The sequence below is a fragment of the Columba livia genome, chromosome 2 (assembly GCF_036013475.1).
Source record: "Columba livia isolate bColLiv1 breed racing homer chromosome 2, bColLiv1.pat.W.v2, whole genome shotgun sequence".
Classification (NCBI taxonomy): Eukaryota; Metazoa; Chordata; class Aves; order Columbiformes; family Columbidae; genus Columba; species Columba livia.
The window spans coordinates 16,646,645-16,718,733 of NC_088603.1; the positions used below are offsets into that span (position 1 = coordinate 16,646,645).

The window sequence follows — 72,089 nt, forward strand, 5'->3', positions numbered from 1 at the left end:
AAAAGACATCAGAATTAAATGCTCAGCCTAACCCCACTGTCCCCGTTTCCTTTGACCCTACTTTCCAGGAGCTGTGCCAATGCTACCTCAGATTCTTTATTCCAGCAGTGGCTGGGGGTTCCCCATTGTCCCCTTTTTCCAGCAAAGGGCTACAGCACAACAGAACAGCTGTGCTGGGTGCGGGTTCACAGGAGATGGGGCTGTCCTGGCAGAGTACATGCAACAGACGAGGCTGTGAAGATAAGAAAGTCCTGTGATACAGGACAAGGATCAGCTGTGTTGAAGAACAGATGGTTAAAAGAAGGAAAAACAAAAAAAAAAGTTCATTTTTTTTCCCCGAAATGTTATGTTCCCTCCTCTTTTCTCACCTATGCATGCTATGCTTCCCCTCTTTCTTCTGCACCTTCTCATCTCCCTCCTCCCCAACTTGCTCCTCCCTTCAGGCTTCCCTTAAACACCGTATTATCCTATTTCTGTCACATTTTCATTCTTCTTCTTCCATAGAATCATTTAGGTTGGAAAAGACCCTTGAAATCATCAAGTCCAACCATGAACCCAACACTGCCAAGTCTACCACTAAACCATGTCCCTAAGCACCACGTCTACACATCTTTTAAATACCTCCAAAGACAGTGACTCAACCACCTCCCTGGGCAGCCTGTTCCAATGCCTGACAACCCTTTTGGTGGAGAAATTTTTCCTAATATCCAATTTAAACCTCGGCTGGTGCAACTTGAGGCCATTTCCTCTTGTCCTATCACTTCTTACTTGGGAAATGAGACCAACACCCATATGGACACACTGGTGGCTCATATTCACCTGGCTGTTGACCAACATCTCCAGGTCCTTTTCCACCAGGCAGTTTTCCAGCCACTCTTCCCCAAGCCTGTAGCGCTGCCTGGGGTTGTTGTGACCCACATGCAGGACCCAGCACTTGGCCTTATTGAACCTCATACAACTGGCCTCAGCCCAACAACCCAGCCAGTCCAGATCCCTCTGTAGAGCCTTCCTACCCTCCAGGAGATCAACAGCAGATCAACACCCACACCCAGCTTGGTATTGCCTGCAAACTTACTGAGGGTGCACTCAATCCTCTCATCCAGGTCATTGATAAAGAGATTAAGCAGGACTGGCCCCAATACTGGGCTCTGGGGAACACCACTTGTGACCTGCCGCCAACTGGATTTAACTCCACAACCCTTTGAGCCCAGCCTTCCAGCCAGTTCTTTACCCAGCAAAGAGTACACCTGTCCAAGCCATGAGCTTCTAGTTTCTCCAGTAGAATGCTGTGAGAAACAGTGTAAAAGGCTTTACTGAAGTCTACACAACATCCACAGCCTTTCCCTCATCCACTAAGCAGGTCACCTGACATAGGAGATCAGGCTGGTCAGGCAGGACCTGCCTTTCATAAACCCATGCTGACTGGGCCTGACCACTTGGGTGTCCTGTGATGGCATTCAAGATGATCTGTTCCATAGTATCAAATGTAAACCTGCCCTGGTGCAACTTGAGGCCGCTTCCTTTTGTCCTGTCACTTGGGAGAAGAGACCGACACTCTCCATTTTACAACCTCCCTTCAGGTAGTTGTAGACATTGATAAGGTCTCCCCTCAGCCTCCTTTTCTCCAGGCTGAACAGCCCCAGGCCCCTCAGCCGCTCCTCATCACTCTTGTGCTCCAGGCCCCTCAGCAGCTTCATCACCCTCCTCTGGACTCCATCCAGCACCTCAGTGTCTCTCCCATAGTGAGGAACCCAAAACTGAACACAGGATTCAAGGTGTGGCCTCACCAGTGCTGAGCACAGGGGGGCAATCGCAGCCCTAGTCCTGCTGGCCACAGTTTCTGACACAAGCCCGGATGCTGTTGGCCTTTTTGTCCACCTGTGCATACTGCTGGCTCATGTTCAGCCCTGTGCTCCCCTCTGACCTGGCGCTTCCAGTTCCCTCACTTCCACTTCCCAGACCAGTTCCTGTACTTCCCATGGACTCCTCTATCCAGCCTCCCCGAAATCCCCAGTCTCACCATCCCCAGCCCACAGCACGATGACCGTCTGTTCCGGGGCCGGCTGGGGGCCCAGCTCCCGCACACCAGCGGCTACCTGGGAAGGGAACGCAGCCCTTGGAGCACAGGGGAGCCCCCACGGAACCCCGCACCCTGGAACCCCGCACGCCGGGCTGAGCCCCGGACGCGGCCAAAAGCGCCAGCGCCGCCGCTTTCCCGCCAACACGGTGTCCCGGCGGCACTGCGCCTGAGCGGGGCGGGCGGGGCCTTCCCGAGGGGCGTGGCGCCACATCGCGCCGTTGCCGTGACGTCACGGCGGCATGACGCAGGCACGCAGAGGGGCGCGCTCGTAAGTTCCCTTCCCCCTGGGCGGTGGGGCCGTGGCCCGGGCGGGCGGTGCCGGGGAGGGCGCGGCTGCGCTCGCTTCCGCCGCCCCGGGCCCAGGAGCCGGGCGAGGGGGCTGGGGGCGCTCCGCTGAGCGGCCGGGAAGGAGGAGGTGGCGGGGCAGCGGCTCCTGACCCCAGCCCCGGCGAGCCCGAGGGGTCTGTGTGCGGGCCGTTCCGCCGGGGCTCCGCGCTGCTGGGCTCGCCCAGTCAAGGGCAGGCGTGTCCCGAGTCCGCCGTTTAGCCGGCGCAGGGGGGTTCGCCGGCTGCGTGCGGGGCCCGCTCGCCTCCCGCCGCCGAGTCCGGGCGCAGCCTGCGAGGCCTCCGCAGCGCTCGGGGCCCTGCCCGGCGCTGGGCGAGCGCACCGGGAACGGCACCCGAGCCTCCTGCGGGAGGTGGCGTCTGCCCCGCGAGCACAGGAGCAGCGGGTGGTTATAACTGACCGCAGTTGTCAGACGTGATGTCGTAATAAAGATCCGCAGAAGGGATTCTGCAAGTCACGAAAGTTACTCACACAGTTCACTTCCACTTCGTACACGTGGCTGTAGAATGCTGGATACGTGAGGAAGGGCGGTGGATTCCCTCGGGTTTGGCTGAGATGTGGCAGCGTCCAGGTCACGGAATCCTCTGCCAGCCCAAGTCAGAGCTGTGCACCTGGTGCTTGACACGGAGACCCGAGTGCTGGTGCACAGGCCTTGCCGCTGCTTCCATAAAAGCACAAATAGCAGGTACAGCCCGCTGGGCTCTTTGGGGCTTGGAAGGAGCCTGAGAGCCAAAGGGTTTTTGTTCTGCAGCTGCAGAAATGAATGCAATAAGTGGGTATGGTGTTTATACATAACTGGTGCTGAGGCCTACTGGTTTATCAATTCTGTAGAACTTTTTATATTGGTAATAATGAAATAAATAACATATATCCCAAGTTCCAAGTGATCTGATGTGGTTGGCATTGGTAAAATGAGGAGGGAAGTGTTTGAAAGCAGTGTAAAAGGGTTGTGTAGGGACTACAGTGGTGTCTGCAGTGTGGTGAATTTAAAGCAGTGTGAGAGACCGGCTTGTTCCAGTTTGTTATGTCCAGAAGTCCCGCTTTGTTAAAACACTTACCAGGTTCCATGCCTGCATTAAAATCATCATTATACTTCTTACCATTTATTGGGAGGCTTTTGCTCTTCTATTTGTACTGTCTAGTGTTCGGTTCCTTTATTTTTCTCCATGTTAAAGATACCTTGTTGAGGTCCTTAAATGCTGTGTAGTTCAGCAGGCTTAGTTTAGAAATTATAGTCTTGAATTTTCTTGTACCGATTTATTTGAACCTGGAATAGGCCATTAAAATGGTCTTTCATATTATTCCATTATAAAAAGGAAAGAGAAGGGTAACGTAAGGTAAATACACAGCTCAATTGAATCACGGTAGTTTCCGTGTGCAGGTTTTGTTGTTGGTTTGTTTTGGTTGTGGGTATTTTTTTTGTTTTATTTTTTTTTTTCCTTCTTCACAGGACCATTCAGCAACCAAAGCACTGAGCTGCTGCTTTCATTTTTTCTTAAATCTAACCTTGTTGTAGGTAGTTATTTTTAGTACTAGTTTAAGTTATTTTTTTAAAAAGTTATTTTTATGCAAAGCAAAATACATATTTCAGAGATGAGTGCATATTTTTTCTGCTTCAGTAGCTGGAACAGGATTTTTTCAAACTGTCAAAAATCAGAAAGGAAAAGGAAGGAAAAAAAGCTTATGACTGTTATGGTGTGTGTTTAAAATATTTTTTGTGATGATCTGGTATAATGCTCTTAGTGTTTAATTAAAAATATTCTTGCGAAATGTTAACTGGAGGATCAGAAGAAAACTAGCACTACATTATGGTTCAAATGATTTTAACTTTTGGGCAGGCAGTGAGAGTAAGATTTTGGGGTAGCTGAAATTTTGTACCTAAATTTTTTCGAATCATTCATGAAGGAAAAACTAATCTCCTATGTATCCTCTACATCTCATTTGTGAGAATATCAGAACTAGCCATGACAGGGCCAGCATATGATGAGGTATTTCTGACTTATGTGAAACTCTAGATAAATGTCGTGATTTTCATACATATTAATATATGTTTCTGGTGTACAGGTTCAATGATTATGCTGCATTAGACAGAAGTAGTGTTCTTCATCTGTGACTTGGGTTGTTCTGAAGATATTAATGTGCAGAGGTAATATTTATGGAAGTGGTTTAATGTTTTAAATGTTCATATGAAACTGGTGGTGGTTTCATGTATTCATTTGCGTATAATGGGGTAAACGTCAGGTCAGAATGAAATGGTCAAGGTACAACTTTGATCTGAAGTTGGCTGAAAATTTTACTCCAGTTACAATTATAGAAACTTACAGAGTTTTAGAAGTATGTGGTCAAATCAGGAATGTGTGAACTTTGCCAGTTATTTTAGCAATATTTATTAAAATATTTACTATTGCAATTTCTAATCTTGAAGTACTGTTAATATATAGTAAACCTCAGAGGAGATGCTGTTGCATTGAGGTAAACATGTTTTAATAGAATTCTTGTTTATTGACCACTTTTTAAAATGTATGTCTTTGTTTTATATTTAATATGATTTTCTATCCTTTGCTAAATACGTCTCCTGGGATATTGAGACTTTCTGTTTTTTATTTTCCTTGAAACAGGAATTAACTTGGATGAAATATTTTATTTGCCATAGCAGCACCAGGATGTATTAGGTAGGTATGTTAAAAGAATATGGTTAATATTCTTGTACAATATTTTAGTTTTTGATTCTATGTTGGTGTGAACAAGAAGACATGACATATGGTGAGCTAGATAATCTTTCCAGTGGCAGATGTAGGTAGCCTCCCTGCTTTTGATTGTGGTAAACTGCTACGTGTTCCGCACAGGTTCCATGAGGAGAGGCAGACAGCCTTAGGTAGCTGATGCATTTTAATTTTGCATCCTTGAATGGGAGTTTTTTAGTGTGTCCTTTCCCTAAGGTTTGTATGCTTTTTCTTTTGTAAAACTAGACTGAGAAAATACCACAAAGTGGTTTGGAATCGTGTTTTCAGTGTCCTGGTTAAATGTGGTCGCGGAAGAAAAAAATTCAGTTGCCATCTCTGTACTTCCTACGTAGACAGATTTGGTTCCGAGTTGCTGTTTGTTTGTTTGTTATTTTAAAATTCTTTCATGTCTTTGAGGGTGTACTCCAATGGGAGTGTACTCCAACGAAACAAATTGTTTTCAGAATTTCCATAAAAGATATTAGTGATTCAACATCAGTAAAAGATGTTTTGATGCTCATCCTAATCTCAAGTTAAGATTTTGTCCTTATTTGCTTAGACTTAATGCTTCATGTTTATCATCATAATTCACTTATGGATCCAGAACATGTTTTTACTGAAAAATATATATTTTTTAAATCAAAATAATGAACATATATTTTTACGAGAATAACATTGGTAAATAAGAGAACAGCAATGCTTGAATAATTGTTGAGCACTTTCTCATGAAGTGGATTTGCATCTTATTGTTACCACAGTTGAATGAAACGCAAACTTCCTCACAATGTGATTGATTAAGAAGAATATGTATGATGATTCTTAATGATTTTTTTTCTAAATTTTGTTATGAAAAAGTGATAAGTTTTTGATTCCGTGCTTTTTCTTACTGGTGTAACAAAGAGATTCTTACTGTCAGCTTAAAATGACATTTGGAGAAGGCTGTCTTCTTGGTGTTACATTTGCTCCGTGTTACTATTGGTCTTGTCACCCATCATGAAGACACACAGGAGAGCTGTAGAAACTATCCTGTTCTTCATGTGATACCTGCTGATTAAGTGTGTCTTTGGCTTATTATAGTACTATGTTTTTAGGTATTGGTTTGCCCTTAATAAGCTGATTAAACCTAGTGTAAGTAGTATTCAAGCAGTATTTTTTAAAGGACTGATTTCATGGGTATTTATAGTGTAATTAAATGTTGTAGGAAATGTTATCACGGTTTGTGGAGCAATACATCTTAATTTGATAATTCATCCTAATTAATATCAAAAATGTAATCAAAGCACCATAAATCTGTGGTAGAACTGTACTGTGTATTAAACAAGGATATGAAGGTGCATAAATTAACTGAAGGTTGAAATGTCTGTCTGTCAGAAGTACTTAATGGTTTTACTGACCCAAAAGCAGAAACCAAACCAAGCCTTTAAAGGCGTGTCATCTTTTTGGTGCATTATTTATACATCGCAAGGGACAATTGTAATGGACTCTTCTCGTCTGAGGACCTTTCCCTAGAGACAACGTTCCGAAAATGATGCGTAACAGCGAACTACAGCTTAGGCCAGTGTGATTTCTGTTGCACCCACGCTTCTTTGCCACTTCATTTTTTTATGTGCGTGTTTGTGGTTCTTTTGAATGAACCATAGACAACAGGGATGTACCTGTTACTGATTTGTATAGTTCTGAGCACACTGCCATCTTCTGTGTGTAACTGATTTGAAATAGTAACAATACAAAACTTAAGGTTGGTTTTTTTTTGTAGCCATCCTTGACTGGTTAGCCTACCTGAGTGAGGTTCCAGTCTGTGAGTGCCTGTAATCTCACATTTACGTCAGGCTGCTGTTTCAATGAAGTAGGGCTGCAGACACCAAGACATGAGCTTGTGGCAGTTCTTGCTCTTGTTCAGCTCCATCAAAACAGATATTGAATAAACAGGGTAGATCAATATTTTTTGGGAAGCAAGACGGTGAAGTTTAAATATTGGCATGCAGTCCAACATCAGTCACTTCTAATGATATGCACTGTCCTAAGGTCAAAATGTATGGACCCCCCAAATACTGTTAGAGAATCAGAAAGGATCGGTCTATAAAAACCTGCATAGTTCTGCTTTGTACATAAGCCTGCTCTGTGTATGATGAATCAAGCACTTTTAAGTTTTCAGTCTTACTAGTAAAATGTCCTAGATTAATAATATGGATGCTCAGGGTTTTTTTATAGCTGTTGTCATCAACAAATTTCGAGGCTTTACTGAAGAAGGAAAATGAATTGGTATTGGATTAGAAAGAAGGGACTGTTCTGTATTACAGAACTGAAACTGAGACCACCCAAATGCCTTCAGCTGGTTTTTGTTATTTTCACAAATAGTTTGTTCTTCTAGGAAAGTGTTTAAGAACAGAGAGCTGAGTCAATTGTTCTATTATGTTTTTGTCTAAATGGCGATATTAAGCAAACTTTACAATACTGTTCATGATTGAGAAAAAGAACAAAACCTTAGACTTTTGATTCTCTTGTTTTTTTAGCTTCCAGAGAAAAAAATAATGATAGGTAGTTGTGGTTTCAGAGCTTCAAGTGCACCTTTTACTTGGAAATTTTTGTCTAGTTTTGGCTGGATATGTACCCCTTAAGTGTCAATATAGTATCTGTCATATTTTAGGGTATTTCAGTAAGTTAATTCAGGGATGTCGTATGTTTTCCATAGTTCCTGTAGGATAAGTGTCTTCCATATATACATATGTATTAAGTTTTCTATTAAAGTTTCAATTTTTGAAAGAGCAGGTGTGCTGTGTTGCATTACACACTTGTTCTTACACCGAAGCATACTTGATGCCTCATTGAAGACCTGAAGGTAAAGAGTCCACATATCTGCAGTTTAGGGCAGTTACCTTTGCTTAGTCTGTGTTCATGTTGTAAACCAGTGATTTTCTTGCTGGGAAGATACTCTGATGAGCATATGATGATGATTTGTGGACTGTAATGGGTGAGATACAAGGAAGAAATTATGCTGAAGGACAAAAAAGCAAAGACTACCTGGCCCTAAATGATAAGTCTTCACATGTTCATTGTGTCATATATCCCAGGTTAGGGGCTGTGTGTTAAGAATCTTGCTTCTGAGAGTTATTTTGGCTTCTGATATCAGTGTTTGCACTTGCAATCAGAGTAAACAAAGTGTGATGGAGAACAGCATGGGGAATAAATTGCTGTGGTTAAAATTAGTATCTTACTGTCATATAGCATGCCATCACAGTGTATGCAGTGCTGGATGCCTCCTCTAAAAAGGAAGATGTAGAGAAGAAGAGATTTGGAGAAAAGGGTGAAAGAATGATCTAAAAGGATGGAGATTTGCTTGTATAGGGAGAAATTGGAAAAAAATAAAGTTAGATTGTTTAGCCTTTGAAAGGCAATGAATATGATGAAGTGTAACACAAGTACACAGAATGATGAATGGGTTGAGAAAAGCAATTCAAAAGCTTTTGTTCTGTTGGTTCATACTATAAGAGTAAGGGGACATTCTGTGAAATTAGGGTGGCAAATTGAGAAAGGACACTTGAGAAAGGATATATTTGTTAATAAATGGTTAAGACAGTGATCTCTTCGGTCTAGGGGTAGTTTTAATTTAGGAGAATTCTAGTAGAAATTGGATAATTTAGAGTGCAAGAATGTTTACAAAGGCTCAGGTTACCTTTTTACCCTGAAAGAATATAACTCCTCAGCTTTTGTCATTTATAAGATTATTTTTTTCCATCATGATTTTTTCTAAAGCTAAAAAGTATGTATTGATGGTGGGAATAAGAGAGTTAAATCTGTCCCTAGTTTGTTTACAGGAGAAGTGGTTATAGTGTCTCACTAATTTGTCTGCTCTCTGTCTCGGTATTAGGTCATATCTAGGTGAAATACCTGCTGGGTAGTATGTCTAGTTCTCTTGGTAGTATCCACTGATTAACTTTGTTTTTTTGTAAGTGGGGGCATTGAGAAAGAAGTTTTGGGGAGTAACATTGGGTTCCTCGTCATCTTAGAAAGAAATTATGTAGAGCAGTTGTTTTTGTGACTTGCCCCTCATGAGACCCTGTTCTGTTCAACTTCGTTTTTTCGGTTTCCTGGGCTCATGCATTGAGTAGGTGTTCCTGCAGCAGTTAATCTAAGTCAGTGCATGAGCTTGTTCTGTACCTAGAGCGATGGAATATTTAGGGAGGGAGAGATGAGCTAACGCTGGCCTTCTGTGTCACCCAGCCAACTTCCAGCAAGTATGTAAAAAGTCATAAAAAATAGCAGCGGGTGTATGTTAATTAAATGAGCATGCTTGTCCCTCTGCCAGCCTTTCCTCTTGGCATGGTTCAAGTCCTAGAAACTGTGTTTGCTTTCAGCCTCTATCAAACTCAAATACAAAACTCTGTGATAAAAGCATCAAAAGCAGCGTTCAGCAGGAAAAGGCTACAGAATGAGCTTTTGCTCGTTCCCACTGAAATGTCCTTTTCACTCCATTTAATGGAGGCTGCAGTTTTTACTTCTGGTGTGTTTAGCAACAGATTGACTAAAATTTGTTGTATTTGGCTCTAGAGCGGCAAAGAGCAGATGTCAGGGAGGTGCCGTGACAGGAATAAAAAGATTCAGGCTGCTTGTGGGAATTTGGAGGATGACGGGGAAATCTTCCTCCTATTTTTTTCCTTGCTAGAATCCATATTATAACATTTAGAATTGGCATTCAGTTCAAAACTTGCTGTGCTGCAAGCGTTGCTGCATTGCTGCAGGCATTCTTTCCCACAGCTCAAATTGTGGAAACAGATTTTATTTCTAAAATAAAATATGCCCATGAAATTATAATTGATACCTTAATTATGAAGAAGTTGCCTGAAAGATGGTAGCTTAGTGACCTGCAGGACATTTTCCTGGCTTAGAATAGCCATGATTTATACCAAAACATTTTCCTCTGTATGATTCTTAAAAATGGAATTCCCCTGTCAAGGCAGAAAAACTTCACTAGTTAAGAAGTATTGTGTCTGGGATGATAAGCCTAAAATAATGGTCAACTTTTAAACATTATTAGGGTTGGAACATCTAAGTAAGCTTTGCTATTTGTGGATTGTTGCTATTTCAAAAATGTGCATTTAAAAGCCACCACTACATGCCAATCTCTGCATAAGCAGGTGGATGCCAGATGTATGTGGGACCCTGGAGAAGTTTGTTGCTTTGGTTTATTTCTTTTCACTTCCGTAATGAGCAGAATGCTTTGAAAGTTAGTGGTTGCTTTTTTGAAAGGCTGGAAGGATTTTATCTTTGTCTTGATTAAGGATCAATTTCTGAAAACACCTTAAACACCTTGTGTAATTTGCTAGTAGAATGATTACTTGTTTATCTTTCTCAGATATTTTTTTTCACTCAACATCTACCTGTAATTCAAGGCTATATATTGCCACAGTATAGTTTACAGATTAGAAAAACATAAATGTGATGTAATTTGCAGTAATTTTGATTGCAGGTTGCTATACTTGAAAATTGTGGCAAATCTCTCTTGTATTATGGTGTATTTAAAGTTTTGTGGAGCCTGAGGAGCTTTTTTATTTCCTGCGATGACAAAGAGTTACTTAATAAGAATCTGGAGGGGTGGATAGTAATAGATATTCTGATTTTTCTTGAGACGATGCTCTTTAGTCTTGTGTTAGTGTTTTAGAAAACCACGTTACCTCCTGCTTTGGGTCTTCATATTCTAATGGTGATTGTAGTATCTCTATAATTTTCTGGAGAGATGGGATTTGAAATAAAAGAAATGTGTCGTATTGTTCACTTATACAGAATATAATTAGTCTGACTTTTGTAAAAAAAAACAGCATAGTGGGGTGAGTTGTCAGAAGCATCGTATGTGTAAGGTATATAATGTATGTTCTCTGGTCTCTTCAGGGTTTACAAAGTCATGATTGAAATACGCTGTTCAGATTTGAGAACAAATCTCTTTTTTTCTGCAGTTGAGCAATGTAGTTGCACAGCTGAAAGAAAACAGGACAAACCAGCTTGTCTGTTCTCGGTGGCATGTGGAGTTGCCTGGTTAGGTGGCTCATTTCAGCGCTTGCAAGTGGCAAGTCTGGAAATAATTGCGGTCAGAGCTGCTGCATGAGGACTGAGTGAAGCCTTTTTGATTTCCGAAATGCAAAGGAAGGCAGGTTTGATCAGCAGCTGCTGTGAGGGTTGTTCAGACAGTTAGGAAGTCCAATCCAGCGCAGGATTTTGCCCTTCTGACCTGTTTAGGGCATGTTCTTTTGCTTAAGGTGAGATGCTGAAATAGAAGAGTTTGGTATGTTTGATTAGCATCATTTATGTCTCTCCTGTACTTGATTCCTTCCAGGTATTTTCCACCTGCCTGTCGACTTCTTTTGTTTACTGCAGTGTCTGAAAGAACTTGCGACCATATTAATAATGTTAGGAAAATGGATAAATTATGGATTCTGCATTTAGGGACTTTATTCTAGATAATTTAATCATAAGCATTTCTAAGGTTTCTTTTACATGGTAAGATTTCATTTTAAAAGCAGCATGAAACTGTAGATTCCATTTAGACTAGATCAAAATCTGCAGGGATCATGCCCATTTTATTTACTTTTTCATGATTTCATGCAAATATTAAAGCTACATTTATGAACTAGCATTGTGAGGAGAGCTGTGTATTGCAAGGAGAGCTGGTTTAAGAATTTATTAAGGTGTAATTCATCTAATTAACTGTAAAAGTTTTGAAACTTTTTGAAGAAGCAGAAGAATTCCTAATAATGCTAACCAAGTTCATGGAAACTCCTGACTATAGAGGTGGTTTATTCTGCATATATCTCTTCCTGTTTCAGGAAGCTGCTTATTTCAGGAAAAAAATAAAAATAAAAAAAAAAAAGAACTAGAGAATGTTGATTATAGCAGTTGTGGAGTAATGAGCTTTAATTGGACCATCAAAAATGCAAGCCAAGGAAACAGTATAATAGCTTGATAGTGATATCTAATAATTTGAAAAGCCTGTTGCCCCTAGAAAACAAAAAGAATCATCATTTGGATAGTGAACTGTATGTATGTACTATTCCCTGTCTTATCAGGGAAGTAGCACAGGCCAAGTATCCCAGGTCTTGTTTAGCCCTCAGAGATTTCAGTGGTGGGAGAAAAAGTAATCTTGGACAGTATAAGGCTTTTTTTGTCTAACTGCAATTATGTTTTGAAGTGTATGCTGTTCAGTAATGAAAACAGTTTGCTTGAATTGTCATTTTATAGCATTTCATAAATGAAACACTAGAAAGACCATTTCCAAAATGTTTATTAATAATTAAAAGTTAATGAACTTCAACAGTTTCTATAGGTGATTACAGGTCGGCACAGAAAATCCATGTGTGTGTTCTTGGGGGATATTTACAAAGAATAGTTTTGGGTTTTCTTTAGCAGCCTCTTTCTCCAGTACTCATCTGTGAATACTGTAATTATCTGATAGTTCAGCCTTTGGCAGTTGTGTTTAGAAAGCTGCTTTATATTGGGAAGGAGAAAATGTCGAGCATATATACTTGCAGTTAGGAAGAGACTGGGCAGGAATATTAACACGTGTTAAATTGATGGAGTGTAGACCCCAAAATAGGAAATTTTAATTTTTTGTTGAAATGCAGTTGCATTGCAAGTACTGGTATTTAGAGGCTTAATAAATTTCAAAACTAGTATGTTTGGAATTCACTTTTCATTATAAAGTGGGTTCACAGGCCCAGAATATGATATTCTTTACTTTCAGGTTTTTAAAATTAATTGTATTTCTTTCTGGAAATAAAATTAATGTTGATAACCTCTCCATTAAAAAACTTTCCTGGTACTGGTACATGACTAGTTTTTAGATTAGAATTTCTAACGAGGTTCTGTAAAGAGTACATGTGGTCAGGTGGAAAATCTTGTTGATTTGCAAGGGCATCTTATCTTAGTGGTGCATGCTGTTGTGAGCCGCAGTGCTGCTTCAGGGCCCAGCAGATGGATGGGTTACAAATGTATGTACTGAAAGGAATGCTCATGTTCCGAGGTGTTGCCTGCGCTGGGGAGGTGCAGGAAACGCTTCCCAGCGTCGTTGCCATCAATTGACTTGCGTGGTAACTTGAGTTAGCTCCTGACTTCTGACAGAGCTTCAGACTGGTCGGTTTATCTTGCTGGAAGAAAGGCTGGGGTTTTATGCACATTGGAACTGCCATAGTTCACTGAAACAACAATAACAGTATCACTAGAAGTATTTTTACATATATTGGTCCTTTGAAGACAGAAAGTCTTGCAACAATACAGAAATATTTTTCTGACCAACGTGCAAACAATGTTGTGTGCTGTGAATAGATTTGTATCAAGTTTATAGGCTTCAAAATTGTAATGGCTCATCTACTGATGCAGGTTTTTGGATGCCAACTTGTGTGGATGTTGTACTGCTGGATATTTAGTCTGCTGTAGAGACAGACGAATTTAGGAAAAGTGACTTTAATTTCAGAAGAACGTGTATTGACTGGAAGAGTTAGTTCAGTTTGTTTTTGCAGATCACCAACCTTTAGAAGTGGGATTAAGTTAAGTACAGGAGAAAATGAAACTTTCCCTTGTCTCCAGAATGAGGTCATGGTGCTTTCAGCTTCCATCTCAGTATAATAACAGAAAATATAATTGTTTTGTAATTCTGTTTTATCTCCTGAAGAACAGGAGTTACAGTTACTTGTGCAGGCCATAATGTCACAATGACTTTTTTGCCTTCTTGAGTGTTACTTCTTTACTGCACCGTATCACCTTATTTGCATGTCCGTGCTCGAAATTCTCGTGTGTTGCTTTAGTATTTCATTTTCTTTTTTCCCCCTCAGTTTTATTTATTTAACAATTGCACTCTGCTCAGTGAGTAGCTGAGTAGAATTCAGTCATGCAGGAGCTGGTTGTGCAGGCGGCGTTAGTGACGGCAAAGGGCCGCCGGAGGTGTGAAGGCAAAGGAAAGGAAACAAAATAGAATCCAATGGAACAGCTGAGCAAAGGACGAGTTTGGTAGTATAGGCAGGTGAAGAGGAGCGCTCCAGTGGCAAGGTGGAAGAAGAGAAGCTAAAATGCAGTAATGCAATGTGTGATGATGCTTTTCTGATGTGTAGTTTTCAGAACAACTTAAGAAGCATGTTGTTTAAATAAGATGATTTATTCAATTTTTTAATTGGAAAAGTATCTTTATATCTCATTTTTGGGTAGCTCAGATTTACACTAGTACTCATTTCAGGTGAGCTTATTATTTTTGTTTAATGAGAATATATTCATAGTTTAAATCAACAAAGTAATAAAAACATTGGTATTTTGTTACTTTATTGCTCATATCTTGTCTGTTCAGGTGTATGTGCTAATACTTTGCAGCATTATCTGTTGGTAGATATAAAGGAATACATATTTCCTTAGTTGGGAGCTTAAAATAGAGTCTCTTGCTTCATTAAAATGGTTCTGAGGTCTGTGTGAAGAGCGTGCATGTGTGGTCACTGCTCACTTTGCAAAATGCACTTGAATGCTTTGTAACTAGATTGAGCTACAGTCAGATTACCTAAGTTTCCCCTTACTCCTAGAGGACAGAAATGGTTTCACCAACAAATACACAGGGTAGCTTGAGTGCATTCTGTTGAGCTATGGGGTTTATTTCAGAATTTGGAAGATTCTTTTTTACGGAATAGATAACTGAGAGAGTTAGCATTCTTGCTTGGGTAATGTACTATTTGTTTTGGAAGGAAGTTTCCCATGACTAAATAAGAACAAGATGTTTGACCACCTTCTAGGGAGGAGGCTGTTTGGTCAGCATAAAATTAAAAGAAAAAATTCAGAAGAGACAACTGACCTTTCTTACATGGTGTTTGAAATGTTTTCATGTGTCTTCTGGACTTTAATTATACTGCATATAAATGGCAAGAAGAAAGACCAGAGGTTTTGTTCTTTTCTTGGAAATATAGCTTTATCACATTGTTGGGAATTTATAGCTTAGTAATATAGTGTTTTTTCCATTCCCGCATGTTGCAGTTGGTTTGTACAGCCTCATAGTTTGGCAGCCAAGTGCTCACTTTTTCATGATTTTTTTTTTGGCATGAAAGGGTTACTGTTCACATTTCCTGTGTAATTCCTTCTGATCTTGCTGGGCTGTAATTACTTTCTTGATGTTAAACATTCCCAGGCTCCTATAACCTCCTAGCCTGCCTGCACTGGCCAAGTCTGTCCCAGGTGATCATGTGGGCGAACCTCCTGTTTTGAAGGATAAAAATCTCTCCTTCCTGTGTAAGATAGGCTACATACTCATTCCTTTGCTCTACAATCCCAAGAGAAATCTTTTTAAAAATAATAATAAGGTAACACATCACTCTTTCAGAGTCAGCTCTAGCAGCTAAATAGATGACAAATCAAGTGTGTGGGTTTAGAATTTGCTGAATCTTGGTTGAATGACTGTGAGTTCACATTAAAGATTATTATTTCTTAATACATTTGGAAAATAGGTTATGACATAAAAAAGACCGATTTTGACTGTAGCTTTTTCCTTTTGACCATATATTTGGCAAATCATTTTAAGCTTGCTTGAATGTAGAACTACTTAGTTGAGCCTTCAGGATTTTTTTTCTTTGGAGTTCTCTGTAATAGCTGCATATCTTACAAAAAAACAAGAGGATATTTCTCACCTCTGTCTTTCCCACACAGTTCAACTATCCCGTGTTTCTTCTGATTTTCAGTTTGTCATATAAAAGCAGTAAACACAAGGTATTATTTTGCTTTTAAATAGAAGTGACTGCATACTTGTGAAGAATGTTGGCTTCAGAGGTGTGGGAACTGCAGTGTTCTGTTCTGCAAAGGCACTGGAAGGTCCTATGTGCCACCGCTTGCGAGTACGCGGCTGAGGAAAACATGCAGGCCGACTCAATGTGAGTGATAAAGTATGATTCAACTTTATTGCCCGAGATAGCGTGCATTTATACCAAATACCATAATTATGCATACTTGTCTCTATCTAATAGGCTAAGCACTAAAAGGTTACATTTACTTACTCCACCTACTTGGGTTTAGCTAGCTATGCGCATCCCGCATTCTTCTGACTCTTATCTCTTCAAGGATATCCTGACCCTGCCTTAGTTAGTACTTTTCCGTTCCCCCCTTTCCCACGGCCTAATAGACAAGCTAACTAAGGCCTACTTATGTCAATTAAAATGGGCTCTGCTCGTACAGTTGCTCGGTGGACTCATGTCCAAGCTCCTTGAGCCAATCCCTGACAACCGCTCAGCTGCTCTTCAGCTTTAATCTGGAGGAGCCACCTGTAAGAATGCCAGTGAAATTTGCTTTCTATGACCTTACTGCCTTTTCTCTCAGTGCCAAGAAAGGTGAAAGATGGCGATGACAGGGTTTTTTTTAGGTTGTGAGGAGTTGTAATGCGCTGATATATTGACATTGGTGGGCGGTATTTTCTGACAATGTCAGAGAAAGTAGCTGGAGGTTCTGTGCACCGTTGCATCAAGAAGTAGCCCCAATTTTGATATTTCATTCAAGAGTCATCTCATTAGCTTATTATCCTATAACAGATAATTTTTTTGGTCATAATCCTAGTCTTATTGCCTTATGCATTTAATTGACTGCTTTGTGAAATTCTCAGGCTGCAAGTGACTCTATTTTGTTTAGCTGTGGCATCATGCTTGTAACTCAGATATCTTCCCAGTAACTGACTGACTGAAGTCTCATGAATGCATAACTGTGTGTGAGCTCAGTGTGATTATACTTGGAAGAAAAAGTAGTGTAGGTAATAAATTGTAGCTGTTTGAGCCCCTTTCTTAATTCAGTTCTCATGCATACCACTACCTGTTCTTTTCTGTATAAACAGAAGTCAGAGCAGTTGATGTGCATGTTGTTAACTGAGCTGCTATGCTAGCAAAGGATAGGAGGAATACATTTTAGTGAAAATGTCTTTTTAATTTTTATCAGGAAGTCTTCTTGAATTTGATGGCTTAGTTATAATTGGAATACAGTCATTATGCTGCCCAGTTCTTAATTGCATGCTGTATCATATAATTGGGAACATGCCTGTCAGATATGCCTGTTATTGAACCCAGAGGTGCTTACTGGCGTATGACTCAACACAGAGCAAACCAGTCCTGGCATAAAGTATTTATACAGTAGTCATATGGAGGAATAAAAAAAACCCAAACGATTCATAACAAACAAAACCAAACAAACACCTCCCCCCAGCCCCAGCAAAACCAACAAAAAAAAACCCAACCAACCAACCAACAAACCCACAAAACCACAACCATGAAGGACCAAGTAAGTATAACTGAACAACCAGAAGAAGACAGTGCTGATGTCTTGATTAGACTGTTCCGTTGTCATTTCATCGTGGCCTGTATGTGATCTCCAAGTACCTGAGATTTTGTAGGAAACTTCATTTGAAGAGGGCTTAACCTAAACACATCCCCTTGGGTATGCAATCAATACAGTGCAAGCATTCTAGGCTTCCTGTGCAACTAAGTGCAGCCGGGTGGTAGTGTGTTGGTTAAAGCTTTTGTTCAAAGCAGCTTATTTTTGACTTTATATTATGAAAACACTGATGAATTTAGCGTTAGTTGAAAGAGAGTACAGCTGTAGTGAAGCCTGCTTTCCATCTAATAGGTTGTATAGATTGTCTTCCCTTTCTCTTTTCCTGTTTAATTTTTTCTCCTGCTCAGATGAAGACAGTGAGGAATTACTCGTTATATTTTAATTAAAGGTAACCTGTTTTGAATTTACTTTGTGAAGTGCTTAGAATGTAACTGACCTGGCTCCGTTATAAATTTCACCTTTGCAGTGGAAGATACCCTGAGTGGTAATGAATCTTCTTCTATGAAAAATGTGTGGTTTCAGAGTCCTACATAAATTACCTCCTGGTTTTTGTGTAGAGGGGATGTTACAGAATGTAACCTGGTGCTGTTGATCTTGTGTGTGTGCGCATGTTGATCTTCTAGTGGTTTAACTTAAAACTCTTTTCAATTTAGATGTCTCTAATGTACTGGAAGCAAGGTAGCTGTGATGCAGGGAAGAACTGGACCTAATCTTAAGTGTGTTTAGTGCAGAGAAAGAAGCACTTTGATTTTAACAAGCTACTGTAGATTTAAGGAATAATTTGAATTAGGTGAGTTTTTAAGCTTTCAGACAATGTAACCAACTGTATTTTTATATTCAGAGTTCTAGAAGTTCTCTCCTTGAGAAGACATGTAAATTACTGTTATGACAAAATGCATAAATATGTCTAGGATTTGATAGTAATTAATTCATTTCACTTATCTAAGGCAAGATTAAGTGCCTCAGTTTGAAACTGGCTATAAAAAGTAACATGTAAACAAATTTAACCCACATCAGGTGTAACAGCACATTTCGTACAACTGCAGGCACTTTGTTTTTAAATGCAATGGTTTCTCACTTTTACCGTTCACAAACTGAAGTTTAGTCACAGGGCACCTCTTGACTAGATTTTCTAGGGCATTTTTATGTCTCTGGCTTTCTTGAGTGACTTGAACTGTATGTAACAAAGTATCACGTACTGCTAAAATGTTGATTACCATTCTGATAAAGTTATCTTGTTTACCACTGATGCACAGAAAGAATGATGACTCTTGAGTTTTCTTGGATTTGTCCTGTTTCAGCACATGCCATGTATCCACTGATGGGAGAATCTCTGAACACGTGGTCTTTGTGAAACTGTCTTCCAGGGTCTTTTTTGTAGATAACTCGATTTCCTGAGCTTCTTACCCGAGAGTTCCACAAAATTGACTTTAAAATTGCTTTGTGTTGCATATCAGCTTTTTTGTGGTCTACATTTCATCTTTGGTTCTTTGTATGTATGCACACATTTCATACATATATATTCATTTGTAAATGTATCAACACTGATGTTTTTATAGGAATTGGCTATAGTCTTTATTCTTAGATAAGTTAAGCATGCATAAGGTCTTTAAATTACGGCAGTCCTTTGTACACTGTGTATGTACTGCATTTTAATTCCATCTGTCTGCTTCCTGTATATTTAGTAATGCTTACTGACTTGATGCACACATTTTTGTTGTTATTTATTATTTAATTTATTTACACATTTTCATTCCTGGAGTTCTATATTGATGCATCAGGGAGAAAGAGAGGTGAAACAGGAGCAGAGATCCAGTGATGAAGGGGGAGAGGATACTGTGGTAGCACAGTACGAGGTTTTAGAAATCAGTAGTATCGAAGTTAATTTGAATCATCATTTATTTTGAAAGGTTCATTATTTAACAGACACATATGTTGGAAAGCAAAATTAGTAAGTTGGAAAAGGATGTGCTAAAAGTAATGTGTTCTTGTGGGTACACGTTATGGAATCACAGAAAAAATTAGTTTGGAAAGGACTGCTGGAGCTCATCTGCTCAAACACCCAGCTCCAAACAGGGCTGCCTTCAAAGGTGGGTGAAGTTGTCCAAGGTCTTGTTTAGTGAGTCTTGATTACCTCCATGGATATTCCACAGCCTCTGGATGCCCTTTTCCAGTGTTTGACAGCTTTCACTGTGATTTTTTTTTTTTATAATATCTTGATTTCCCACATGGAAGCCTGTCTGTATCCTCTTGTCCTTGTCTTGTGCAGCCTGAAGGACAGTCAGTCTGCCCTCATCTTCCACACACCCTCGTTTTAAGTGGGTGAAGATAGCAGTAGGATCCCCGCCTTAGCTTTCTGTTCCTGCCACTGCACTCGGGTTCTTGGGTTTGTCTGTGGGGAACCCGAACGTGAGCGCAGCGCTGTAAGTGCAGAATAGGTGGGAGTATCCAGTTCCCTCAGCTTCCTCTTTTATATTTATGGAAACCTTTCTTGGCCTTTCACATCCCTTGCTAGTTGCAATTCCTAATATTTTTTTGTTTACTAGTTCTGTGTGCGTGCCCCGAGCAATGTTTCTGTATTTTTTCTGTTAGTTGCTTCCTCTTCTGCCGTGAGTGTGCTTCTTTTGTCCTGCAGCTCAGTTAGGAGGACTCTGTTCATCTGTCGTGGTTTCTCCCACACCTGCTGCATGTCAAAATGCTGGACCGTTCTTGTACTGAGATGAGGTTCACCTTGAATATCAACCAGTTCTCCAGAGCTCCCTTATTTTTCAGAGCGGCCCTCTCAAAGGGGTCACACTAGCTAGCTTTCTGAACAAGCAGAAATGTTTCCTCAAGTCTAGGGCTGCGGTTTTGCTGTTACTCTTGATTGCTTTTCTCAAGATCTTAAGATACACCATCTCCTACAGCCAAGGCTGCCATTGACTTCCACATTCCTGACCAGTACTTCCTTTAGTCTCCCCCTGTCACTTTGGAAGACTGTGTTAGATGATCACCCTATTCTCCCTCCTAAAATGTTTAAGCCTTATTATAAAACACTGGCAGCATGTAGTAGGATAGAATGTTGGAAAATTATGCAATGCAGCTACAGTTTCCAGTTCTTAGTACGAAATAATGTTTTTATGACCCAAATGTTAGAAGAATTAAATACTCTTCTTCCTATTGTTGCCTGAAAATGAAAATGTTTGGCAGAAAAGCCTGAAAATATTCTTGAAATGTTAATGGAAACAAATTTCTTAGTTTGTGAAAAATGTGTATGAGAAAGAAGAATATAATAGTTTCTGAGACTGTGTAGTTGCTACTTGAGACAAACATCTCTCTTCTGTTACACTGCCCACTCAGAATTTCTTGGTTTGAGCACTGCTTGTAAGGGGAAAAACAGCTATCCTGGGTAAAACTGCCATCTTTTGTTTAAAAACTGAAATGGGCATGATTTCTGTAGCTTAAAATTAGATAATACTCGGCTAGCAAAAGCAACCGTGCATTAAAGACTTGGCACTGAAAATAGTAATTTCAGATTCGATGTGAATCTACCACTGTAATAAGTTGGTGTACTGTTGTCTTGGACATGGTGATCTGCACAAACTGTTTTAGTTTCTGAATCACACCCATTGAGGGAAAAAAAAAAGTTGTTTATATGAAATAAAAGAAACCATTGCATGTGTTCATATTTGTTAATGAATTTCAGGTGGCATTACTTTGTTCTATAATGGGAAACAAAAAGGTCAGGCTACTGGGGTGACAATTTTCGCACTTCTAATATTTAACGGTTCTGGTTTTTAGTTTCTGGGCAATTAATATACTTTTGGAAGTATCTCTTTTCAAAGTTCACAAAATATGCATCCAGCTTATACTTGCTCACCAGATTTTTATTAAGTAAAATAGGCAGTGATTTTTGAAGGTAAAAAACCCTGTAAACACCCTTGTTCTCTGCAATTTATTCATGTTTACAGTAGTGTAACAAGCAAGATCCCAGGTGGCTGTTATTTCTGACCATTTACAGAAAGCAAGCAAGTTCACTAAAGGAAACAGCTTATTTGCAGTTCTTACTGACTAGTTAAAACATTTTCTGTTCCCCATAGATAAATATAGGAACAAAAGATGCCTGACAGGCTTAGCTGATGTTGAGTTTTGGTGCCCAGTTTACCACATTTAGAGACCACTACTTAGCAAATGAGGAAAAGTGGTTTAAGTGTAGCGATAGAGTTGCTGGCATTCTCTCTGTTCCAAGACAAGATGAAGCATCATGATGTTTTTAACATTTGAGATGAAGTACCCCCAGAATTTTTTTAAGTTGTGTGTATATTTTTAAGGCTTTTGAATTGTTTGGTTTTAGATGAACAGTCACGGAAACCAAGAACTTTAAAGACACTTTACGATTTGAAAGGTGTCAGAAAACAGGAGTACACTGCATGTTTATTATACGTGTGTTTCCTCTGTGTAGAAAGAGGTCTATTCTTGCCACCTGGTCTGATGCCCAAAGTTTTGTACTTTCTTTGTGCTCTGCTAAATGGATATATATTGTCTAAATTTCTTACTTCTCGGAGGTTTCTTTTAAAAATCCTGTCTAAAACTTTGCATTTCAGAAACTTAAAGCTCATTCTTCCATCTGCATAAAATGAAATTGGTTTTTAGTCTGGGGATTTTCATCATCTTTAAAGGCAATTGGTGTTATAGCTATTGCAGAGGACAGTTTTGCAAATACTTACAAGTTACATGTTTACGTAGCCTGAAATACTGAAAAAATGAGTTACCTATTTGTCTTTAGAGAGAATGGTCATCAATGGAAATACCTTTTTTTTTTTTTTTTGATTAATCAGAGGACCGTGAGTTTGAATGGAACTCTGTCTTTGCCATCCCATGTTTCTTTTTTAAGGTTAATTCAGTTCAGACTTGTAGTGTGATCATTGACATTTACATGCTATGGATCATGAGGCCTGCATGTAGTAAGTGAATTCACACAGATCAGAAATATCTGTAGAAGAAAAGTAGGAAATGTATTTGGCAGTTATCACCATTGTTTTTTCTCTCCCCTTCTCCCTTTCCGCACTCTAAAAAAACGCAGTTGGGCTGGATGAATGAATTTTGATGCAGGAGAAGGTGCAGGTTGTTGGCACGTGCCTGGTGCGCATGTAAGAAGTAAAAACCTTACAACACAGATATTAAGTTATTTTAGTATTGGTGAAATACAAATGGACTTTACAGAGAGAAAGTGAATGTGATAGAAATAATACTCAGTGTTTTCTGCTTTGCCGCAAGGGAGGCATTGATTTTTATTTTTACAGAAGGGCATTCACTAATGTTCTTTCCATATTAAACTCTTATCTAAATCTTTACAGGATATCATGTTCTTTGTCCAGGCTTGTATATTTTTGCTATTTAGTTCTAATTTTAAAAGATAAAGCACAATAATAAATTAAAAAAACAAAACTTTGTTGTGAAAATGAGAATAGACGCTAATAACTTGTATGTTGAAACATTTTTAATGAGCGTTTAACCCAAGGACCTGTGTGAAAACTGAAATGTCACAACAAAACCTTGTAGACCTCTCTGTGGTTTTGTATATTAAACGTTCTGTTATCTACTTCAAGAGTTGTCACAATTCAGGAGATGAGTGGTACTGTGTGAGTGTTTTAACTGACAAAGTATATTGGAGGCTTTTTATAAATGTAATTGAAATCTAGAAACATGAGTAGTTCCTTAAAACTTGTTTTGTATTGAATGAAGGAAAATTAAGAGAATTAAGATAATGTATGGGAAGTTTGTACTGGTAAATCAAATAGCCACTGATCAGTTTCTGAAGCTTCTAAAATGCTTGTTCATACATAAATATATGACAGTTTTCTATAAAATAAATCCACTTTATTCTGATTAATTCTGTACAGGTTTTCTTTCTGATGCCTGTAGAATATGTAGTGCAGAGTGTTAGGAACTGTGACATAACTTAGCATGTTAGGAGCCAAGAGCAAATTCTGCGTGCACATATCTCCTGCTTTAGTCTTTAAAACAAGAGCAAACCTGAAAAGCAAGGAATACTTAAGCATAGGAATCTGACTAAGTTGGCAATTGCTTGCTCATTTAGGTACTCCCAGAGCAGTTCTTCTCTTAGGAAACGTGATTTGTTTGGTTAAAACAAGGTAAGAAAGGGAGTGAAGTTAGCAATACAGTTTAAAGAATGAGGAGCTGATGGTGGCAAGCACTACTTGGCTTGGAGGCAGTTGGTTAAGGAGGTATAGATATTAATAAAAATATGTGGGCAGTAGAGTACAATAGAGTTCTTTAAATATAGAGGGTGTTCTTGAAGGATACAGAAGCTTAGTAATGATATAAGTCCAATAATGGGCAAGGATGATAAATTTCTGCTGTGCAGAAAAAGGCACAATTTTTCAATAAATATTATGTTCTGTCTTCAGAAGGAGACTGGATTATGCTTTAACATCTCACCACCTCCATCATTAGTGATGGAAAGAACATATCACTGTACCTGCAACTATTAATGTTAAATGTTTTTAAATCTGCACTGACACCTACAGATACTAAAAAAAAAAAAAGCTTAGAAGCTATATGAATTATTAATTTTCATTTTTAACAAATCATGGAACAGTGGGGAAAATCTAGAAGGCTGGAGGGATATGGGAACTAATGTGCCCAAATTTAGAAAGTGTAAGATGTGCACCTTGAAAATACACAGAGTAGCGTGCTGTCAGTGGAGATTTAAAGAATTTTATCATTAATGCTGATCAGAAGGGGCAAGTCAGCTCCAGCCTTGCACTGCTGCGTGACGTTACTCCATAGAAAGGCCATTACATTTGCCTTTGCCCTTGTTGAATTTCACAGGTTCCTGGTAGCTGTTTCCTCCACCCTGTCTGGGTCCTGAAGAGGCCCAGCCCCCCAGTTCCCCATCTCCTGTGGGTCGCACACGTGCTGGGAGTGCACTCGGCTGCGTTGTGCAGGTCATTAATAAAGACGCTTAGCACTGTTGGTGCAGGATCGATCCCAGAGACATACGACTGGTAACTGGTTTTCAGTTGGACTTCATACCACAGATCACCACCACCCTTTAGCCTGACAGTCCAGCTGGTTTTCCATGCTCCTTAACGTGCACTTTCCAACACATATCTCACCAATTTGACTGTGAGGATACTGTGGAGATCATGTCAAAGACCTTCATAAAGTCAGGATGAACGACACCCACTGTCCTCCCTTTATCCACAGGATTAGTAATCTCATCACAGAAAGTAGTTGGTTTAGTCAGATATGATTTACCAGCCCTCTCGCTGCCCCTCACATAGCTGGAAATGAATTCTAGGCAGCTTTGCTCCATACCTCTCTGTGGACTGAGATTAGGCTGGTTGACCTGTAGTTCCCCAGATCATCTTTATTGCCTGTCTTAAAGACACATGTGCAGTGTGCCATTTTCCAGTTTTTAGGAAACTCCCTTCATGCCGTGACTTTTAAAAAATGTTACAGTCCATCCTTGCAGGAACACTGACCATCTCCCTCAGCACTCTGGGTTGCATCCTCCTGGATTTGTACATGCCCGGTTGTCTTAAGCATTCGCTTACTGAGTCGCATCTTCGTCTACTTTGGTAAAGTTATGTTACCATAGTACCTCAACCTTTTCCATGCCTTTTGTGACTTGGGCCCCTTCACCATTAAGCTTAAGGCACACATTTTCTTCTGCCTTTCTTTTGGTGCCAGTGTACTTGCAGGAGCCCTTCTGGTCACCTTTCCTATCCCTGCCTAGTTTCAGCTCCAGGTGAGCTTTGCCTTTCCTCACTCTCTCTGTGCATGCTTGAGCAGTGTCTCAAATAGTTAAAACTCTACTGAAATTTAGAGACACTGAATATGACTACCAAAGACTTGACATGACTCAAGCAGTATAGGTGTCCCACAGCATGTTTTTTTTATGGGAAATTAATGAAAAGGTGCTGTGTGTCAAACCACAGAAGCCTAGTTGTTCTAAAAGCTTGGTCATGCTTCATTGTTTTTTCTCTTGAAGTACTAATTCAGTTTGGTCTTGCTTAGTTTGAGATTTAACTGAATGAATTAGGAATACAAATATCCTTAGGAACAGAAGGCGAAGCTGAAGACCCATAGAGAAAGAAGAATGTTCCCAGGGTTAGCATAGTCTGTGCACCACAGCTGGTTGCTGGACAGTGGCCAGGAATAATTTTGACATGTTTATTTCACATTTTTTCTCCATGAACATGTTTTGAGGACACTTCATTAAGTATGTCCCATAGTCTTTGAAGCTCTGTGTCTTTAAACATTTTTCAAACAACAAACAGGGTGGTAAATACCAAAATGAAAATTATATTGGCAAGGATTATTTGCACAATGGAAACAACACAAGATAAGTGAGTAAAGGCGAACTAGGACAGGTTAGACTTTGATTTAATCTTTTTTCTGTGTTTATCTGTGTGAAGGTTTTTGTAATAAGAAGGTATGTTTCATCAGTAACATTGTGCTGACAGACAATAATAAATCCTGCAGAAAAGTTATCATTTAAGCAAGTAATGGAATATGGATATATGCTTTGTCTTGCAAGTGTTGTCCTGTATACTGTGTGGTGAATGGCTTACCCATTTGAACAACAGCTGCTATTTTATGTTGCTTCTGCATCATGCTCATCAATGAAGCAATGTCACCACATCTGGATGAGCCTGTGGAATATTTTTGTCTATCTAAATTTTACGATTAGTATTAAGAAATGTGTTTATACCTGATGGACTAGAAAACGTACTCTCCTATGTTCTGATTTGTTCTTAAAACAAATGCTGTATCAGTCACTTTGACCCAGTCATTGCTTTGTCAGTTGGGTCAGACCTCCATGAGCTCCCAGCCAGGGAACTGGGGCATTCCACACAGGAGAATCCATCGAAGCGGCAACAGCCCTTTCCCAGAAGATGAGAGGGATATGACTGTATGAGCAAAGGATGCGGGTGAGCAGCTGAGTGCCCTGTTGGGTCTGTACACAGTGGTTTGGGGAGGTGGGTTCCGGCTGCACTGCCTGCACTCAGCTCCCCGCTGGGCTGGGGCTCCTGTGCCTGCAGCTTCCACAGGGGCCCCACCGCTGCGTTCTGTGGCTGTGGGACTCCAACTGCCCTTCATTTTGAGAGATAATTTTGACTACATTGGTTGTGTGTTGGGAATTCTTTTGACCTACAAGTATAAAATATTCTTTAACAATTAAGGTACTTACTGTCACAGAACTTGTATAAAATATTGCCTTTTCATTTTTTTGCTAAACTTGGAACTCTGAGTTTTATGAAGGTGTTTCAGTGAGATGCTTTAGTTTGTATACTTAATATTTGATGATTCTTCTGATGTAGAACCGTTTATTTATATGCTTTAAGGGTGGAGGTCTCATAGGATTTAAGTTGCTTATACCAGTCTTTAGATTTTTATGGGGTTTTTTAAGTGTGATCTGTTAAGTACACATTCCTTTCTGGTGAGTAGGATCATGTTTGAAAAATATAGGATATAATACATAGTTGGGCAATCTTTTTAATGTTTTAAGAAAATCCAACTATTGTGTTTTCATTGCTGGTTTTAAAAGTATATGTGTTCTTAAAGTGTACTGGACACTCAGCTATCCAGCAAAAAAGGCCCTTGGACCTGCAGCACAGTCTGGGTTATCAATCTTAGAGCAGAAGTTTGGGGGTAGAATCAGTCTAGCACAAAACCCGTCAGGACAGTTCTTAGTACAGCATCTGCTTAGTTATCTGGTATATTTTTCAGTACAGGACAATCTGCAGGTTGTGTGTCACAGTAGTTAGACATTCTTAAGTGAATTCTTCTTCTTCTGTAGAATTTGGAGGTTATTTTTGAGTTCAGCTGAAGAAAATAGGCCTTTTCCTTCAACATAAGAAACTAAGTATTTCAGTGTATAATTCCTATTAAGAGCTTTTTTCATTGGGAGAAATTGGGCATTAGAATCTAGTATGCCTTGATTGGTCTCGGGCATTGGTCAGTGTTACTTCTTTTTTGGCTTTTTATTTGGCACTAATACCCGTTTTCTCTTCATTGTCTCTTCTACCTTAGAAATGTGTGTGTATGTGTTACAGATCAGTACTTTTAGAGGGGAACTTAAAAGTCATTAGTTGATAAGCAATTTGAATATCAACATCCTTGAAATACATGCCATCATGGCCTAGCTCATTTATTGCTTGATCTGGCACGGTCACAGGTTTGCCTTCTCACTTTGTACTCTACGCCGTGTGATAGTAAGCTTCTTTTATTTATATTTTTCCCCACTTTGTGAATGTTTGTTTTGCTTCAGTCTGTAAATAAGACCCATTGAAGTTACTTTTTAGAATGCAGCATATCTTTGTATGGACGATATTGCTGCACAAACATTATACATGTCAGAATGTAGTTTTCTGACTGAAAGCTGTCTAGCAGACTTTTTAAGAAACTTTGTAATGGAAATTCTTATAGAAACAACTATAGATGATGCTTACTTTACTTATTTAGTACCGTGGCAAAAGTTAGTACTATGCTCAAGTTTGCAACTGTAAAGTCAGAAATAATTCCATTATTTGAGTCAGAATTGCAAAGGCAATTCACCTTGCAAAGTTTGGAGTATTGTTTTGCTTTTTGTCAGCTCTTGGTTACCTTTCTTCTAAGTAGAACATTAACAACATGTCCAGACTTTATTAAAATAATAAAAACCCTGCTCAAAATCCTCCTGAATGACCCAATTAAGTTTTATTTTATTTTCATCCCCTGAAGGATTCAGGTTAGTGTCCAAATAACCCATCATCAAAATAGAGGAAGTGATTAGGGATTGATTGTTTCTTGTTTAGTCTTTACATGATTTAAGGACCAGCTGCAATTCTGCAAAGACTTTAGTGCCACATTTCAAACTGAAGTCAGTCAGATCGTGCTGGTGAATGTGTTGTACTCTTGTCTTAATCCTTAAATTATTAATGGAATTTAAGGGCTGTGTTACCTGAGACATTCCAATACTTTTTGACTATGTGTGAGTAAGTTCTGAGGTATCAAATATCTCTAAAATATGTTAGGACTATCAAATCAAGAAAACAGAACACTTGCTCTCCATTCAGCATTGCAGTCCTAGCTGGTTGTTTCTATAGTCAAAACTGATAATTAACAGAATCCTAGAACTTCATTTTCACTGGAAAATTGTTACACTACTAGTAACTGCTTATTCCTCAAATGTTGAAGTTGAGAAAGATGGAAAAAGGCAATTAATATGCAAGTAATATTTTTTTGGTCTTTCCTTTAGTCATCTTTAACTATTTTGGTTGCTACCTTTGTTGTACATTAAACTCATTCTACTCCTTGAAATAACCTCTGTATCAGTAGTGCAGGAGCAATTAAATAAAAAAATACGTATGGCAATTTATTATAAGATATCTTTGTTCTCTGGCACTCAGTCAAGTTCTCTTTAATCCTTCAGCATAGCACAAAACACAGGAAGGTTTTTTTAGCTAGTTCTGAAGTGTGGTGAGAGCATTTGGGTGGGAATTCCTGGAACAATCTGTCCTATGTACATGGAGCCAATGTTACTGTGATTTTCAGTCTATCCTTTGTTGTTAAGAGGTGAATGCAATTTAAATCCTGAAAGGCATTTGTTGAGGTTGGAGGTTTTCAAGGCCCATCTGGACAGAGCCCTGAGCTTGGAGCGGGAGCTGGACGGGGTGACCCAGCCCGGCCCCTGCCGGTACAACACTAGTGCGGGTGTTCGTCTCATCCTATGTAAGTGTCGTTATAACTGCAATGAAATAGCCGGTTAGTATTTGTGATATTGTGTATCTGAAATGAAAGCTAATGTACTACAGCAGATATATAGTGAAAGATAAATTATGTATTTTTCCTTATTAGACCAAAACAGTCATTAATTATGAACAAGAGCAAAGTCATAAAGTCTCACAATTTAGTCAGGCATTGCAAACTGAAAACCATAATGGTGTACTGCAATTCCACTACGAATAGCATTATACATTGCTAACAGAATTGTAAGATATATAGGTTCTGTCTTATGAAACTGCATTACTGAGAACCCTGGCAAAACTTCTTAGCAATTTGGACCCATGCAATAAATTAATTCTTAGTTTAGGACGAGGATTACATGGAGAGCATGAACAGGAGTAGAAGGAATTGCACAGTTTGAATTTTGAAGTGAATTCTAGAGTAGTCATTGCCAAGTAAGAGTGCTAGATGTTTCTGTTTCTTGATTAGTTTAAATGCTGAATTAATTTGAATTTAAATTGTAAGAACTGTTGACAGCATAGATTTCATGTAGTATCTTATAAAAATGCAATTAGTAGTTTGTATTTTCCAGATCTATTGTTTCCAACTCCCCTCAGAATCAATAACAAAATGTAGCAACTTGTACTGATTCATCGTTTCACAGTTACTTTCACAACAGTAAGGTCGAAGACTGTATTTTAAAATCAGAAGCTTTGACCTTTTAATACAGAATAATGGCAAAGATGTCTAATACAGATGTGGAACTTCACACAACTCCAGTTCACGGCATTCAAAGCAGTACTATGAAGAAGGTATTTACTAAAGGAAAACATGAAATGACAATCTATCATTTGAAATTTGGAAAAAAATATTAATCTTTTTTGGCATTCTGTGAATTATCTAATATTAGGCATAATAGCAACTGTGCTGTTCTTTGCTCTTCTGTCTTAGTTTTTCAGAATGAAACTCTTTTCTCAAATGGAAAATAGGTGGGGTTGTTTACAGTTATAAAAACTGTTTAACTATGTTTTAATACACATGCATTTCATGAAATGAAGAATCAATATTCCTCCTTCTTCAACGTTCTCTTCTCCCAGGCATTCTTTTGAGAAACTTAGCTTTTATAATTGTTTTCTCAGGTCCCTGAATTTGCATTCGTGATGATAGTTATAGTTGTAAAATAAGAACTACTGAGACTGGACGCTGAACTGTCTGCAATAGTAAAAAAATGTGTGGAACATCCTGATTTCTTGCAGTGTATGTGCTAGTCTTTATTCATACACATGAAAATGAAAACCCTTCGAAGTTGGTTTCAAAGGATTTATCTGCTCAACAAAAGCAATCGCTTTTCATTTGCTTTTTTATTATAAGCTAAACACCTAAGTTGCCCTATGTTGTTTCATAAATAAGCTTTTATTATCAGCAACATGTTATCGGAAGTAGCATCGAGCCTGTCAGGTAGGCACGGTTCCACCCTGACAGATGGGCAAGTGCAGGCGTGCCAGCCAACCCTCCTCTACATCACCTCACGGAGTAGGAAGGGAAGAATTTTTGCCCAGGATTGGCACAGTGGCATTTGTTGCATGTAAGGCTGGAAGTTCGGGAAATGCTTTCAGACTGGTCCATCTCATAGGATGACCAAAAATTTAAAAATAGCCTGGGTTTTGGGTTCTGCTGGGTTTGTACTGGGAAGAGTGACCAGTTGCAGTGAGGCTTCTGTTTCTTTTTGGCTGTTTGCTGAAGTCACCGAATGGGCTGAGCCAGTTCTGCCACGGACACGCATTTCTCTCTAATTAATTACCTAACTGTGGAAGCATAAGCAGTGTCTAGTTTCTCTTGTAAGAAAGCTGTTGTTTGTGACTACATGCATATCTCTGTGGATATAGAATAGGAGGATGAGATCTACTGATGTGTGATGAAATCCTAGTGTGAAAATTAGATTTAGAATAGAAAATGTTGAATAAGAATACATCACACTTATACACCTGAAGATTTGGATAGTGAAATGCAGAATATTTTTGCAGGTTTTCAGAAATACAAATCAGCTATTGCTTGGTTGTTCGGGTTTAGGGGTTTGGAGGTGTTTTAGTTTTGTTAAAACAAATTGGCATAATGCCTTATTCTTGATTTTATAAAGTAGCCAAGCACTGCAGGCTTTTGGCAAATACATTTGTTTGAACAAATGCTTTTGTCCGTTGCACTAGTCCATCTTTGCCTGTCATTTTGTCCTTCCTCAGTATTTTTGCGTAGATTGAAGTCGAATGCAGTCTTTAAATACCAATAGATTATGCTAACTTTGCTGGAAGTTAGGCTGATACTCATGCTTTTTGGGGACTTGGTTTCCATTTAAAAGTTTTTACATTCTGGGAAATAACAGTTGCACGGCACTGTCATTTACAAGATGACACAGTGCATGGAAGAACAGATGTGAAAAATGAAGTGAATAAAACTGCTTTTGAAGTATATATTGACATTTCATGGGCTTCTGTTAGGAGAACATCTTTTCTAAACTATACTAAGTATTTAATTTTTCTTCTTAGCTGAATGTTTTCCTTCTGAAATGAAATTACATAATAATATTTAACTAACACTTCTTTACATGCCTAGTTTTAAATTAAAGTTCATAATTAAGCTTAATATGAAATAATAAGATTTGATGTGATGCTTTCTTCTAGTACCTGAACTAATGTTCGCTGCCTTAGAAGGTACAGTTATCATTGAGAAGCTTTGTTCTTTTAATAAAAGCTACCAAAAATAAATGCAGTTAGGGTCATAGTGGTTTAGTTTAATACTGTTATGATAATGAGTACTATAATTACTTTCAGGTAGTTCTTCCTTCCCTGAGGATGAGACTTTTAGTTTTGATGCCTGCTTAAAGCATGAGAATGACAGTAAAATTAATGTCATAACCTTTACAGCCTATTTGTCGTTTTCTCTGTAGTATCCTAAAGGATTTTGTGTAACATCTGAAATAAATGTCTTGGTATGGACAAGCATCAAATGAGGTTAATTGGGTTCACCTGATATTCAGATTCAGTCTGTCTGTGAGGACACCAATTTCATATAAAAGACCTGTGGGTATCTTTCAGTGAAAATTGCTTTTCAGTTATTACATATATATGCCCTGCTTCCTTTAATTATTAAAGACCAATTTACAGTGTAGTTTTTTCCAGTTTATTTGATATTTTGGCTTCTCCTCACTGAAAATCCTTTCATTTATCCTTTCATTCTGTGGTAACATAAGGAGTAGTATAGGCATGATAGAGCTTATTTTATGGCATTAAGATAAATTTTACTTTTTAATTCTATCCAGCTTCAACTCCACTTAACTTGAAATTCTTGTAATAGATTTCTATTCATCTCTGACCAGTCAGCACCAGATTTCCTATTTTGAGTTCTGGAGTACTGTGGCTTGAATGATGATATTTATTGTCCTATGGTTAGAGTTACAAGCTGAGCAAAACAGATTATAAGATTATGTAGAATTTTTAAACTTTGGTCATTGGAGTAGGCTCTCAGATGCAGAACACTTCATGTTAATGCCAGATAGAAATAATCCATATCGTCTTCCTTATTTGGAAATAACTAGTATTGGTCTCAAATATATCCAAGGGAGACTGTAAGAATGTTTGAGTCCTCAGTATTCAATAAGAACAACAGGACATCCTGACAACAGGACATTATTACTGGTGTCCAACATAAAATTTGTTCTGGATGTAAGAGTGTAAAACAGGTACAAAATTTAGTTAATAACTTTATTGCTAAGTTGGGCTCTTTTCTGAACATTAACTTGTTATTTATGGGAAGTAGTTATGGCAAGCCATATTTATAGTGAAATGAAAAAACAAAACAGAACAGTTCTCCTGAGGGCAGGTTTGGGTAGCTGTGTAGATGTTGTATCCTTCAGCTTCTGTACTGTGCATTGATTCAAAATTTCAGAGCTTTTTGAAAAGACTCCCGTTCGATGCATGTCCTTAACATAAATAGATGTAGATATTAAGTATCTGTTAAGCGTGTTACCGGTTGGCTGAAAGGTGTCAGACACTGTCAATGAGAAAGGAACCTGAATCATTTTACGTGCAGTTATACATTATACGTGTGGTGGGGCAGGTGACAAGACCAGCACTAGGTAGTGATCAAAAAGACAGTAGCACTGTTGATAAATTGGAAAATAATGTAAAATGCAGACAGGACAGTGACACATAATTATGTGGTTTGCTTTGTAAACTGTATTTGTGTTCAAAGAAAACATGTTTTAGTACAGTAATACATATAATAATGGATAGCAAAATTTGAAGGGATGATAAGAAGTAGCTTTCTCTGACTTAAAAATCTTGAACTTTTCTGTTTTCCCACAAAGGAAGGTTACTTGATTAAATATCTGCCGAAATAACGGGCAATAAAAGGTTCTTTGGTATACTAACAAGAAAAAAAATCATGAATGGCTAGAAGATGAAAAGTTAATTTGAGAAATTATACTTTATTGTTGTTATTATTGACAGTAGCTGATCAGTGTACTAGTCTGTCAAAGAAGCAGTGGATTTTCTAGATCAAGACCACTATCTTTCTTGCAGCTAGAGTTGAATTCAAATCAGAGTACAAAGTGGATTTGTATGGTCCAATTTTCTGCCCTAGTGTTAGGGTTTCTGAATGCTTGGAAAAAGATGTGGAGCTTATGTTTCCACATGGTATTCTAAGAATTATTGATCCGTATCTTGAAGTCTGGTTTGTTTGCTGTAATTATAAGAGGGAAGTAGTAACCATAAGTGGGGCACTCTTTAAAATTATATCATGCTCCCTACAACTGGGGAGGGACCATGAAAACCTGTAAAAATGTGACTTCAGAATAATAATTTTGAGAACCTTAATTTGAACATCATTTCTTACATGGTTTTTTACAAGAACATGCATTGCTGTATCTACTTCAGTACATTTTCAAATGTTGGAAGTCCTAAAGCAGAAGAGAAAATTATTTATTTCTGTAAAAAGATCTTGTTGAGCAACACAGGCTTAAAGATGGATGTCTTATGCTGTGGGTGACAAGTGAAAATCCATGCTGGTTCCTAGAAGTGTTTTGCTGTTCCAAAATTACATCACCATGGTCTGCTCCATTCTTGTAGGTTAAGATGGAGTTATCTGTATGTTACTGTGACGTAAAACTGTATGGAAATGAGCTGCCGTGAGTTTGTGTGCTGGGTCGGACGGGTCTGAGGTTGGTGGGTCGAGTACCACGGACAGAGGCTCCTTGGGGCAGCCTGGGGCGCCTTGGTCAACCTGGCCAGGAGCTGCTGGTGACACACCAGCGCTTCTCATTGTGTGTGGCTCAGACCGGAACATACAGATACCAAAGAGCCTCACCTATCTGCTGTGTGAGAGGTCTCCTCACAGCAGCCACACTTGATTTTCTTCCGTGCTTTGGTACTGAACATCCTTGAAGTTGAATTCGTTTTGCCTCTTCACATTTTACTGCTGTCCACAGAAACATCTCCTTCCTGGAACCTCTTCATTGCTTTTTGAGAGGCAATTGCATGGTAGTAAGGAAACATATTCAAGGCTTATTATTGTGTTTGCTAATTGCCTCAGAATTTGTCCTAACTGTTTTTCTCTTGATCCAAACCCGATCTTTTAGTATAATACTTTTTGTGCTCAGAAGGGGGCTCTCGAGTGCATGTCTGGAATGTTCCTTATGTAAAATTCTACCAGCTGTTAAATTGGCCAGAAAAGTCAGCAAACTCCACATCTGCACAGCTGGCCCTGCCTGTGGGAAATGTTATAGATATGCACTGGTATGAAAGCCTAGATCCAAGTAAGCCCTCAATTAGTGGGAGCTCCATCTGTGTCGGTCAAGGGACTTGTCTGTTACCTTCCCAAAGCCTCCAACTGCATCAGAAGGAAAAGAGTTTTATGTTGTGTTACTTTTACATGTTAGTGATGTTCATCTGAACCAAGTTATTATGTAGCTGTTCCAAAAGCTAGGCCATTGTATGATAAAGAAAATCAAAGTAGTTAATAACAAAATTTTATATTGTCATTGTATTATACTGTGTCTTTCTTACTTGACTTGCTTGACTTGACTGTTGAATCAGACTCGACTAAAGCCACACACTGACTGCAATGGAAAGAAATGGCCAACTCTTAAGTTACTGGGTGGCCACTTGATGTAATGCTATTTTATGTCAAACATTGTGCACCAAATTTTGCAATAAGTACCAACATCAAATTCAGGAGAGGTGGCAGTGTAATGTTTGCTTCACAAATGCAAGCTAATATCTTCATTGTAGCATCCATGGAAGATTCTGCTGGTCAGTGAGTTTTATGGGACCCATGCAGTCAGATGTTTGAAGGAGAATGATCGCTTAACCCTACATTGTCTGTGATTCTTCAGAATGCATTGACACATTCATGACATGTCCCCTTTTCTGGCTTTAATAGGGGTTTCCAATGCAAGAAGCCCAAGTTAATTGTTCCCAGTGCCGAAATATGGAGAGTGCATATAAGGGTATGTGTGATCCAGAGAAACACTTGGTTTTAAACTCTGGTGGTGTTTTGCGTGATGTATGGGTATACCGGGATCCATTCTGAAATATAATTTTGGAAAACTGTTGCCATTGTCCTGTTTTGGTTTTTTTTTAATGAAAAATTATCAAAACTTCTAAGTATCTATATTTCTTCTTTCCAGGAACGTTCTTGTAACTATTAAAGGGCATAATGCAGAATCCTTTAACTTTTTGTGCAGGTATAGTATACTTTCTATACTTATTTTTGAGAAATTAGATGCTTGTGATTCAAAATGTGGAAGAAATTTCATCATCATTAATAAATCGCTGTATAATTAATGTCTACTATTCTACCCTAATATGATAAAAAAAAAAGCTGTTATACTGCAGCATTTAACACTTTAAACTATGGCAATAGCCAAGATTGTCATCTTCTTTAGGACATTGATAGTTACTGTTACCGTCTTGTTGAAACCTGAAATATATAAATCTTGTTTGATTCAGCAAAATTAAGTGTTCAGGATTTATTAAAATTTTTTTAACCTTATATATTTGAAAATCATTGTAATGTTGGACCCCCATATAACTGGAGGCCAAATTAATTGCAAGTTATGCTACAAGACTAGTACAAACAAGAAAATAAATATTTTCTAAATATAAGCTTAGAATTTTCAATTTTAAGTGTCTTCTCTCCAGCGTTCCTATCCTTACTAAATTTTTTTTGTGTTTAACAATATTTTTCTATGTTTTGTCTCTTCAGAAGTGATTAAAGTTTTTTAAAAAAAATAATATATATATATATTTTTAAATTTAGCATCTTGGATTTTTCCCTCCATTATTAATAAGGGTATTTGTACTGCAACTGTGTATTCCTAAGCCTCTAAATGTGTAGCCATGACTTTAATTTCCTTTCCCTTTTGATCTGTGTCACAATGCTAATGTTTAAATAATGATTTTTAACTTGCATGTCATTTGTAATGATACTTCTTAAATGTGAGTGAGTGTTTGATGGCTACGACATAAGCTCTAATGGACCTTTCAGAACCGTTGCAGGTTGTCAGTTAAGTTTCCATTGTTAGTAGTTATGTTAATTAAGAAAAGCACTGTCTATTACTTAACTTGAAGCCTTGAGCTTTTACTGTCATTTAAGTTTGTACTTTACCTGTTTTGTGAAGACTGAGTATTTTTATGATACTGTAATAATTCTGAGGAACCGTTCCAAGAGGATGTCATGCAGATTGATCTTAGTTGATGAGTTCTGTGTCTAATGGGACTATTCTTTCAAGGGAGACAGTACTAACTGTTGTGTGAAGCTATCCACCCTGCAGCGTGCTCCGTGTCTTTATGGCTTATGACTTAAATACTTAATTCAAATACTTAAATGCCTTATTTTAATTTTTCCTTTAAATAACACAAATTTGACCTCTGTTGTAGTCAAATTGAATGTGTTATCTTTATGTTAAAGCCATTTTTGAATAACAGGAAGAGAATACAGACTGAAGCTGTTTGCAAACTTGAAACTGATGCATCATCCACTTTGAGATTTTTTTGAAGACTTTTCTACAGAAAGAAAAAGTCCAGAGTGAATGATAAGAGCCATATTGTACACTTTGAAAGTGAGAGTTCATGTTAGAAATCATTACCAGATGCAGACCAAGAGCTATATCAGTGTGAAATCATGATGTTCTACAAATATATTAGTCTCAGTGTATTCTTTTTATTCTTTTACTGTCACTTTTCTTTGTCCTCGTATCAAGCATCACTTTTGTCTCTTAAATGTGTTATGACACTTTGAAAATGTTAAGGCTGTTAACAATTTATAATGATTTATGTACAACTATAACATTGGTACATTTCTTACAAATAGAAGGTTGGAAAATAAATGGTATTGGAAGTAGAACCTATCCATCAGTTACATTCAGTATAGCATTTTTGTCAGTCTTTCTATACTTTGAAAGTGCTTGTTATTCTCAGTTAACTATGGAAGTAATGATTAGTGCAAGTTCTGTGAGTGACAGCATAAACCCTTCAGTGCTACCATTTGTCATGTAATAGCAGGATTTCTGTAATTTGATACATACTCCCTCAGGGCATCTGTATTTTCTCAATTTAGAATATTTTATAAGAAAGGTGATTCTCATTTATATAACAAGCAATTGCAATTCCATGTTCAAACAGATGCACTTTTCTGTATAATGATAAATATTTAACTGCTAGGATTTAGATTTTTTCCTAGGAATTATGAAATGATCATTGAAGCATCATATTCTGTCGTTCACACTCATGTTAATATTTGCTGTTGAGCAAGTGCTGGGTATTTTTAAGTCCTCCATAATGAGACAAAATACCAGTGTGCCTTAGAGAACTGACATACCTTTGGCATTGTCAGGTTTATAGAACGTTTTTACTATATTACTCTTAACGTGAAATAACTGTGTATCTTATATAATTAGTGTGTGAAATATAAAGCTGTTGTGGTTTATCTAGGAATTTATTTAATTCTTTTTTGTCTTTTTAAAATATACATTGGAAAAGTACAGGCTGAAAGCACAATATTTGTCCTTAAGTATGTTTATTTTAATTTAAAAAAAAAAAGTAGTTTTTTTTTTAAAAGTCATTGTATAGTTTAGTACATTTTGTATCTATGTTAGTATGGTCATTTGATGCTGGGAGATCTTAAACTTCAATTAGCCATGTAAATGTGCTTCTTAGCATCAGCTTTGCCTTGGCTGGAACCCCTGCTGCCTTTATATCATTAACATAAATGCAGGTGCAAATAGCATTTATGTACTTTGATAGAAAGCAGTTGGAGCCGTTTCACTGTGGGACATGACGCTCTCAGATTGTGTACATCTGTTCAAATAATGTATCCAAGCCAGTGACATGAGCGCAAGGATAAAACATCTGCCCCTGAGACCGTTTGCCGTACGGCAGATGCTTACATCTTTATTTATGCAGATGGTTCGTGTGATGAGTTGAGCAATGATGAAAGCGAGGAAGTTTGACAAAGATTTCAGGGTATTGCTCGGGATGGGAAAATATGTTTGTAACAGTGCTTAGTTTTCAGATGTCTACCAAAAGAAGAACATCTGTTATAAATACTGATGTTTTTAGTAACACGGATGTGTTACTTGGGACATTAACTAGATTAACACAAAATCAGTAAAGGATTTAAAAAAAAATAAATAAATCACTCATGCAAAAATTATACTGCAGTTATAGACCCTAAGTAGTTCAATAGGAGTAATTACTTTTAACATACTAACATAACTTGTCATGAAGATGTTCAGAGGGTGTGTGCAGTGCTGGAGAAGATTCCTTGGCTTTGGGGGCTTTTCCATTGAAGTCCTATTTCGAGTTACAAAATGACCAGACAAGTCGTTCAGCCTTTCTGGTGACTGAAAGTTCCCCACGGGCCGTGGCCGTGAGCCGTGGGTCCCCACGGAGGGGCTGGCGGGGGCCCGGGTGTCCCTGCCCGGGGCCCGGGTGTCCTGGCCGGCCCGACGCGGCGGTGACGGGCGCCCGACTCCCCCTGCTGGCCTCCCCGCCCGGGGGCTCCTTGCTCCGCCCGCACACACACACGTGGATTTAATTAGAAATGTGCTGATATTTCGGCACACGGCAAGCTGAGCATATCATCTTTGGCCGACATTCCTGTCGACTGCATTCCTGTTGTCGTTCCCTAGCATGCTGGCACCCCTTACAAGTGTGCGCTGATATATTATCTCTTATCAGCAGTGTATTCAATCAGTTCCCTTTACAGCACATCCAGTACCTGCTTTGGGAACCGGTGCTGGCTTTTAACAACGCAGCGGCTAGCACGGGCAAGCCTAGCAATGCCAAGAAGCACTGCAAACAATTGTAATTATGCACAGGGGGACGAAAAACATTCAGATACTGTAACTGAAATTGTTTTCTGCTACATCGTACTGCCAGAAAGGCCTAGCTATGTTCAGATTTGGCAGCAAGTGATAATTTTATATGTTCTGAAAACCAATGTCTTCCTAGCCAGGATCATAGTCTTTTCTGAAGGTGTTTTAGTTTTCCTGTGCTATATAGGGCTGTGTCTGTCTTTGGAAAAAAAATGCATATATATTTGAAGTACTGTGGAGATCCTCTAATCTTTATTTTTGTTTTAATCCTTAGTGGAATGGACTACAAGTCGCAATGTTTTGCTTATCTCAGCCAAAGCTGTAGAGGCTTTTTCTGGAGAAGTCTGGGTCATGAAGAAAGAAAAGGGGGGACAGCTAGAGCAAACAGAAACCCTGGATAGAGAATTCCCTGTTCAAGAGTTAGATACTTAGGTCATTTTCAAAAGAAATGAGCTATTTCCAAAATCCCTCACAAAATACTTTCCAACTATCATCAAACTTTAACAATGTGTTCTGTGTTCAGGCCCTTTCTTTGGGGAGTGCTAAACCCTGTTCATATAGTTCATACTGGAAAACACAAAATAGCCCAGGCCGAGACTGATGAGTCTTCTGATCCTCCATTCATCTTTAATAGAGGGGGACTTCCCAAGGTTTGTACTACAGAATTTACCATATGTATGCTTTTAATGCTTCAGCTGACATATACTTACTCTTTTGAGCCAAAGTGGTGAATTAATTGTTTGTTTCCTCTTGCATACAGGCTCTCTTCAAAAAGAAGTGCTTTGATTTTCACACACACACAAAGTGAGAGAGAGAGAGAGAGAGATAGAGAGAAAGATAGATAGGGAATGACAATTTTGCTCTTCCATTGTGCTATTTCCACATCAGTATTTGTAAAATTAAATTTTGGGAGTAAGAGGCGTAATTCCCTTACTGCAGTCAGATGTGTTTTCTGCCCCATGGAGGGAAAGGAGGAGAGTTGAACTCTCAGTAAGACAAAGCTAGATTCTGTTCTCAGCTTACTTGAAAGGAGAGCGAGAGTCTAGTCAGAAAATATTTCATGATTTATTCATAAAATGGTTCTACTTGACCTTTTTGTGCTGCGTAGTTTCTGAAGAACTCTGCGTTTACTTTTGTAGCAGACCTGGTCATTATTGTTTCCTGCACTTAAGGAAAAACTAAGTCTATTAATTGCCACTTACATTAGGCATATTAAGATTTTGTCCAGGTTGATGTGATCTTGATAGTTCTTTTAAAAAGGATTTTACATTGACTTTACAGTGAATGAATTACTGTTTAGGTCCATATCTTTCTTGAAGCTCGCTAAAAGGAATTTCCACTGGCAGTTCTCCTAGAAAACAATTTTTTTAAATCCAATTACAGCCTTTTCTCTTGAATCTTCTGTTTATCCTGAGCTTCTCTAGTACCTAATTGATATTTGCAATGCCACTGAAAGTTTATGAATTATGAGTTTATGACCAGGACTTCCATCACCTCCCTTCAGCTGTTTTCTGAACAATTAGTTCCCCCAGGTGGCTGTGTCACTGAAGCTTCATAGGTATGCAGGGACATTGTCCTCCATGGAACAGAACAACTGGGCAAACCCGACAAAGATAAATTACTGGATTTGCAGTAGCAGCAAAGTAATTTCCATTCTAGTCTGAGTCCTGTCAGAGCAGCATGGTTTCTAGATAATGCCCACTTGAAGCTTGACATGGTTGCTGAAACTAATAGAGGCATGTAGAAGCTGAAGCGTAGGCTTGGATGATGTATCTAACAGTCTCTCTCAGACAGAAGTGCCATGCTTAATCAGAAAGGAACCAGTGTTTTCATCTTGAATAGTGATTTCTGTGGTTGCAGAGGCCAGGCACCATCTTGAACCCAGAGATTTATCTGTATAAACCTTATTCCTAAGCTCTCTTATTGATATAGTGAGAAAAATCTGTGTGTGATTTTTTCAGATCTGAAGGTTCAAAAAGTTATTAATAATTACAGATGTTTCATGTCTAGCTCTCTTTATGTCAGTTTTCATTTCTTGTTACGAAAATATTTTGATCTGCTCAAAACTTATTAATTGTTAGCTGTAATATGAAATGACTAACTTATAACTTGAAAGACCGTGCTCTCAAAAAAATGGAAAGCTTTTAAAGTTCAGAAACACTGCATGAGAGGTGTTTAGAGAACATGTGGATCTGCTAATAAATGCATTTTAAATTCATTGCAAAAGAGTGTTTAAAGATCTCTTATGTATATGTGTTCTGACTTTTAAGAAATACTTCCAAGACTTTCTTCCTTTATACAGTAGCACAGAAATGTCTTTTTTCATAGTAGGTTAAGCCTTGCATTGCTCACATTTTATATGAGATGTTGCTTTTGAATACTGTTTTACCCACATGTGGCTAATACATTTGATACTACAACTCAAAAGGTTACCTCAAAGCTGTTGGCCTCTTGTTATTCGCTATAGAAGTAGAATTTCCTACATATTTTAAAAGTTATTTGTGTTCGGACAATACAGAGATACATACAGCCTAAGTCTACGAGAAATCCAAAATGATGTCTTAAAATACAGGGTGTTTGAAACAGATGGACCCAATTTGAAATCACTGTTGCTTTGAAATTGGGTCCATCTTTTTGAAACACCCTGTTTTATTGTTGCTAATGCTGATAATACAGTACCTAGATGCATTGATTTATTGATGTGTTGGCTTCTGTTTAGCAGATCTGCTTTTGCATGGGCATTGTTTTGTTACATTTTTCTCCGAGGACAGAAATACTGGAGTCAAAATGCTGGTAAAATTGTATTGGCAGAAAGAATTCTTAATTGCAGAAAGAAACCTTAAATAGAATCATAGAATTGTAGAATGGTTTGGGTTAGAAGGGACCTTCGAAGGTCATCTAGTCCACCCCTCCAGCCATGGGCAGGGACACCTTCCACTAGACCAAACTGCTCAGAGCCCCGTCCAGCCTGGCCTGGAATATCTCCAGGGGTGGGACATCTACCACCTCTCTGGGCAACCTGGGCCAGTGTTTCACCACCTTCATTGTAAAAAATTTCTTCCTCATGTCTGGCCTGAATCTCCCCTCTTTTAGTTCAAAACCATCACCCCTTGTTTTATTGCTACAGGCCCTGCTAAAAAGTCTGTCCCCATCTTTCTTGTAGGCCTCTTTTAAGTGTTGAAAGGCTGCAATAAGGTCTCCCTGGAGCCTTCTCTTCTCCAGGCTGAACAACCCCAACTCTCTCAGCCTGTCCTCGTGCTCTGATCATCTTGGTGGCCTCCTCTGGCTCCTCTCCAACAGGTCCGTGTCTTTCCTGTGCTGAGGGCTCCAGAGCTGGGTGTTGTGAGGAACCATGTCAAAGGTCTTACAGACATCCAGATAGATGACAGCACGATAATGAAGCAACTGCTATGTATACTTTCGAACAACAAGAGGGAAGTGATTCTGGAAATTGAGGAAGTGGAGTTATCTAACAGTGGAGATTATTAATATTTTTTCTTATTTTCTTTTTTTATTTTTCATAAGTTGTGTTAGTTACTAATTTCCTGAAAGGTAGATTGTGTTAACTTTGACATATATCAGTATATGGTTGATAGTGCAATAATCCGGAATAATTCCGGAATACAAAAGACTGAATTAGAGAGGAAACTGAAGAACTTACCTAAATATGAGCTATGTACCCATGGTCTTGGACTACTGTATGACTTATCTATCCAAAATGACTATTTATGCCAAAAATAGTTTTAATTATTCCCACACTGAAAAATGTCACTAGAAATTTTAAGGTTGAATGTCTGCTTTAATGGAGTCCAGTTAATGTCAAAACCCAATTTTTGTTGTGTAACTTCGTTGTTGTAATGCTCTGTTCTGCCAAGAAGAGTCTTTTGGAGACTATTTAAGGAATCCAGGAAGTATCTCACTGCTCAAAGAATTTCTTGAAATGCACTGTAAACCTAATCCCTTAAAATAATAAATTTGCACAGACTTTAAAGCAAAGAAGACCTTTCTAAAAGATAAAATACTAAGTGCACAACTAGCGAATCACGTTGGTGCTCAAATCAGAATTATTTATAGCTTTAAAGAGGTCTAATATTCCCTTTCAGGATTTTAAGAAACTGTTTTGATCTTGTTCCTTGTGTGATATACCAGAACACGTTTTCTAAGCATATTTGTACATTCTGTATCTTAGTATTTGTGTGAATGATGTACTGTGATTTTCCAATCTTACATTAGAATCTTTCGTTATATTGTTTATTTTTTAACCTATTTTAAATTGCACAAAAATACTCCTACATAATTTTGTTACTCTCAAAAAGTCAAATACTAAAAAGGTTAGATATGCACAATATGAGCTTATCCCTGTGGCTTAAATGCTTCTCCTTTCGAAATCACATGTTTGTTACCCATCCTAGGTCTGCATTTAATTCCAGTGTCCCACCCTGACTCTTGGCCGATGTGCTTTCCAAGTCTCAGTTTCTAGTGCTCTTGTCCTTTTCCCGTTTGCCCTGTGTATATCCCAGTTTCTCTTCCACTCTGTCCCCTCCGCAGTTAAAAGAGGCTGGTTTCTTGTTCCAGCTTGGGTGTTTGGACCCAAACCTATAGTTTTAGGAGAAACCCAGCCCAGCCTGAAGTAGAAGCATGTTCAATAGAATGTATTAATAATAGCTGGAAAAATTAGCTGCTTAAAGTATCTGTTGAACACACGCCAAGAGCTCACAACTTTGACAACTTCAGGCAGCTTTTCACAGACAAAAGAGAAGCTGCTGTGTCAAATGTCAGGGTTTTAGTCTAATGCACAGATGTGTTACTGTATTTTTCTTTTTTAAGCAGACATATGTGGGGATGGCTGGCTTTTTCGCTTGAAATTAATTTTGAAAAAATATCTGAGGCAAATACCCGGAACAGAATATTTGACCTGAGTAGTTATTATTAGGCAAAGATAGAAACTACTGTAAATTAATTCTTGTAATGTAGAGTTGGGCACTCCAGACAGGTAGGCTTTGTTACCAACCTTACTTCGTATCAGTGTGTGGCAGAGCTAGTTTTGAATGTAGAAGGCCAGATTCTATTTTCTAGAATACCTGCAGTTCCATTGATTTACATGGGGTTAGGGAAGGTGTAAAATCAACATGGAATGTAGCCCCTGTATTTAAAAGCCGCACTAAAGCTACTGAACCTTAATTTCTCTGAGCTTTTTGTTTTGGTGCTATTGACTGTCTGCCATGACACTGAAGCTAAAGCATCCCATCTGTGTGCCGTATTAACCAGCTTTACTCAATTATTAAGCTATCACTTTGCATTGGGCATGTCATATATCAGATTTTAAAACTTTTTTTTTGAGAAGAGAAAAATGGCAAAGAACAAGAAGCAGTAGCTTTCTTAATGCATTAACTGAAAGTTAATGTTGTATATTGTCATTTCACATTGTCTTTTCCTGGTTTTTGTTGGTTTGGGGTTTTTTTTGGTTTTGTTTTCATTTGTTTTTTTTCTGTCTTCTTTTTTGTCCCAAGATCTATTTATAACTGACTGAAGCGCTTTTGCAGGTGGTGTTTTTTTGCATGCTAATCCTGCAGAGAAACATTGTGTCCAACAAAGTATGCTGGGTCAGCAAAACCAAGAAACTTGTGCTGGAAAGACAATATCCACAGGTATTTAGTGAGTATGGAGATTTGGCAAAATGAATGATTAACTGTCATTGACAGAAATAAATCTAGTTTTGTCTGTTAGAAAGTTGCCCATTTTTTTTCTTTCCGGTAGAACAGATACTCTTCCTTTCCAAGTCAGCAAAAGACTCAACAAAGTAAACATGCATTCAATAAAATATTTCATTAATCTCTTCCATCTGTATTCTGCCTTTCCCTTCAAAACAAGATGATTCTTTTTTTTTTTATTTTCTGTCACTTGTCCAGTCATACACAAATTAAATACGCACCTACACAAGTGAGGTGGTTCTACAAGGATTATTTTAAAACTTAACACTATTACGTAGTGGTTTCTGGCATTCTGGTTGTTTATTTTTATGTTCAAAGTAGACCAGATTAGTGGGGAAAATTAAATTTCTTTGGATGCTTTCTACAGTGTCTGAGTTCGCCCACGTTATGTGCTTTGTGTAGAGAACAAACCGAAGGAAGTACAAAAGTAAGGCAGAAGAGACTACAGCAGGCCAGACTTGGATGACTCAGGAAGGAAGGGGAACCATAAATGAAGAACAGCCCTGTGAAAGACTCTCTTTCCTCCAGAGGACTTCCTAGCGTGGAAGAGACTTCGATGCATCATTGATTTTTTTATTGGTGTATCACTGTCACAGAATCATAGAATGGTTAAGGTTGGAGGGGACCTCTGGAGATCATCTAGTCCAACCCCCCTGCTAAAGCGGGTTCACCAGACCAGGTTCAGATGGAACCTCCTATTTTCAGTCTATACCCATTGCCCCTTACCCTATCATCAGGCAGCACTGAAAGGAGTCTGGTCCCATCCTCTGGACATCAGATACTTATAAGCATTGATAAAGTCCCCCCTCAGCTTTCTCTTCTCCAGGCTGAACAGACCCAGCTCTCTCAGTCTCTCCTCATAAGAAAAGTGCTTCAGTCCCCTGATCATCTTCATAGCCTGCTGCTGGACTCCCTTCAGTATTTCCTTGTCCTTCTTAAACTGGGGAGCCTAGAACTATACACAGTACTCTAGATGTGGCCTCACCGGGTCAGAGTAGGGGGGAGGAGAAACTTCCTTGACCTGCTGGTCACACTCTTCCTAATGCACCCCAGGTACCATTGGCCTTGGCTGCAGGGGCACATTGCTGACTTGTGGTTAACTTCTTGTCCACCAGGACTCCCAGGTCCTTGTCCACAGAGCTGCTTTCCTACAGGTCAACCCTAAACCTCTATTGGTGCCTGGGGTTATTCCTCAGCACATGCAGGACTCTACACTTGCCCTTGTTGAACTTCATTAGGTTCCTCTCCACCCAACTCTCCAGCCTGTCCATGTCTCACTGAATGGCAGGACAGCCCTTGGGTGCATCCAGTCCTGGTTTGGTGTGTCTAGTATTCTGGTGTCCCATCCTAGACAATTTTAAGGTTATTTAGAAGAGGTGAAAGCTTATGACATCCTGCAAGTTTCTAAGTGATTTGATACTTGGATCTACTAGCATGGTAACCATTAATCTTTTAACAGAGACTTTCGAAGTAAATGGATTGAGTTGCATTTGATTTAACCTTGTGCTTTATTATTTAAGAGTCTGCCTGTTGCCCCAACTCCATGCCTATTTGAAAGGCTGAGAATGCAGCAGTTAAAAATTAGCTTCATGTCATTCAGATATTAAATCTAATGTTTTCATTCATTTCTTTCATTCTTAATGAAAATTTTAAAGAAAGTATAAAAATTTTTGTCTTGTAGTGAAGGACCTGTAGACTGACTTGCAGAAAAAATGATGTATAAAACCAAGGGCCATCCTCAAAAATACCACTGCAGAGCCTCCCTTAACTGAAATTTCCCCTTTTTAGATGCAGGACTTCATGGGTTTGCATAGGCATGAAGCCTTTTCCTTGAGCCACAACTGACAAGTCAAAATGAGTCCTTTCAATAAGAGACAGAAATAACTCAGTAGATGTGAAATAGATGTGGAATGTCCCTGAAAGATGCATTTAAGTTTCCAAGTAGCCTTCTGGTATCCAGACCATATTGAAGTCCTTCAGTGTCAGGGTGGTGAAGACATGAATTACTGCAGCGGTCTCTGTGTGCAAAGGAAATTGTTGAAACTTTTTGCCAGGTATAAATGGAAAAGGTAGTTTTGCTCACTGATGATACTTGCACACACTGAGTGGGGTCAGATGGACCTCTGGTCTGTGAATTGACTGGTTGGTTTTTCCTGATGTTAAAAGCTCTTCCACCAGTTCTTCCAATTAGCTTTCCTGGTCCACAAGCAAAATCTTTAACGGAGTCTGAAGAACTGTGAGATAACTCGTCTGCATCTAGCCCATTTCCAGATGTAGGCACTGGGTAAGCTGCATAACTACAGCAGCTGTGTTGGGTGAGAGGGAATGCCAGAGCTGAGTAACCTTTGCTTGCCAGAGGCACTGCAGTGAGCATTTCTGCACTAAACTGTCTAATGTAAACTTGCGAGAAAAAAGAAAACGTAATTGTGTTGAAGGCTGATACCAAACATAGCTTGCCTGGAAGATGTATTTATGGTAAAATGATGCTGGTTGGAAAAAGAGCATTTGTTTAAAAATCCCTTCACTAGTAGGTATATCAATGCTTAGTATTGTGTTAACTGCATAAGAAGAATATTGATCTAAACATATCTTGTTTCAAAGAGCATTTTGCGGTTGATATTCATGAAAGTCATGGCTTCTGGAATGGTACTTTCTTGTAGAATGCTGAGAAAATACGTTGAGACAAGTCGCTGTACTTGAGAAGCATATGCTTCTTTTTAAAGCTAGTGTCATACATTATTTCTACAAATATTTTCTCCTAAACTCAATTAACATCTTTTGTGGTGCTTTGGCTGCACTTCTGTAGAGGTGGGATTTCCACAGCAAAGCTTCCATCTCACAGCATTCAGTACTGTTGATTGGAGAGCAGGTGCCTTGTAACTGGGAGTGTAAAGCAGCGCAGGTAGGGGTCTGCTGAAGTTTTGCAAATTGGTGAAGGAGATTTTGAAATAAAAAGAGAGAGGTGCAAACCAAACGTGAGAGAGAATGGAAGCTACTTCACATGGAATATTTTGGCAAGCTGAATAAAGGCTTATTTGGAAGAACTCTTTAATGTCTGTATAAGACAAGCGTCATCTGGAAAAATAAGAGCAGACTCCGTCCCCTAAAATAAAAGTATACTTGTTCTGTCATCTACTGTATGCAAGCTGTACTATTTGAACTATGACTAGCATTGAAGTTTAGGGCTAGTTTGGTTAACGATTCCAATACTTTACATAATTTTGTTGTAGTTCTCAGAATCTCTTAAAAGTATTTGCTCAAAAGCAGCAACAAGACAATATCTTGCAGGAAACAAAAAATAACCTGAGTATTATTAGTAATCTTAGTAGTTGGAAAGATAAAGGTTTCTGTATATTTAGTGATTGTACACTGGCAGAAATTGAAGTTCTTAGCGAGAAGTAGTACACACGCCTAGCTTTTGGAGAATAAAAAGGCCTGTAGAGAAACAAAACTTTAGATTTATGTTTCTGCTTTTTCCAGGTTGCACAAAGTCTGTAGGCCTGGATTTATCCCTGTGTATAGAGATCTCTCTTTTTGTTTGTGCAGGATTTCCATGTGTGCAGTAGTCCAGTCTGCACAGAATATCTAGAAATTCTGGACTTCTCTACAGACACTGAGGAGAAAGAAGGCTGTAGTGGTGCCCAGTTTCACTGAATTGGTGGATCAGGAAGATGCATGATAGACTCGAGGTTTGGTGCTGTGGATGGCAATAAAAGGACCAAAGTTTCATGCCCATGCATAGTTATTACTCTATGAACCTGTTGCAGGTGAAAGAGTTTGGAGAAGCATCAGACTTGCTGTGTATGAACTGTACAGCTTATATGTGATTGCTCAGTGCATCTAGTGTGTCCTGAAGGCACTGGATTTGCGGCACGTGTGCATACTGTGAGCGTGCACGTATAGCTGTCCAGGAGCTCTGGTCATAAAACACGATGGCTCTGTAACCTACAGTGCATGTTGCAAAGTGTGTGACATCTGAGAAGAACATCCAGGATTAAGATAAACTTACTGGAGTTTCCAGCATTGATAGTAATTCACAGTTACCTCTTTAAGTCCATGACCATGTATAAATGCATTTGCAATACAAGGCTTCACAATTGTAAGGAATGGAAACTTCCCTATGGAATTACTTTATTGCAATATTTCAGGGTCCCAGCATTTGCCCTTACATATTCTTTTCAACTGTGATTCCTCTCTCAAAGTGAATTTTTCTTACATTGCTGCCTTCCCAAACTGCCTCTCTGCTTGTGATCTTTGTACTTGGATTTTCAGTGGTTGAGATTGTCGGGAATTATTTTTTTTTTCAGGAAATCTATCCCAGTTTTTAAGAACTGGAAGCATCATTTTATTGAGTGCCTAATGAGGCTGTTCTATGAAACGGTAGTGGTACTATTTACTGTGTATTTAATCCTTTTTACTGGAGTGTCTGAGATGTCAGCGTATATCTGTGCTGCTCAATGCAGCTTATATCTTACACACTTTACTTTTTTCCTTTTATTTGATTTACTTAATTATCCTCACATTCTCCTTTGCTAAAAAGATTTACAACATTACTGACACAAGTAGAAACAGGAGTGACCTGTGATACAACCTTGGTAAATTGCATCTTTCAAAAAAATGTCTGAATAACTTACTGCAGTAGTTCTATTATGCATTAAAGGCACATAAGCAATGTGTGTGATTGGGCACTTAACAATCGTACATATTCTCTTAAGTCCTCTTCACTTATATTACACGTAAGTATGTTTTATAGCAGTAATTTTTTAAAGATTTCATTAGGTTGTATCTGATAAAACCTGCAAATTCTAATTGTTACAGAAACTGAAAGATAGCATGAATCTGGTTTAGAGATAATCATATTCAGAGCAGGCGCTCAGGAAAGTTCTGCATCATGGAGTTTAAATCCTGTCCCTGTTAGTTCTTCCAGATGAATATTGTCAGCCCGCTAGTGCAGCTTTTCCAGGGCAAAAGAGGCTTATAAGTGTATTTGTTCTGAAATGCCATGTAGTTCCTAACCTAGAATGAAACAGCCATTTAAGATTAGATTAAGAGGGCTTTTTTTTGCATATCTATATTCAAGCACATTGCTTCAGGGAGTATTTTTGTTTTAACTATGAAACTTTTGCAATTCTAAACTTAATTTAGTGGTCATTTAAATACCTAAATATTTTAATAAGTTTGTGTGTAATAGTATCCTTTGTAAGCAGTTTTATTTTTGATACAGGGTTTTTTTTTTTTTAAATAAATACTGTATGTTATGTTACCTAGTTTTCTCATGTTATTCTTACAGATAAACACAAGTCCCCTTCAGATATAATACGAAGTTTTCAGAAGAAAAGTCAGTTCAGGACCATTGCTCCAAAAATGGTACCAAAAATTTTAACTTCTGGAGTCGTTTCTTGTCTTCAGTCTTCTTTGCCTGAGCAAAATACACCAATTTCAGCTGCAGGTTCTAAACCGCTGGTGGTCCCAACTCAAAACTACGCTGTCATGCAGGTGGCTGGTCACGAGGGCACTTTTTCTCTGTTGGCTTTGCCGTATGTTGCCCCTGCCCTAACGCAGCAGGTCCAGCAGTCAAACGTGGCCCCTTCTGAAAACCTAAAGCTGCCTATCCCTAGGTACCAACCTCTAAGAAACAAATCGCTGAGTGACAAAAAAACAGCACAAGTCTGTGTTTTGGGTGCATATAACAAGAATCCTACCAAAGCATCAATCCCATCACAGGCTTCCCCTGTGACTACCTTAACTGAAGACTGTCCTGAAACTCATTCTAGTTCAGATATAACAGAGCAAGTGATGCAAACGGGCTGTGACTCAGCTGAAATGACAGTTGCCACATTGGTAAACAGAAGGAATTGTGTGGAAGCTGGATCTTCTTTAGTGAACAAATCTGAAATTGCTAACGGCAATGTTTCTGGACCATCTGTAGTTAAAGACTCTTTATCCAGGCCGGCAAGTACAATTAATCTCATGAAACTAAGTCTATGCTCTGTGAAGGCAGCATCTGAAACCACAAGGGAGTCATTCATAAAGTCTGAGAAGCTAAAAGAAAAGCCCACAAATTCTGCAAATTCTGTTACTGTCCTGTCACCAGCAGTTTTTGGCAGCACAATACAAATGACTTCATCAGCACCGAAAGGAAAACTTCCTATTTTGCCTTACTCAAGGATGAAAAATTCAGTGCTCTGTAAATCTAAGCAGAATACTAATGCTACAGATGTAGCTGGTCCTTCACTAAAATCTGAATGTGAAAAGGTACCAGCTTTGGCGAAAACCTTGCATGTTCCTACTAAAGCATCTGATAAGCGATTAGCCGTCCCCAGACAAACCATTCGAGAAAATACCTTCTCTCCATCCAATAAAGTGGATGTCGACAGTCTTAAAAAATTGAACGGTGCAGCCTCTAAAAGAAGAGCCAGGAAAAGAAGAGCCCCAGATGATTTATTGGCTTTTCAGACCAAGCGAAGGAAATGCATCATTAATAAGTTTAGAGAAGGAAGAGAAAGGGTGAAAGTTGATCTTCAGCCACCTGAAGACAAAAAAGCAGAGGCTGTGAAAAAATACCGTAGTATTAGACCAAAACCAGTGGTAGTTGTGCAGGCTTTTGCACCACTGACTGCTGCAACGATAGTCAAGACACCGTCTCCTGACCATTTACATGCAGATAGGTTTTTAAATAGTGCCCTTCCCAACAAATATTTAAATTACAAGCAAAGTGATGCTACATCAGCTAAATCAAATGATACAAGTAGAAGTGCATGTTCAACTGTACCTAAGCCATTGCATAAATGTCATGTTTGTAACCACATTTTCCAGTTTAAGCACCATCTTCGGGACCATATGAACACACACACAAACAAACGACCTTACAGCTGTCGGATTTGCCGGAAAGCCTATATACATTCTGGCAGCCTGAGCACACATATGAAACTGCATCACAATGAAGGCAAACACAAAAAGCTTGTGTGCTGTGAATTCTGTGCTAAGATTTTTGGCCACGCGAAAGTGTACTTTGGCCACCTAAGGGAAGTTCACAGGGTTGTTATCAGCACAGAGCCTTCTCTGAGCGACCAACAGCCACAAAGGGCTTCAAAGAAGCGAGACACAAGTATAAAAGGGGCAGAAGAAGCAACAGAGAGGTGAGTGTTTTCACTAATTAAATGCTGATGAAAACAGGACTTCACACTGTCAGTGGAAGTTCATAAACATCACCATTATGAAAATTGTTGCTTTCCCCTTCCCCCTGAGTGAGATTCCTAATGGTTTAAATATTTTCTTACGGGATCTGGTCAATCCATTAGACCATCTGGTATCTTTTAACTGATTTATCAAATATAAATTATTACTGACACTTGAATATCCAAAGTAATTTTGCATCCATTCTAGTAATACCCAATATACTGCCAGCAGAGCTATTTTGATCAGTTGATTTCTCACAGCTAGCACTTTTTCTGTTCTCTCTCCTGTGTTTTACCCATTTGGGGTTTTCCCCAGAAGAGAAGAGAACCAACAGCAATAAGTGCAAAGCAATTCATATATCAGTATTAGCTTGTAGTTTATTTGCCCTATTAAATGTAATTATCCCATTTCCTTCTCTGGAATGCTGTGAACTAATCCGTCTTGTGTGTTGATTACTGCTGCTCTTGCGATCACTTAGCTAAGGAGAAAAGTTAGCATTTAGCTTATTAAGATGGATAGAACATTCTTTTATCTCTGCATTACAATTTTGAGGTGAAATTTCTTGATGCAGTATAATTGTTGGCTTTTTTGTTTGTTCCACTGTGCATTTACTTCTTTTTAAGCACGTTTTAATAAGCTCAGGGCTTTAACCTGGTGCATCACTGTGACTCTACAGATCAATTGTACACATTTTGCTTTACACAGCTCCACTCTCTGGGGCATCAGTTAGAATTTTTCAAGGTACTGAACCTAAGAAACACCAGTGCCTTTCTTTCAGCCGTACCAGCCTTCATACAATGAATCATTTAGTTTGTCTGTTTTGTTATCACCATATGTCTAACGTGTATAAATACACAGTATAACGTGGTTGTTTTTTTAGATATTGTGAGAAGGTTTCTGTGATCTTCTTTTGATTGGCTTAACTTGAACTGGAGACTTTCTAGCATTGTGAGTCTCAGCGTCCTTTATTCTGCAGAGCCACCACAAATCAATGAGAGGGGCTGTCCAAGTGTAAATTTTGTATTTAAACTTTTAAAAACTGTGTTACAATCTTTTAGGGAAAAAAAAAATAAAAGGAACTTTGATGTTTCATTGTTTCCATCTTGGAGTGGGAGGTGGAACATGTGGTTTTGCCTTAAACTGACCTTAGATCACCCAGCGTAAACAAGTTAGTTTCTCTTAGTAGTATGCTACATGTAATATTCATTTTCACTTTTCTGTCACAGGACTAGAAGTATTTGGGTTGCCCTCATGAAGGCAGGAGCTTAAAAAAAGTCATTAACCTTTTATTGAAAGGTTACTATTGTTAAAAGATTATTTCTAGCAAAGCTAATTTTGGAGATAATTCTTAAACTCAGCAGTGCTGAATAACATTTGGTTTTAGTTGTTTCCTAACCAACCTTATTACTTTTTTTTCTGTTCCTAATAAATCAGATATTGTAGCAACAGTGCCTGTTTTTAATTAAAAGAATGTTTCATGAATGTCATGTCTTCTTGGAAGTTATAAGGACAGAAACTGCCATCTCTGTGCATGCCTGATACTGAAGTAGTTCATATTTCCTTTTTTTAACAGGGGAAATAAGTGTAATTTTGAGGACCTATTCCATAACCCAGGAGAAGTGAAGCTACAGATCAAATGTAGTCGATGCCAATTTATTGTACACTCTTTTGGCGAAATGAAGTTTCACTTACTGTGCTCTCACGGAGAAGAGATCCAGGGAAGAGTAAAGGAAGGAGTTTTGCACGGAAATAGAGGAGCTAAGGGGGAGCTGATCAAACACGCAACCCACTTCTGGAAACAGCGCAACGAGAGAAGACATTTAGCAAAAAGCGGTGCCCATGAGGAGGAGGTTTACGCTTCTCCAAAACTGAAAAGACAGATGTACTTCCACCAGCAGAATAATGTTGATATGTTATCTAAAAGTGAACTGACTCAATCAGGGAGTGGCGAAGCAGCCAAGGAGGTGCAAAATGTAGGTTTTGATACACCAAGCAAAAAAATAGAAGTTTGGTCTAAAGTGGGCTATAATTGCATTTTATGCAAACAGTTATTTGGAAGAAAAGAGGATCTTTGTAATCATTGGCAGAGTCATCATAACTGTGAAGACCCTTCCACTTTATGGACTATTTTTAGTTTGTTATCAAAACAAGGAATTATTGAACTTTCTGATAATGGTGAATATTGAAGTTCAATTCTACAGTGCTATGAAAAACATCAACTACCTTACCAAATTGTTTATGGGTTTTTTTGCTGTGTTGCTAAACTAACTCAAGAGATTTATTACTTTGGAGGTTTGCTTGGTGGGCTTGTTGTTTGTTGGTTGGTTGTCTTTTTTTGGTTTGTTTGTTTGTTTTAAAGTTATGCTAACCTTTATTTTGTTAAACAGAAAATGTATTTCTGCAGTATCATTCCAGATGGGTACATGCAAGCCAATTATGAAATACTGTGCTTAAAATTCATGCTTAAGGAACTAAGCAGCAGCAAATGCTCAATACTGATGGTTAACGTCAAGGAAAAAATTGTCAAGTTAAATTATGCTCTACACACAGAAATAAATCAGTTTATACGAAGTAGTCTCAATCTTGAATGAAATGACAAGCCAGACTGAAAGTGTAGTTTCAGTCCCAACTGTGCTTCCAGATCTTATGATAAATATATATACATATGCGTGCAGTTCTCTGAATCATCTGAATGTACATACATGCAACCAGCATTTAGGAGCTTTATAACCTATAATTTAAGAGCTTTTAATTCTTGTTTTCTTGATTTCAATGTCTTCAACCATGTTCATTGCTTGCAGGTTTGTTATTGGGAGTGCTTTTAGGTCTTATATTCTGCCATGGTAACAGCAAGGATCTTTGTATTTTTAAAGACAAAAACCTACATGTATTATTTTGCCTGTAGCTCTTTGGGTTGAAGATGAGTTTGTTGCTACCCATGAAGATGGAACCCTCAAAGCTTGACTGCTTGATGAAAAAAAAAGAATCAGGTTTGTTTTAAAAATAGTAATCTGAGTTGGTGACTCCTGGGAAGTTTGACATTCTGCAATGGACTGCACGTTTCACAGTGAACTCTGAGCGTATTCCTTGTACCTCCCGCGACAGCAGCGCCCTTTGCACACTGCCTTCGGCACTCTTGCTGTACGGCTTTTGTGCCTCTGCCCTTGGCCCGGATGGTGGCTTCAAAGCTGTCTACACACTACTGCTCTATCTGTTTCTTCTTGTGGTCAAACTGTAATTGAGGGATTGCAATGATGAAGGAGTCATTCCTAAAATGGCCTGAGTGGCTTCTCCCTGTTTTGCAAAAATTGTGGTGATGAGAACATGGGAAGAGACCTAAAAATGTTGGCTTTTCTGAGTGGCATTCCAGAAGATGTTGCAATATTTTGTGAGTTTGGTTTATTTTTAAACGGTAAAGACAGTTTTGATGAGCTAATGGTTTTGAATGTAATTTCTTGTTATATGGTGCTTTGCCCTGGAGTTGAACTGTAAGACTGGATCCAAAAAAAAGTAAAAGGAAAATGCTCATAGAACTGCACAGGTGCCTGGTAAGGTGGAAGTATCCCTGTAGATTTTCAAAGCTTCCTTCTTACTATCTGTTACTATAAATACATATTTGTGGTTGTTTCTTTGCTTTCGTGTATTACTTTCGTGTGCGGAACTACTTAAAGTATACTGCTTGTTCTTACTATTGGGTATGGCACACCCATCTTTTAATGCGTACAATGTAGTCGTATTTATTTTCATTGGGCAGATGGAAGAGAATGGCATAATTTGGAAAGGAATAGCTAATTTTAAAGTCAGTGTTCCAGATCAAACTGAGACTATATTTAACTTCGTAGAGTGTGTTTGCATTTAGAAGCATTTTTCCCCCCTATCTTAATCCTTTAACTTTCAAAATCAAACAGCTTTGTGTTTCCTGTGAAACAGAAATATGAGAACAATCCCTCCTTCGCATAGTTATGATATATCAAAGGGAAGTTCATTCCCAGCATAAAGCATCCATTTTAAGAGTTGGGGAAAAAAAATATTGAAAAGGTTTGATCATGTTCATTATTTAGAACGCACATTAGATCACCTTCCTTGCAGTATCACTCATTCCTTGGCATAGTTTAACATGAGCTGAAATGAATGCAGCTCAGACACGGAGTCCCTCCTGTTCAGGAACAGCACCAATGGTGGCAGAGTTGTCCTTATATTTTCAAGAAGTATTTGTTAAAAATGGTGGTGCACCAGAGCCAGCAATGCAGATGAGGTTTTTGGTGGTGGTTTTCTGGCAAAGAGGAGTCACCTTTCATTTTGTGTGAAAGCAGGGGCGAGTTGCCATGATGACGGGAGGAGGGAGTTTGGGACGAGGGAGGGGGTTGCATTTTTTAAAGTGGAAATTTTCCTGTACAGTCTTTTCTTCATATTTTTGTGCTTCTCTCCCTTTCTTTAGTCCGGGTGAAATGGATAAAAGGGTCTCAGCTTTCAGCAATTTCAAGACTGAAAACATGTTTTAAAGTATGGTTGTAAGCCATTTCTCAGTGTCCTTGTAAATGTTTAAATTTAGAAGCCTGGGTTTGTGTTTTTTTTGAGCCTGAAAGCATTCTTATGTTTCAGGCTATTACGATTATGGTAGATTATGGAAGGTTAGGATTTTTGAAAATAGCTTTGGATTGAATACAGATGTGTCCTTTGTTTAAAATGTGTTTGTTTGGCAATTTTGTTCATTTTGATAACATTTGGAGGTATGAAGTTGAGCCTTATTCACAGCAACATTAAATAATGCGTGTTTGCTGTTCAGTGGAAGGGTTGTTACAAATACAGTTTGCTGTTTACCTTGAAGCTGGACAAGTTAACATCTGGTTTTGCCCATAAATTATATTTTCAAATTGTTAAAACGAATGTTATTGTTTTTGTAGCTGTAGTTTTGTTCCCCTCTGATTTTTCATTAAATCTCTGTTTCAGCTTCACTGTTCAACTTTAAAGCTGTTCCTCACATGGAAAGTTGTTCCTTCATCATCACACCATAAATAATCAAAGCTGGACGAGTTCCATCGCTTCTCTGGCTTGCAGAGCATTGCCCTGCTCCAGCTGCAGAGCTACAGTTTCCTATGGCTAACTTGACATAGCTGCTGGCAATAAATGTTTTACTTCATTTCTTTATTAGAATTTAGATCTCTGCTGTTTAGCTCCCTCAGACTTTCTGTCATACCTCATTAGATACTTCTTCTATCTACTATTCACTGAGCTCTTTAGAGAAAGTGTCATAAGAAGGATGAACAGGTATTTAGGAGAGCAGATTTCAACCCTAACTTTGTGCAGATGATGCTGACGTTTGAGAATCACCAGCTTATCTAGGCTCAGCCATGTAGTATATTATATTTCTACAACACATCCACCTACATGCGCATCTATTTTGGAAAGAAATGTATACTTCAGATTCAGCTGTCAGTTATTATTATCAAACCTGTACAATGTAGGTTGGCAATTATTATGTGTAAAGATTAAAATGCTATTAACCGTAGTAGGTTTACTTGTCAAATTCCTTATAGCTCTGAAAAAGGAAAATCTCTGCGTGCTTAGTATGACACAGAAAAAGTTGAGTCTCATGAAGAAAATTCCAATGGCTTAAAAAGGTTGTCCTCATTTCGGTGTGTGCTTTTAGAGCTGATCTGTCACACTAGGATTTTCTCTACGTTTTGTAAAATTACCGTAATTTTTCTTGGGTAGGAATACTGAAAAAGACCTGAGCCTGCAAGCAAGTTTCAGGAAAAAATGTGTTTACTTCCTTTCTCTGTGCAGATGGACATGTCTGTGGGATCAAATTAGCCTGGGTGGCCTTACATAGCCATGCACAATTGGGGCAACATGCAAGATTCAGGCTTCAGTGCATGACTTCGTGTGGCTGACCGTTCTGCGGTTCCAAAGTAGAAACTGCAAATTTGAGCGTAAAAAGAAGCTGCTTTTCAGACTTGAGTGAATTTCTAATACATTATTGAAAAGCCTTCAAGAAATCCTAAGAAATAACAATAGCATACTTCTCTACTTGTGCTTTGTTTAGCAATTTTATTGATGTAGTAGTACCAGGGGTGTTCTAAAATATGATAGGTCTGGTGCTATCGAGTACAAAGAAAATTTTCTCTCTTCTATTTTTTTTCACATTTTATTGACTTCTCTATGTAAGCATTAGAAATGGTGGGATGAATTGTGATTTCTGCTGCTGACAAATCTCAGAAACGTTATTCCGAAGTTATTTTGCAGGAATTTTCAATTTAACCTAGAATAACAGATTAAATCAGTGAAGTGAAATGAGATTAAAGAGATACATAAACAAACTGTCACGTGAATGGACTTCTCTGCACAATTACACTGCTGTAGATGAAATTTATCAATAAAAGATCTTCTACTGGTAAGTACAGACAGTTTGTTCTGTCCAGAGTTACTTAGAATGGCGAAGGGACATAAGAGTTAAAAAAATGTCCATACCCTCTCTTTGACTTGAATTTTGTTAAATATTTCTACTGTTGTTCCACTCCAGATCATGGTCCAGGGCACATAGATACTTGGACACTCTCTTGGGGATCTACAGCATAATTCAGTGGGGAAACTGGAAGAAATATGTGAAGGAAATAATGATGATGAAGGTTGGTGCAATGTACTGAATATGAGGTCTGTTTACGTGCAGGTGTCCTGTAGCCTTAGTCCGAACTTCTCCCTTCCCCTGTTCCATGGTTCCAGAGGCTGCTCCCATTTGAGGTCCGTCGGTCTGGAGCATCCTTGGCTTCCATGGGCACGAGCTCTTCCAAGTGGCACAACTGACCTTGTGAATGTCCTTCTTGTGGCATCACAGTTGAACACTTGTAGATAGGTGAACCCCATGCTGGCTGCTGAGACCAGCTGCTGCCAGACTGGAAACGTGGTCTTTCAGACTGCCGAGGGAAGCATCTTTTAGCTTGAGTCTGTAAAAGTGAATTAAAATGCTGCATCAGTCTTAGCAAAATAGGAAAATGGCTCACTCCATTTCCTGCAGATACAACACTGATAAGTAGTAGGAAAAAAGTGAAAGTTTACTATAAGAAAAATAAGCTGCTAAATGTGATTTGAGGTGTTGTTGGAAAATACTAGAATGTCCCATCACCAGGTTAGAATCATAGACTATAATCAGGGAAGTTCCGTAGAAGTGTCTCATGCAGATCTGATGGTGTAAAGCAGCAATTCAGAGGCACCGTGACTGAGATTTTTTTCTTTTCTCCTCTTTTCCCTTCTCTTTTGCTGTTTTACTTTTGATTTTTCTGTTTTCCTAGCCACCCTGTGTTTTCTGCATCCTCTGTGAGCTGTTCTGGCTGAAGGCAATTTATGTATGTCTGGCTCAGCAAAGTCAGCATTGTGTCTGGCAGCTTTGCTACTCGCCAAAAGCCTGGCATTGAGTAGTTGTGAATGCAGAGTGTTTTGCAGACTGTTTTGCAAAAAAAATGGTTGCAGGGGACCCTGGAGGTCGGCCAGGCCAGCCCAAAGCAGGGCTTAACACCAGCCTGGGAGCGGGGCAGAGCTTGGCTTTATGGAAACTATTTCTGTTGCTCTTCCCACTGGTCGGTCCCTCTCCAGTGGTGGAGTTGCAGACGTAAACAAGGCTTTGCTGTGGTCACTGATACTTAAAGCACAGTCATAAACAATTTTGTGACATTTGTAAAGAAAGCACAAAACTTGAGACAAAAAATTCCCCCCAGAACCAAATAAAGTTGTGGTTTCAGCTTGTGATCCTTCAGTAGTGAGAACTTCTTTTGGCAACAAACCCTGTCTTTTTGTTGTTGTAGACCATGGCCAAACCTCTTGTCTACCCGCTTGTGCCCCTTCGGCTACTCTGCTTTTTCTGGGGCTTCAGTCTCTGTGCCTTTCATATGCAATGAATATACTACTTTTTTCTACAGTTGATTTAGGACAAAAATAAAGCATTTTATTTGCTGTATGCTGAGTAATTTTGTGCAGCTTCAGATTTAATCTGACTTTTGAACATACACCCGATCAAGGAGATCAATATACCTTCCTAGTGCTAGGAGCTATAAATGACATGGTGAGGGAGGAAAGCAATAAATATCCCTGTGACCGTACCTTTGAAGCAGTGCAGTTGCTTCCCACTGGAAGTTTAATTTCTTCGTGTTTTTAGTTAAAAGCTTTTATTAATTTTAGCTGAAGTAAATACACTGCTATACTTCGCTATACAAATAAATCCTTTTTCAGCTCTGAGTCCTTGGAGTTTGAATCCTGTCCAGCCATTTTCTGCTATCTGCCAATTCCTCGCTAAGTGCAAACCTGACACTCTTGCCAATAAATCCACCTTCATGCCATTTGAAGTCATCTGCCATCTTTTCTCTGCAGCTAATCAAAGTTTGCGAGAAGGTGTTTTTTAAAGGGACCTGGCTCTAAATTTGGGCCATTTAAATTGCACAAGTTAATTAAAAGCAATTGCAGTGAACTATAAAACAGAGAAGAGGTACAAATTGTTTGGAATCTCACTTATTTTTATTCTCTTTTGTGAATAATTGGAGAGCAAATTTTCCAGGGAAGAATTTGTTTCTTTTTCATGCTGCTTTATGTGCTGCTCTCCTAATCCACTTGTTAGCCTCTGCCGAGTACAGCACAGCAGAGCCCAGCCCTGCTTCCTAAATCAATTGTATCCTGTTAAACTCAAAGCACCATTTTATTTTTACCTTGTGAGACAGCTGGGCTGATAGATGGATGGGGCACCGGCACTCCAGGAGACAACCGCCATGTCCACACAGATTAATAGTCTCATGTCTTTCAAGAGCAGCGTTTCCAGTGTCTTTACACATGCACACACACGCATACGATCACACACAGAATTAAAAAAGGATTAAGTCTGTGGAACATCTTTAACTTGTTTGTTAGTGTCACACCGTACACAGTGTATTCCAGCTATTTTTCTTTTATTGCGATGCAGTAACAGTGTCGTTATATAGCTCATATATCTGTGGCTGCTCTGAATTCCAACATACACAGTGGCCACCTGAGTTCTTCCAGGAAATCGGATTAATTGTTAAATTGCTGGAATTTCTTTTAAAAAACGTGCTACTCTTGCTGGTTAACACAACATGTAGGGTTTCAACTCTGTTTCTGAGAGTGATTTATTGGTCCAGCAGAAAAGTCTCGTGCTAAACCTCTCCACTGGGATTTGCTTACATTAGGCAGCAATGCAGGTGGCAGTCCATTTCAGCATGGAATGGATTTTTTCCCATTTCTTGCTGATAAATGAAGTGCTTATGTAAGGTGAGATATTGAGGAAAAAATGGAAAGCCTGATGCCCTTAGAGGATCCGTGTGAAACTCCGCGGTTGGCAGAGGAACACGGGGTAAATCTGCTGCAGTTTTGGTACCTGCAGGAGCCCCGACGGCACCGCGGCCGCTCATCCCAGGGACACTGCTCAGCAAAACCTCGGAGCAGACAGGGTTTGCAGTTGGAAACATTCAGCATCATGGGCAGCACAAGAGCGTGTTTTGACACCAATCTCATTTCAACCATCACTCAATAATAAATCATCCCCATATCTTCATGGTAGGCATCCTTTATTCTTTGAGCTTTTGTCTTGTGTTTTCATTTTGTGCATAACAGATAGGATCTGGGTTTGAATTAGTGCTCAACAAATTGTTTGAAGCTTTACTGTATGTGAGACCACTCCCTTTGGCTACCAGTAATATGTATTGTCTTTCTCCTGAATGATTCGTTTGGTGTCATTTAATGACAAACATTTGGTTGTTCTCACTGTCAAATATATGTAAATCTCCTACCAGTGTCATATTCTTAAATAATTGTAGTGCTTGATTAAATTAGCCCTTTTAAAAAGGATCCAGGTTCACTAATAGTGTTTTCTGCAATGCTCTTCTCTAGAGAAAACTGGGATCTGACTTTTATAGTCAGAACCAATTAGGCTCATCCTTTCCCACCCCCCTTCGCTCTGCAGCGTTGAGATGAATCGCATTTTTCAGGCACAGTTCAAGCAGGCTGCCAGGTCTCCGGGGCTCTGTGCCCCCTGGGCTCCGCATTCCCACTGTCAGCTGTGAAAAATAATTCCGCTTTTGCAGTGGTGTCCAAGGGAAGTAAGATGATAAATCCACAAGTTAGATTTAAGAGGGGGAAAGTGCATTATTGTTTACTCAGCATTGAGTAAAGTTTTGTTCCAGGAGATATGACTGCTGTGAGACATGGGAAAGCCTTCTCAGGTTTAAAGCTTTCTAGCTCATGAAGTAGTCAGGGTTCATTTGCACGTAAATGAAAATTTAGAGGTTTGTTCTTATTCACAGTGTTTTTGGAGTCCCTAAAATGTGGCAGTGGTTTTGAAAAACACCAGTCTGGAAAAAAAAAAAAAAAACAACCAAAAAAAAGTGAATGGTAAACACGGTATAACGAAGACTCATTAAAAAAGTCAAACGAAAATCCCCAACATGTACAGGCTATCTGAGTGTGAATAACTTATTTCAGATAAAATTCATGATGGAGTAGACCTCTTGTTCGCTGCTCCGATGAAAACAATATAATAAGAGCTCCTTTTGAACCAGAAGAAAATGATCTTTGAGCTTTGGAGGACTGAGAAGTTCTCCCTGCAGTAGGGGAGAGGTGCAGATGTGAAGTTTGTTGCTGGGAATCATTGCTCAGTTCTCTGTGCAGTGTTTGTTCGCAATATTCTCTGCTGTAATGCCATAGTAGTGTTTTGCTGTGGAAAACAGGTGCTAGAACTTTAGTCACTACTAAGCCTGCAAAGCTGTATCTTCAGTTTACAGTGACAGGAGTCTCGAGTAAAAAATACATAAATAAATAGGAGCCATTATAATGAAGCCTTGAGTCTCTTTCCACTCACCTTTTCACCTTTCAAGTTTCCTACCCTTCATTATAACAGTGCTAGAATTAATACACATCAGTATCAATTCAGCACAGCGATCCAGCATCCTTGCTCTGTACAGGCAAGCCCTGTCACTCTGCTAATAAACCTTTAAATGTATCCAAATCCTTCTCAAGGCTTTCAGACAACACAGCAAACGGTGCTTTGCTTGCTATGAAACTGAAGTGATTAGTTTATTTCTAAATGCCAAGCTTCCGTGAAATAAAGCAGCATGGTAAATGCAGCCACCTTCCTTCTTTAACTTGATTTTAATAGCTGGCAGTACTAATGGCCAGAACTGTAATTGGCTGGGAGAATTTTGAGCTGCTCCATATTTCAACCGATGGAATATTATTATATATTGGAAACATTTTCGTAGACCACAAAAGGCTAATGTGTCTCAGGGGCGTGATTCATTCAGGAGGGGCCAAGGTCGCTGTGCATCGCAGCTCACCTGCGCCCAGGCGTGTCGAGTCCTGCACCTCGCGGCCCCCTGTCCCAGCCCCTGCGTTCCCCCATGGCAGCTGCTCTGGCTGCCCAGGGCTCCTTTGCTGTTCTGCTCCGCCCGGCGCAGTGTGGGCCAAGGCCGCGGTGCTGCCTGCAGCCAGGGAACCCTCTGTCGACACAGGTTCTCCTCCCCCTCTACTCTGACCCGGTGAGGCCACATCTGGGGTACTGTGTCCAGTTGTGGGCTCCCCAGTTTAAGAAGGACAGGGAACTACTGGAGGGAGCCCAGCAAAGAACTACAAAGATGATGAGGGGCCTAGAGCACCTTTCTTATGAGGAAAGGCTGAGAGAGCCGGGGCTGTTCAGCCTGGAGAAGAGAAGGCTGAGACAGGATCTTATCAATGCTTATAAATGTCTCAAGGGAGGGTGTCAAGAGCATGGGACCAGACTGCTTTTGGTGGTGGCCAACAATAAGATGAGGGGCAATGGTCACAGACTGAGGCACAGGAGGTTCCATCTGAATATGGGGGTTCGTTATGAGGAAAGGCTGAGGGAGCTGGGTCTCTTGGAGGAGACTGAGGGGTGACCTCATTAATGTTTATAAATGTGTAAAAGGTGAGTATCATGAGGATGGAGCCAGGCTCTTCTCAGTGACAACCAATGATAGGACACAGGACAATGGGTGCAAACTGGAACACAGGAGGTTCCATTTAAATTTGAGGAAAAACCTCTTCACAGTGAGGGTGCCAGAGCACTGGAACAGGCTGCCCAGGGAGGTTGTGGAGTCTCCTTCTCTGGAGACATTCAGAACCCACCTGAACACATTCCTGTTTGATCTACTTTGCGTGAACCTGCTTTAGGAGGTGGGTTGGACTAGATGATCTCCAGAGGTCCCTTCCAAACCCAACCATTGTGTGATTCTGTGGGAGGAGCTGCCTGCGGAAGGTGCGCTCCCCTGCCCGCCAACGGCTCCCCAGCGAGCCGTGAGAGCCGGTCCTGCCAAGACTTAGTTTCTAGGCACTTTCACTATTTCTGTGATGGTTAATGGTATTTTCATTGCAAGCTTCTGCAGGACTGACACCTGTGATGTGACATCTGTGACACCGAGCTCCTTCTGGCATGTGGTGGTTGTCCATGAGCAAACAGCCATAGCACCGGGCCGAGTGTACACAGGCGTACAATGAAAAGGGAGAATTAATTTGAATTACAGAGCAGCGTACCTTAACTCTTCTAATTAATAAATGAGAAAATTGCACATATAACAACAAAAATCTTGTTCCTTGTGCTGATTACAGTGATCTAAACAAGTCAAGAAATCCCAGTACAAGAATCTTACTTGGACTTCAGCGGATATCCTCACTAGTAGGTTATTATCCTGCGAGCATTAGTAATCATGGGATGAAGAATGAAGTTCTGTCAAGAAGCCTAAACTGAGACAGAGGAAAACCGAGGAGTAGTTTCAGATACTTGGTTACGAATAAAGAGGTTAATTGCTGTGGGCGATTACTATACAAGTTGGAATAAATTGGTCTGAACTCACCACCTTGCAGTTTGCAGAAGGTACTGAACCAGGGCAATAAAAGCTGGAGAGGAGTTGATAAATTGAAAAGTTTTTTCAGGGTTGGATATTTGGTAAGAATGAAGGCAAATAAAGATAACTGAAAAAGTACATAGTTTTTTTTATATCTGCCAGTCACTGCAAGGGATTAAGAGGAATGAGTATTTGGTTCCTCATCCTGGATTAAATTCACTGGAGAAATTTTTCTCCTTCCTGTTTGCTCTTTCGCACATGGTCACATCCCCTGTGCAGACTCTGCACAGGTACATGAGACACAGGCTTAAGATGCTCATGCCGACTGCATTGGGGGATTTGGCTGCTCAGGTGGAGAGCGGAAAAAAATCCTTTATTGTCATTTTCTTTACTGTAGCCTGTAAAAAATCTCACATAGTATCTGCAAAGAATAGCTGTACCTAATGCTAAGTAGAAACTCATGGTTGAAGAATGACTAGCCATGGATGGCCAAAGAGTGCTGACTTTCTCATGGACTTCAAAAGTACATAGTTTGCTTTAGATTTTTCTCCCTCACAGTTTTCCTACCTGTAGCACTAGTTATTAACTGATGTTTTATACAATAGATGGTCTGGGAAAAGTAATTAAGACAAGTGGGTCTGGAAGTATTTTCAGGGGTTTCAAATAGAGAAAGGTTTAAATATACTTGGAGAAATAGCCTTGAAAATGTAACAGCAGCTTGGTTTTCAGGTGCGCTGTGACAATCTGTATTTATTTTTGTCCTTCTAGCTGTGTCCCTCTCCTGTCTGTATGCAACAGTCTTTCCCAACAGAATTCCTTTTACTCATTCAGTGTATAAGAAGCTTTTAAAAAATGTTAGAAATGAACGAACAAAAACCCAGGTGTTTTTTGCAGGTGGTAAAGCTGACTGTCACAGTTGACTGGAGTACACGCATGGACATGTAGTGGGATCCCTTTTCCTTTGGGGAGATGGGCTGCCCGGGGAAGGGGAGAGGTACCAGAACACAGAGCCTACTGCTGTCACTTCAGCATTTCCCAGCGCTGCTGAGCCGCAGCCTTCCCAGGGATGGTGTTACCACCACCAGAGCTGTTTGCAGGCTCCATCAGTGTCCAAATAAGAGAAATGTGACTTGTTGCTGGGAACAGAATACCTTTTAATCCCATAAAAAATGCTTTGCCAGTGAAATCTGATACAGGCTTCATGTTAAAATAATCAATGCAAAGTTCAGTTTGGTGCACCTTGGTATTTCAACTCAAAGCACTTTGGTTAATGAACGGGAGCAGGGAGCACACAGCCCTCTCCTTTGCCCCTGAGCCCTGGGGTGCCGGTGGCAAGGGGGGGAAGGATTTTGGGGATGGTGGCAGGTTGGGAAGAGCAGCCCATCGCTTTCACTGCCCAGCTCCGGGGATGGCTTACAGACTCGGCTGAGCTTCAGAAACACTCCAAGGGCCATGTGGTTTTGTTGTCTCTAGTTCTCCACATTAGGTGCAAGTGCCCTGATCTGGAGCTTGAGGAGAGACCCACTCCCCTGTGAGCAGCTGCGGAGCCCAGGTGCTGCCGGGAGGGAGGGTCATGGCTGTTTCAGTGCCTGGTAGGAGAAAGCCTGAGTGATCATGGGTGAGTCTCAGCGCAGTAGGAATACACTTCCCAGGTCATAAAGTTTGATCTCCTTCCTCACTGCCTCATTGCTCTGGTAGCACATACTCATCTTGTGAGCCAATAGTCCCCCTCTTTTGCTGTCAAAGCCCAATATCAAGTCCCCATGCTAAAGCTACAGTTCCTCTGAGGTGTGTCCAGGTGCATGATGTGGAGTTGATGGAATCAAATTTAGTCCATTTCTAATATTCCAACCCACAAAGTCATCTAAGTCTCGTACATAAGGTTCCAGTATTCCTGTCATCCTTACAATATCAACTAACTGCCAGAAACACAGATTTCCTTATGATTCTCCTACTTAGTTAATAAACAATGTTAAATAAATTATATTATTAATAATCTAGTGTAATAAATAATGTTCAGTGAAATAAATATTTTTAAATAACTTGAAATGCTGAGCCTTCAAAAATGGTGGCACCCATCTTTACTTGATGGCTGCCACGTCAGCACAGCCCGCAGCTGTTTTCCTCTTGTCCAGCTTCTGCCCATGGCAAAAGTACTTGTTCAATGACAGGTTCCTGCATGGCATCTCTTAACTGAGGTGCAGGCAGCCTACACCCAACACACCTCACTGTGCAAAAGGTCACTTATCTTACAGAGGAGCTGTATGAGACTGGGTTGCGGGTAGACAACTTTTGGGAATATATATAGACCTTTGTAGACATCTTTCATTGTCTTTTGACTTCTTAAAAGTTTTCAAATAGTAGTTCTATATTGAGGATAGACTAAAATGGCTACAGTTGTTGATATTGCTTGGTTTTCCTCTTTATCACAGTATCACAGTATCACAGTATGTTTGGGATTGGAAGGGACCTCAAAAGATCATCTAGTCCAATCCCCCTGCTGGAGCAGGAATGCCTAGGTGAGGTCGCACAGGAACATGTCCAGGCGGGTTTTGAATGTCTCCAGAGAAGGAGACTCCACAACCCCCCTGGGCAGCCTGTTCAGTGCTCTGTCACCCTCACTGAGAAGAAGTTTCTTCTCAAATTTAAGCGGAACCTCTTGTGTTCCAGCTTGATCCCATTACCCCTTGTCCTATCATTGTTTGCCACCGAGAAGAGCCTGGCTCCATCCTCATGGCACTCACCCTTTATATATTTATAAACATTGATAAGGTCCCCCCTTAGTCTCCTCTTCTCCAAACTAAAGAGACCCAGCTTCCTCAGCCTTTCTTCATAAGGGAGGTGCTCCACTCCCTTAATCATCTTTGTTGCCCTACGCTGGACCCTCTCCAGCAGTTCCTTGTCCTTCTTGAACTGAGGGGCCCAGAACTGGACACAATATTCCAGATGTGGTCTCACCAGGGTGGAGTAGAGGGGGAGGAGAACCTCCCTCGATCTACTAACCACCCCCCTTCTAATACACCCCAGGATGCCATTCTGGCCACAAGGGCACAGTGCCGGCTCATGGTCATCCTGTTGTCCACCAGGACCCCCAGGTCCCTTTCCCCTACACTGCTCACATTTTTTGGCTCACATATTGAACCTCTTTGATAGATATTTTGCAGCAGAGACAGGCTGGTCATTCTCAGTTTCTGTGCAACAATTTTTTTCTCAGGTGGGATACCAGCACTTCCAGTTTTACATTCACATTCCTATTTAATTTCCATTGCAGGGTCCCACTGGGTTTGTTGACACCCCTACACCTTCTTACCTGTGAGAGTTAACTTTGCTTTGCTGATCAGTTTTGTTTTCAGCAAGTCATTCTGTGCTTGCTCCTGCTTCACTCTCTGAGGTGAGAAGTTAAGGTCTCCCTTCCAAGCTTTTTCTCCTTGTTTGGGATTCTGGCTTTTAATCAGCGTTTTATGTTTTTGGAGAGAAACGTCATGTTTGTCCCACACTTGACTTCTTCAGCTGATGTCATTAACCTGTTTCACTGACTTCCTAAATTTTGACATTATTAGAAGTTGAAAGTCTGGCTCAAATATTTACCTCAATTGCTTTTTTTCTCCCTTTAATTTAGAGTGAAGCAAGTCATAACGAAGTGGCATAAGTGTCTTACCTAGATGGACATCAGCTAAGACAATTTAGTTTAATTCCATGGTGGTTTTTGGTATACAGAGCAGTACTCGGCCAGGCTCAGTATCAGGGAGGTGCAGAGATTCCCACCGTGGACAGGGAAACCATGGAGCAGAAGGAAAACATTAAGTGTTTTGAAACAGTTGTGAGGGGCTCTGTAGGATTTATGGCCTTCAGGGGCCCATGAGAGGTTTACGAGGCCGGAAGGTTTCTGGGGAGCACGTTTGTGTGGGCTTTCGCAGGTGGTTCCCCGAGATCATACGTCTGTTTGCTGGAATCGCCTCCCTGCTAGAACTGGTGCTGCAGATGTGAAGGCAGCAGAAGGAGCACAAGTTATCTTACAGGGTGCTGTGTTTGTGCACCCTCGAAAGGCTCCTCAGCCATGCTTTGGCTTTCTGAACCAAAAGTCACGTCTTTCGGGAAAATGGGCAATTTTGCTGCAGAACAGCGGTCGTATTTTCAGATCCTCTACATCACTAGGAGGATGGGCAGGCTGATGGCAAGTAGCATCAGTATCAGTAATCAGTGAAGATCGATATACTGCTTTGGAAAACAGTTGTTTGTAAAACGTCTGTGCAAGGCTAGAAGGAAAAAAAACCCTTGTATTCAGGTCAGCCTTAACTGAACACGTTTATTCCTCCAGGTGGTTTTATTTTTTCAGTGAAACTATTTGTAATACAAGAAGATAGCAAGTGATTTGCTGCAAAAATCTAGTTTTATGCATATTCTTTTTGAATTTTTATCAGAGGCCTATTAGATGTTTTCTTATAATCAATTGTTAGAATTCCTTTAAATAGCAACAACAAAATTTTAAGTGGTTTATTTAGTGCAATGCACAAAGATGAGCCAGAAACCTCTCCAGAAATGGTGGCCATGTCAGTGCTTCCTTTCCTGAGAATATTTTTCTAGTTGTTAGGAACCCGCTAAAGATATCAAGCCCATGTGGAAACAGGTGTCCTTGCCAGTATTTCATTTGCTTTTCATCCATTGATCCCAAAGGCTCCATTTGCCCATCCACCCCAACTCCCTGTGTGGCTCTGGTGGAGTTTGCAGCTCCATGCCTGCTCTCCACAGGTGACCGCAGGGCTTCCTTCCATGGGTGACCTGTGCCACGAAGGGGAAATGCAGCCACGCAGGTACCCGGCTGGTGTTACAAATCCATGACAAATTAATTCTCACAGAATGCTGGGTGTCCCCCTTGCAGGGTTTGAGGTGACGCCTCAGTGAGAGTGAAGCCTGTGGCTTCCCCACCCGGCCTGGCTCGGCAGCAGCAGGTCCCAGAGCCGTGTCCCAGCCCATGATGGAGAAGTTGGGAAACTCCCACTCTGGTCCTGGAGGATGGAGGTTACTCTGATTTCCCCAGGCTTGCCTCAGTGGCCACCCCTGCCTCCCAGACATGTTGGTGTTCTGCTTCCTTTCTTGTCTGTACTTAACATCTTTTGGCTTAAATCCCATTTCTTATGGCTTTGGCTAGAAAATAAAATGATGGAGGTGGAGGCTGCATGGGGGTTCCCCAACACTTCCCAGGCCAGAGCATGTCCTATTGCATGTCCCATCTGCAAGCTGTATGCTGGTAAGGTGAGCTCAAGCATTTACTGAGCTTCCAAATAAATCCCTGCTGGGGCTAAGAGCCATGAGTATTGATAGTATTTCACTGGAGCCTTTATTTACACCACTGGTGCAAGTATCGTGGAAAGATTATTGCAGAGGGGTGGATGAGGGCTGTTTAAAGCTCATTTCAGAAAGAATGTGGGAATTGATAATTCAGTTTTATGAATCACGAAACCGGGCAGCTAAACCTTGAACAAGAAGCTATTTGGTAACTTTTAGCATAACTTACCCACCATATAAAGGTATTATCCATTGTTGAAGAGGTTATTTTACCTTTGTTTTAAGGGATATACTTGAAGGTAGTTATTTCTCTTGGGTTTTGCTCTCCTATAGGACTAGCAGCTGGAGAGCATGCTTTCTGATCACATTTTGGTCCTATTTTCAATTCATTTCTCCCACCTGAAAGTATTCATCAGCTGCTATAACCTCTTGTTTCAGACAGCTGCTAGATCCTAGCTGATGGAGTTTATTGATTTCTGACTCTGATCTTGCACATCTTATTTCAAATTCATCACCTGCCAGGGCTGCTCTGGGAGCCTGAGCTGATCTGCAGCGTATTACGGATGAGAGAGCTCTTTTGTGGGCTTTCTTGTGCCACCAGCTGCAAAGTCCCTCCGTGTCCTCTGCTCTGGAGCAGCCCACCCTGATGCTCTGAGAGGTCTCAGAGCAAACCCTGTCCCGTTCCCCTCCTGCAGCCCCATGCATGGCTGTACCAAATACCAAATACCTTGGTGTGCCAACACCGACCGTGCCGCGTTGTACTACGGGAGAGGGGAGACGAGGAGCTGTACACAGCAGGGCTCAGGCAGTGGCTTGGTGGCCTCATCCCAGCCCACCTCCAGCCCTGCTCTCCTCACACATGAATTATGGTCCCATCCTCTCCACTGCAACAGAAAGCCTGAAAACCTGAACCAGATGCAAGGTTTCACCTGAGTTTACAGACAGCCTGGAAGCAATAACTCTGGGAGGTATAAACTGCTCCTTTCATCGTAATAAGATGTTAACAGGGGGAAAGCCCTGCTGCTCCAGGCACTCCTCTATTAACGCCACCACAGCAGCTGGGAAAAGGGGGATCTGCGGGATCAGTTTCCGCAATGCCCACCCCCATGCATCCCTCCCTGCCTGCAGCTCAGGGTCTCCAATTCAGATGTACCCCCCTGACATGGTCCCACTCCCTGAGCCAGAGGGTGACTGGTTGTCCCCCTGCACAGCTCAGGGTTCCCCAGGTCCTGAGGTCTTTGGTGAGGGCTGTGGGCAGCGGTGCACCGTGCTCCTTGGAGACCTGAACAAAACATCTGTTTGCCATTGCTTTGGGTTGTTTATAGCATTTTCATGCTCTCTTCTGCAACACTTTATTTTAAGGAGCCTGGTGATACTCCCATGCAGAGTGCAACAGAAGTGCAGCTTGCTCCTGGTTTATGTATTTCAGCTCAGGTTGCCTAATAACTTGTGAAGTTCACAGAGCACGTTCCCCTCTGATGTGAGGCCAGATGCAAGAGC

General features: G+C 39.7%; 1 protein-coding gene across 19 annotated transcripts; it reads left to right on the plus strand.

Moving 5' to 3' along the window:
• The first annotated feature begins 2,253 nt into the window (after positions 1–2,253).
• On the plus strand, positions 2,254–56,081 carry ZNF438 (zinc finger protein 438). 19 transcript variants are annotated; one of them, XR_010469947.1, is made up of 10 exons: positions 2,262–2,348; positions 4,490–4,571; positions 5,044–5,097; positions 15,893–16,031; positions 35,870–35,926; positions 40,083–40,209; positions 45,103–45,207; positions 48,817–48,959; positions 50,561–50,637; positions 54,023–54,049. XR_010469947.1 is itself a non-coding variant. In XM_065050591.1 (9 exons), the coding sequence occupies exons 6-9, from the start codon at positions 35,899–35,901 to the stop codon at positions 54,633–54,635; spliced, it is 2,595 nt and encodes an 864-aa protein (XP_064906663.1). In that variant the 5' UTR covers positions 2,278–2,348; positions 4,490–4,571; positions 5,044–5,097; positions 15,893–16,031; positions 35,623–35,689; positions 35,870–35,898; the 3' UTR covers positions 54,636–56,081. The 19 variants fall into 19 exon arrangements, 15 of the variants coding, with proteins under 15 accessions (XP_064906664.1, XP_064906675.1, XP_064906663.1 ...); XM_065050591.1 differs by lacking the exons at positions 40,083–40,209; positions 48,817–48,959 and adding an exon at positions 35,623–35,689 and having other exon boundaries at positions 2,278–2,348; positions 50,561–52,409; positions 54,023–56,081; XM_065050595.1 differs by lacking the exons at positions 15,893–16,031; positions 48,817–48,959 and adding an exon at positions 35,623–35,689 and having other exon boundaries at positions 2,278–2,348; positions 50,561–52,409; positions 54,023–56,081.
• Positions 56,082–72,089: the final 16,008 nt, after the last annotated feature.

Bases quoted from the DNA above. Each gene is read 5' to 3' on its own strand.
- ZNF438 (XM_065050592.1), top strand. From the start codon at position 35,899: ATGCAGAATCCTTTAACTTTTTGTGCAG. The intron at 35,927-45,102 runs GTATAGTATACT...GCGCTTTTGCAG, and splicing joins TCCTTTAACTTTTTGTGCAG to GTGGTGTTTTTTTGCATGCT. The intron at 52,410-54,022 runs GTGAGTGTTTTC...TTTTTTTAACAG, and splicing joins GCAGAAGAAGCAACAGAGAG to GGGAAATAAGTGTAATTTTG.